General features: G+C 42.8%; 1 protein-coding gene across 1 annotated transcript; it reads right to left on the reverse strand.

Moving 5' to 3' along the window:
- Positions 1-11,876: 11,876 nt before the first annotated feature.
- LOC133458007 (desmoglein-2.1-like) lies at positions 11,877-44,715 on the reverse strand. The gene is made up of 14 exons (XM_061737456.1): positions 44,642-44,715; positions 31,771-31,899; positions 29,716-29,874; positions 29,469-29,610; positions 27,228-27,388; positions 23,123-23,257; positions 22,752-22,937; positions 21,203-21,756; positions 20,971-21,113; positions 18,926-19,147; positions 18,576-18,818; positions 16,803-16,933; positions 14,546-14,848; positions 11,877-13,199 (listed from the first exon to the last, which is right to left on the reverse strand). Exons 1-14 carry the CDS (start codon positions 44,684-44,686, stop codon positions 11,877-11,879), a joined length of 3,876 nt encoding a protein of 1,291 aa, XP_061593440.1. The 5' UTR covers positions 44,687-44,715.
- Between the last annotated feature and the right edge of the window lie 25,180 nt (positions 44,716-69,895).

Below are 69,895 nucleotides of genomic sequence, written 5' to 3' on the forward strand. Positions count from 1 at the left end.
ATTTGTAGATATAGTAAAATATAGCCAGAAAAATGAAATATATAGGCAAAGTATACACTTCCAGATGAAAAAAATACAATATAAACACCATATAAGCATATAAAATAAATCTACTTTGTTGGAATTATATTAAAATAATAACAAGAGTAGTAAAAGAAACCTTATGGTGTTTATAATGTGTTGTTTTATCTTGTGAGTGTATAAATATATACATTTCTCTAATTTTTCTATAGCTATACATTACTTGCTTTTACTTTCTGCATAATTACAGTGACTTCAACAAAGAAAAAAATTCAAACTTGTGATCAACAAAATATGTTGAATGATTTATAGGTCAGTAATTATCAGAAAGACATAATGTTTTTTGTATCTTTATTCTCACACTCTGCAGGACTACATCAGATCTGGAAAACTTCCAGAATCACATCCTCATGCAGGGAAGGTTCTCCTACACTCCAGCAGTGAATCATCAGGGACGGTTCTCCTACACTCCAGCAGTGAATCGCACGCGGACTCTCCCAGCACGAAACATGGATGGACACAAGATGCTACTGCTACTATAGTCATTGTATTTATTTACAGTAACTTCTTACACTGTTTCATAGTTCAGTTTTTATTATCAGTTCCTTATTTTTAGTTTATTTTTCTACTACTCTATTTACACTTGTTTACTTTATTCACAGTAATTTATCCTGTCATACAGTTGTTCATTACTGCTACTGTGATACAGATTACTTATTGTTTATAATAAGTATGTATGAGATAACTGCTGTCACTATGCAAATGACAAAGTTCAAGAATGTTTTTTTTTCTGAAAGGTGTGTAAATAAAAGTCTGTCTTGTTTTGCACAAATGTCTTTATTTTAAACACACAAAAACAACTGTACAGGAAAAAATGGAACAAAAAAAAAACAATATCAAAATATTTGCAGTAATCCTCATAAAGGTTCCATTCTAGAGAAGACGGGGAGCCCTGAAACCAGTGTACTGTCCCATTGGGTCTGGAAAGGTGTCTCTTATTTTCCAAACATCATGCTGCCAGAGCACAAACTGGCGATATGTATATATATGCATATATATATATGATATATATGCTGCTGTCGGTTCTGTCTTTGTGGGGGTTCAAACTCTGATGATGCAGAGGTAGAGGTGTTCTCACGAACAGCAGATTCCTGATAAAACAAGAGACAGAATTGTTATGATACAAATGTAAATGTAGAATTCTATGATCAATAAGAATCAAAATTAGAATGTTTTCACATACTGGGGATTCGTCTTGGGTTTTGGTAATTCTAAAATTACTGACAATATCAACAACAGACAGAGAAATAATAGTGATCATAAAAATGTGTAATTCGCAATGAGGAAGCTTTATAAAATAATAATACAATTGAATAGAATTACAGCACTAGAGGAAATAATGCAATGCGAAGAAAATGTATAGAACATTTCTAGTATTTTTCCTGAGAGCTGTAAAATTTTGCAGGGCTGATCTGCAAAATATAAGGAATGGGCATTCAGTTATTCACAGGTTGTAAAGTATTTTTTTATTTTGTCAGTAAGTATGTTGGACTACTAATTTATGACGAAGTCCCTCTAAGAAACGTGACAGGAAAAAGGTGCAGAGCGTATGAGTTTGTAGGGCGCATTATCTCGCTGAAACAACTTAATAAAACCAATTTGAACTAAGTGTTTTTCAACATCGTCATATTATATTGTTTAGCCAAAAATAGATACATTACCTCTTCATTATCCATCCTGCAAACGACTGCTGAAAACAGAAAAGTCGTTTTGAAAGCCCGTCCCGTCTTCTCTCATCAAAACAAATGCAGCGGCGGGGACGGGGGTTTTCCGGCAGTATGCGCTGGTGCTCATGGGAAATGGAGTGTTCTTTCTGGTAAAGCACTACCGATTTTTGTCCAAAGGAGGCGCCAAACTCAACAAAGCTGAAAGTTCCGTTGTGCTGCTTTAAAGGGATTGTGACATGAAAAACACATTTTTCTTGATTTTTTGTGTTTTGTTGGGTGTCTTGACATCAATTACACCCAAAAAACAACAAACTTTTAACATTCAGTGTATTGTGTGCTTTCTGGGATTTTCCGCATAACTGTGCAAAAACGGCGCATGTGGTTTGGTGGCGGATCGTTACGTAACGATCCGCTAAATCACCGCCCCCTCCACCCAGCTCCCTGCCTCCGCTCCTCTCCAGCGCACCATAAAGGCTGATTTATGGTTCCGCGTTACACCGACGCAGAGCCTACGGCGTAGGGTTACGCGGCGACGCGCACCATACGCTGAACCCTACGGCGTAGGCTCTGCGTCGATTTAACGCGGAACCATAAATGAGGCTTAACACGGAGCTGTTTAGAGCCTCTTCTGTTCTAATCACCGGAGGAAAACTGCTTAGAAGACCCGCGGCCACTGACTGGACTTAAGATAAGGAGACACTGCTGCTTGCATGCCTTTATTTTTATGATTGTTTGCTGTGGTTCGCCCTCCTGCTTTTCCGTGCATGCTTCGCCTGTCGCTGAGCGTATGGCTGGAGGAGGAGGAGGTTTGGAGGAGGAGCGGAGCAATGATTGACAGGAAAGGGGGGAAAGGAAGCGTTTTTCACGGCGCAAAAAAACACTGTAATAAAAAGCCAGGAAAAGAGTACTAGAGTGAAGTTTTTCTTGTTACACTCTTTTAGACACATTTGAGGGATGTTGGCCAAGACTTTTAATAGTGTTAAAAGCATGTTAAAAATGATGTCACAATACCTTTAAGTGGCAAATATTTTTGAGATTTACTTTGTTTAATATAACAGTCAGATGCAAATGTTGATACAACATATGTATGTATATATATATATATATATATATATATATATATATATATATATATATATATATATATATATATATATATATCAGGGGTCAGGGGTTGATGACAAGCTGGTGACGATCATTAATTAGAATCAGGTGTTTTAAAGCAGTGAAACATCTAAAACATGCAGGACACCGGCCCTTCTGGGATTCAGTTTGACACCTGTGCTCTAAAACAGTGTTTCCCAACCCTGGTCCTCGAGCCCCCCCTGTCCTGCATGTTTTAGATCAGGGGTCACCAACCCTGGTCCTCGAGGGCCGGTGTCCCTGCAGGTTTTAGATGTTTCCCTGCTTCATTGCACCATGATACAAGTGACTGTGTCATTAACAGAATTGTGCAGCCCTGGATGACAAGATGGTGATGATGATTAATTAGAATCAGGTGTGTTAAAGCAGTGAAACATCTAAAACACAGGTGTCAAAGTGAATCCCAGAAGGGCCGGTGTCCTGCATGTTTTAGATGTTTCCCTGCTTTAACACACCTGATTCTAATTAATCATCGTCACCAACTTGTCATCAAAGTCTGGATAGTTCTGTTGATGACACAGTCACTTTTATCATGGTGCAATGAAGCAGGGAAACATCTAAAACCTGCAGGGACACAGGCCCTCGAGGACTGGAGTCTGACACCCCTGATCTAAAACATGCAGGACACCGGCCCTCGAGGACCAGGGTTGGTGACCCCTGTTTTAGATGTTTCCCTGCACCAACACACCTGATTCTAATTAATGGTCCTAATTAGCTTGTCACCAAGGTCTGCACAACTCTGTTGATGACCCAGGTACTTTTATCACGGTGTGCTGAAGCAGGGGAGCATCTAAAACATGCAGGACAGGGGCCCACGAGGACCAGGGTTGGGAAACACTGCTCTAAAACATGCTGGATAGGGGCTCTCGAGGACCAGGATTGGCCACCCCTGATCTAAAACATGCAGGACACTGGCCCTCCGTGGATTCAGTTTGACACCTGTGTTTTAGATGCTACCCTGATTCAGCACACCTTGATACCATTAGTGTTTGATATTGAGTGTATTCGTTTGTAAAACCTCCAAAACTGTAAAATAAATAATACTCTCCTGTGAACATATTAAATTGATATATTCTACTGTAGAGGAATGTCATGCTATGCTATGAGAAGTGATTAAAGAACAGTTATGGGCCACAGGTCATGTGACAGTGAGCTGCAGCTGCATATCCAGCTAACACTGCTCCCTTGTGGCAGTTTTGCAGATGGATGTTCCTCTCGAGTATTTCTCAATTCTGGTCCTCAGGGACACCTGTCCTGCAGGTTTTACAATATAGATGTCTCCTTATATATCAACAAATTCAAATTAACAGTCGTCACCAGCTTGTCATCAAGGTCTGGACAAGTAGTGACACAGCTCCTTGTATCAGGGCGTGTTGAAGCAGGGAAACATTTAAAACTTGCAGGACACTGGCCTCGAGGACCGGTTTGACACCCCTGATTTCACCCCCTGAAACAAAGAGAGTGGTCCTGGTGAATGATGGCTCGGCTGCTAGTGCAGTGCTCTCCCTGGGGACGCTGTGGGTGCTGAGTGCATGTTAAGTTCCTCCATGACTTCCGCACCCTTGGATTCAGGTCTGGACCTGAATCCAACGCAGGCCAGCACGCAGCTCCCGAAGCTCCAGCCTGCAAACATGCACAAAAGAGAAAAAACGGGGCTAGCACAAGAAACTACAGGAGCGATGGACAAAAATAATAACTATGAGATACTTATAATAAATAAAAATGGAAATGGGGAAGAGAGGAAGGGAGGAGGAGAGGAGAAGAAGGGTGAGAGAGGCACGGCCCAGCGGATCATGTCGGTGCCCCCCTGCAGCATAAGCCTATAGCAGCATATCTACCACCAAGCTATATTTGAGACTAACTATTATAGTTTTGTTCTATAGCTGCAACTATGACTACTGACTCTAACACACTAGAGTTTACACTACCTAGAGATTTACCAACACCAGCTAGAGGTTTACTAAACACTAACTATAGGCTTTACTAAACAGAAAGGTTTTAAGTGTAGTTTTAAAGGTGGAGGTGGTGTCAGCCTCCTTAACCCAAATTGGTTATTTATTTAAGGGTAAGCTTTTATTCTCCTTAACATTTAGGATAATTTTATAAAATGTTGGTGCTAATATGCTCCAGAACTCCTTATAGAATTCGGCTGGAAAGCCATCTGCGCCTGGGGCTTTATTATTAGGCATATGCTGAAGAGCTTCGTGGAGTTCTCCCATTGAGAGCGGCAAATCTAAATTCGTAACCTGTTCCTGATGTAATTTTGGCAGGTAAATTTTTCCAAGAAACTGATCGATGGATTGGTCAAATGGTTCGATTTGTGATGAACATAGTTTACAGTAAAAGTCTCTAAAAACTGAATTTATTAAACAGGGATCATGCGTAATCTTCCCTGATTGGTCCTTAACAGATGTTATGGTTGTTTTTTCCTTGTTTAATTTTAATTGATTGGCTAAATATTTCCCTGATCTGTTAGCGTATGCAAAGTTTTCCAGGCGAAGCCTTTGTACTAGAAACTGCGTTTTTCTGTTAATTATTTTATTTAATTAGGGCCCAAGCACTTACAGTGCGAAGGCCCTATTGTATCTGTAGCAATTTCTTTTTTTCCTCGTTTTTATTATTTTTTTTCTCGTTTTTATTTTTCCAACAAAATGAGGGCCTTTTTGCCCAGGTGTGTTATACATCAGAATGTGCGTCTCGATCCTGCGACGATGCGCATTACTTTTCTCAGTCAAAAGCGTTACCGTGGCAACGATAGACGCCAAAAAGCGCGCCCCCCTTCATCTGATTGGTCCATATTTGATAGTTCCCCAAAAGTCACCAAATTTTGCATGCAAGCCAGGCCTGGCAATACATTTGATAATTCATGGTTTGCATTAATGGGCGTGGCCTAATGGCTCAACAGCGCCCCCTAGAAAACTTTGTGTCTCAAGCCCCACAATACGGTTTGACGTACATGCACGAAAATTGGTACACACATGCATCATGTCTCAACTTAAAGAAAAGTGTCCTGGCGCCATGGCCGAAACCGAACAGGATTTTTAAATTAATCGTGTAATTTTGGCGCAATTTATGCAATTTCTTCGGCCGCTTCTTCGCCCGAACCGTAACGTGCACCCAGGTGCTCTCCCTTAAGAACAATCATGATTGCTCAGTAGAGAGAATATTTCTTCCTCCAACACTCGAGAAGAGTCCCCATTTGCAACATAAATCAACATGCCGTTGAATTTCGGAGGTCGGGAGGCGAATTGTAGCCTGTAACCTGTAGTCTGTAAAGTGTTTAGTAAAGTAAAGTAAAGTGTTTAGTAAACCTCTAGCTGGTGTTGGTAAATCTCTAGGTAGTGTAAACTCTAGTGTGTTAGAGTCAGTAGTCATAGTTGCAGCTATAGAACAAAACTATAATAGTTAGTCTCAAATATAGCTTGGTGGTAGATATGCTGCTATAGGCTTATGCTGCAGGGGGGCACCGACATGATCCACTGGGCGGTGCCTCTCACCCTTCTTCTCCTCTCCTCCTCCCTTCCTCTCTTCCCCATTTCCATTTTTATTTATTATAAGTATCTCATAGTTATTATTTTTGTCCATCGCTCCTGTAGTTTCTTGTGCTAGCCCCGTTTTTTCTCTTTTGTGCATGTTTGCAGGCTGGAGCCTCGGGAGCTGCGTTCTGGCCTGTGTTCCCGCCCCACCCCCCATCCCCGGTCATCCCGTTGCTGCTTCCACCTGCCTACGTGGATGTCTGCTGTTGCTGCTTCCGCCTTATGAGCCTGGTCCTGCTCAAGGTTTCTTCCCTCCTAAAGGGGAGTTTTTCTTGCCACTGTTTGGCTTAAGGCTTTTCTCCCACTATGGGAGTTTTTACCTGCCATTGTTTATATAATAATTGCTCGGGGTTTATGTTTATGTTTATGTTTATGTTTATGTTTATGTTTATGTTCATGTTCTGGATCTCTGGAAAGCGTCTAGAGATAACATCTGTTGTATTAGACGCTATATAAATAAAATTCAATTGAATTGAATTGTAACCCCTTATCACTGGTTTCAGCACCAAAGGTTGAAGGACAGCGATTTCTTGCCATCTCTGCGCTCTGCTGGCGAGTGGAGTAATGGCGCTCTCTGCTGGGGAAGAGAGGAGCCATGACAGCGGGGGGAAAGGACCAGGCTTATATTCTGATTTATTTAACCATGAGATCAGTTGTAATGCAGATCTCCTCCCACATAGCCGGGTTGGGGGAGCCCGAGTCGAGCTATTGCCCAATGTCCACCAGCAGCTCTGCATGATAAGCAGAGAGGAGCGTGACAACATTAAGCGCCCTCGCAGCCTGGGCTGAGGATTTATAAACCTTCTGGTAAATAGAAGCGGTGAGTCTGTCCATTTTCCTAGGGAGGGAGGGGCCGGATGCCGACAAGGTTGCACGGCGGTCGGAGTGGAGGTGGGAGGCGACAGACGGCTCTACAGGCGGCGGCCCCATCTCCTTCATGCCCTGAACATCCAGCCCTGAAAAACCCTTGACAGGTCCTTGCTCTGTCAACCTCTGTGTCTCAGAGGTTTATCCCAGTAGCGCTTCATTTCTCTTGCTTGGCGGGGGTCTGTGAGGTGGGAAGGACTTTTCCGTCGTACAGATCCCTTTCGGGCCTGGGGGACCGGCCACTCGAGGCCCAGCCTAGTTTGCAGACGTAATCCGACGTCATATAAATTGACGTCGGATTAGAGAGTCGGAGCCGACCCGGCTCATGTTCTATCAGCTATAGAGAACAAGGTAGTGCCGAAAAACAATATATATCCCCCTCACAAAAATAGAGAAACATATTTTTTCATCAACAAAACAAATGTAAACATTTTCAAATAACAAAATAACATATTTGAACCATTTTTCAGACAATAAAATAACATTTGAACCATTTTTCAGACAATAAAATACCTGAAAAAATCTAAAAAAAAAAAAAGAAATGGCTCAAATATGTTATTTTGTTACTTGAAATGTAAAATATGCTTTGTTGATGAGAAAACATGTTTCTCTATTTTTCTTATTTTTGTGATATATGGTTTTTCGGCACTACCTTGTTCTCTATAGCTGATATAACATGAATTACTCCTATGTGAGATCAATAAAGCTCTTATTTTTGCCATCTGAGAAAATTAAATATACTATATTTGGTGCCTAACTGTTTCCCAAGTATATTAGTGCGTGTGTGAATGAATAAATGAGACGTAAAACGTAAATTTCTTTGTAGAAAGGCGCTTTATGAAAATAAGTCCATTTACTTGTATTAGTTTACAGCGCAGTCTTGAACATCCAATATGGCGGCGACGTTGACGTACGGCTCAGCGCTCGATGGGGCGTCTACGTATATATGTCTATGGGTTAAGTATATGAAGGCTTTTAGTGACTGAGTCATGTGACCAGTTCTGGCTGAGGCAATGAGTCAGCAGCTGACTTCTGGTTGCTAGGGGCAACAAGAACCTCGACTTCAACTTCAAGAAAAACAAAAACATCGTGAGAGACACAGAACCCGACAGATTCTGACAATCTTAATTTTATTCAGATATTCCTTAAAATGGTTGAGTAAGCTCAGTGCGAAGACAGAGTGAGATTCTTTTGAAGAAAACTTTTGATTACATTACAGCCAATGGAGACCGAGGCAGGCATCCGCGCCGCTTTACCCCCCCGCCGTTTAAATTTTGTGCATACCCCGCCTGTCATAGTCACATTTTATGAATCCCAACACCTATGTCTACATTCTGACCAAAAATTATTTGTCTGCCTTTTACGGTTTGGCCGTGAGCTCGAGTTACAAATAAAAATTCAGGTTATTTTTTTACTGTTTCTGCCACTCTAGAAACCGACACCCGCACTTTAGATTTGACAAAAAAGTGATTTCCAGTCCTCGCTTGAGTGCTCATATCTTGGAAGTGTACATCTTAGGAAAAAACAGTTTGGTGTTTGGAGAGAGAAGAGAAGTTTTCCTCCGTTTTGAAGTTTGAATGACGTTTCTACGTGCAAGTATGAGAAAGCTAGGTGACTCAGAAAAAAGGTGAATTTTGGCTTTTTTTTTAACTCCTCCCGTCCACAGTGTGACATTCCGCGCCACACACATACATGGGAAAATCTCCCCATTAGTTTGGAAATTTGGAAATGTTTTTGCACTTCGTGGGAAAACTATTTGTGTGATCGCTCTGAAAATTCACAGGACTGTAGTTAAATTCAGGGCCTACGACTTTCTAAATCGGTTCAGAATTTTTCGAGTAACAGTGGGCGAGTGGTGAGGCTTCAAAGTTCTCCCAATGCGTTCCGGATGGCGCCAAAAGCGCACGTTTTCGCATGTTGCGCGAAAACGTGTGCACCAATTGCTAATAAAAGTCATACCACTCGATTAGCGCTTAAGGCGCACGTTTCTACGTTTTTACTTTTCGCGTTTTCTCAAAGCTGCAGGACTAGTTACGCGCCTACGTTTATACGGAAGAATAAATAAATAAGCCTGAGCAATAATAAGAGTGCCTCTGGCTGCGCCAGAGGCACTAATTACGTAGCCACAGTACCCGTGCAAAAAATGGTGGTGATAGTTCAAGAAATAAAAACAAAAAGAGCATACATTGCGTAGATTAACAGTCACAGACTCTGACGCTTTGTGTGTTATTATATCTGTTTGACCACTCTGTTCAATGGAGAAGTCTGATCTACAAAACCTGCCTGACAGCATACCCCTTCCCCTTCAAGCTGTCCTGGATGAACTCAAATTCTTTTTTCCAATCATTTTGGAACTTGCACGCATATTTCCTCTTCTTACTCGCCATCGCCATGTCTGCTTCTTCTGCTTTTTCTTCTGTTGTGATGTTCTGCTTGACTTCGATGTGTTATTATCGTCCAGCCAGCAACGGTGGCCAGTGAAGGATGGTTTACCAATATTGTTTTCCGGGTGGAAATCGGGAGACATTTGTGAGAATGCTGGCCCCAGGAGATTTTTGGGAGGGGCACTGAAATTCGTGACACTGTTGGTATGTCTTAAGGATCAGTCATTTTGTGGACATCACTCTCTCATCTTTCATGTTTGTCAAAGGTCGTCTCTGTACAGCTAATGTTTGAAGACCAGCGTATCGGCAGGAGGAAATTACAGATGATAATGTCTCTCTGTAAGAACTTACCTTCATGTGCATGTAGAAAAGGGTATTAAAAAACACAATTTGGAATAATTTCCCTATTTTGAATTTTTATTAACGTAAAAAGTTGTCCTACAATCCCTTAAAGTTATAAAAATTTGACCACTTTCAGCAAACTTAAATCCTTACAAACACCATGATATGTGTAGAAAAAGAATCCAAAGTTAAAGCATACATGGGTCTGCTTACGCTTGTAATTACTCCATTAACTATTATTTGCTCATTTGCCCTTATCCTGTTTGAAAACCATTTCAAGAAGTATGAAACATACATTTCTGTTACTGTTAATATGTGACTAAAAAGATTTTGAAAGCCATGTAGTTCATGATAATACATTTCTTGAACAGTTTAATTAAAAACTGCCTTTCTTTATCTTACTACTGTACATTAAAATAAAAATATGTGTCTGGAGCAAAGGTTTGAGCACCACACAAAGTCAGGACGGCAACTGGTGGTGGTGTTAGATAAAGAGTTTTTGTCGACTGCTAAACATTTTTTTCTCTCTGGTTTTTGAGCATTCTTGTAAAAACAAATTTCAGCTTTGTGATAAAATTGAGCATGTGCCATGAGCTTCTGAGGTCCATCTTCGTGTTTTTGAAGATGTCCAGAGCTTGTGCTTTTTGAGATCCAATGTTTGAAATTCTAACTATCCATGGGAAGTAAGGTAGGAACTTTTAGAAATACTACATTTTCAAATCAAAGGTGTACAGTATGTAGCATCTTTCTGTACAGTATGATTAGAAAAGGTTTTGATAACCCCCACTACCATTTGCAGATGTTAGTTGGCTAAACACTAAACACTGCAAAAAAAAGTGCAGCTTCTATTGGACAAATGGATAATAAACTTGAAGAAAACATTATCACTCCTCAATCAGCAGGTTAGATCAAACTATAACCCTATACCCGTAGCCGTTTGAGATTTATTTCAAATGTAAAGTACAAGTTAAACATATTATTATCATCATAACCTACATTCTTGAGTGAGAAGAGAAAAGACCAGTGGGAGTTTCACTTGAGTATTTGACAAAAGTGAACAGGTAAGATGGCCAGAAGCCAGAAGAAACAACATCCTGGTTATGAGTCCGCAATTGCCATGATAACCTCTTAACCGAGGGGGGTCCAAATACGGTCCTTGAGGGCCGCAGTCCTGCATGTTTGATTTCTCCTTGTATCAACACACTTGATTCAAATTAACCGTCTTGTGCCACGGGGAGCAGGGTTGGGAAACACTGACACAGTGCACATGGATACAGTGTTCTTGTGTGTTGTGTGTGGATGAATGTTGAGTAAGATTTCTTCTTCAGATGCTCCACACATCTATTAGGGTGCCCAAACCCTTCCACGGTGCTCCTTTCCCTTTTCAAATCCAAAACTTGACCAAGAAAAGCACAAATCTTGCTTAAATTATTGAACAGGATGTTTGACTTAACTCCAATTGAAGCTATTACTCATTTGAATAGTAACACCAGTTTCAATACTACCTTGCAAACCATGACACAAGTGGTTGTGTCACTAAGAGACTTATGCAGATCGTGATGACAAGCTAATAACACTCATTATTAAGAATATATTAATTAATTAATGTTAATGTATGTTGAATTGGGGACTGGGAAACATCTAAAACACGCAAAAATCTCTTGAGTATCAGTTGAGACGAAGTCTGTATGAGATCCTCTTGCCACTGATTTCTTTATCAGGTACAACTGGTTTATATGCTGGTGAGGGTAAACATTTGATTACCAGAATGTGTCTTGAATGTCTCATAAACATCCCATCACCATCATATACAGCCTGGAATATTCTCTGAATCTGGAGAAGGTCGGCACTTAAAGTCAGTGAATTTCGCTCCACTCCTGCATCATAACTTTGTCGATGGGGGAGTTAACTGTGGTGGAAGAGCTGCTTTTCTGAGAGCCAGCATGTGGGCTTTTCTGTCTGCTGTGGACCTTTTGGAAGCCAGAAACCTCACTCTGCTGAAGGACACCCCCCTGAAGGACACCATCCTGAAGGACACCCTCCTGAAGGACACCCCCCTGAAGGACACCCCCCTGAAGGAAACCCCCCTGAAGGACACCCTCCTGAAGGACACCCCCCTGAAGGACACCCCCCTGAAGGACACCCCCCTGAAGGAGACCCCCCTGAAGGAGACCCTCCTGAAGGACACCCCAGGCCACCTGACCCTGCTGCCCTCTGGTGCTTGTTGACTCTCCAACCATCAGGACCTTCTGAGACCCTGGTAGTGTTCCTCGCTGTAAAGTGCCTTCATGAATGAGGCCAGCTGGGACTTCCTGAACCACTTGCATTGTCCCTGATGGGACGTTGCCATCCAAAACAAGCATGGCCTGGGAACCTGAGAAGTTTCCCGTGTGGATCAGGTTGGCATGACTTCCCTGGATGCCATTGTTCTCCACCAACACCATGCCGGGACCCTGGGTTTGTCCGCTGGTCATCATTGACTGACCCTGATAGATAACTCCTTGGGAAAGTCCAGCTTCAGCGCTGTTAACCAGGACCACTTCTTGAAGGCTGGTGGACGGTGCCTGAGACAATATCATGGTGTTCTGAAACTGTGGCTGGACGACACAGTGGACTGGCTGAAACATAGGGGTGGTTGTGTAGTAAACCGGCTGCTGCTGCTGCTGCAGGAGGAGCGTCTGGCTTTGATTTCCCACTTGTGAACTCACTGAGGTCATCTCTTCCCTCACCGCAGCCCGGCTTTCCCTCATCACTTGGGAACTGTCAGTGATGCTTTCCCTCATCACTTGGGAACTGTCAGTGATGCTTTCCCTCATCACCTGGGAACTGTCAGTGATGTCACTGACCACGGTCTGCTCTGCTTTGGCGACGGCTGACTGCAGCTTGGGTGGATAGGACTGTCGGGCAGTTATCAAACTGGACTCTGCTGTCTGAGCACTCGATACAAGAGGGCTGCGGACAGAAGTGAACTCTTGTTTCAGCTCATTGGAGATCTTTTTTCCCCCGCATATCTCAGCTAAAGTCTTGAACTTTGGTCCAAGGTCATCCAGGAAGCCCAGGTCATTGTCAGACTCCAGAAGGCTGCAGCATCCCACCGAGCCAGCAGTGGAGAACTCCCCGTCACTGTTGTAAATCAGCAGACTGTCCTTCACTTCATCGCCTGCATTTCTGCTGGTCACCTGTCGTTGACATGAAGGTTTTATTCATTAGTATATGAACGTATCATAGTTGCATCAGCAAGTCAAAGTAGAAATCCTAAAATCACATCCACAGGTTACAAAACGTAGTTTAAGATGATAGAAGTCGCAAGGAACTTGTTGTCTTTTCAGCCTAATGACCAACCTCCTTCAGAGATCCCTTGGACCTCGTGTTGGAAGTGATACCTGAAATCAACTGCAGATCTTTTATGTGCTTCATTTGTCTTCACTTAACGAGGGAATGGACCACGCCAGGCTAATTCTAATTTATTTAGCCAAAAAAGCTTGTTTTTAAGACATTCGAGGCCTGTTTAAAATAGGTATTAGATGACATAATAGGTCCCCTTTAAGACAAACGTAACCAATAAATGATGAAATAAGTTATAATTTACTGTTTCACTTTTACCGTGTAGTAAGTGCAATCAATTAAATAATCCCAACGAACCAGACAGTTAACTGATCTCTAAACAACAGAGCAACCTTTCAGTTACTGAAGATAAAACTGATAGCAAAAAGGTTGACAAACAAGCAGCAGCTAAAGGAGGCTGGGCAAACATCACCAGAGAGGAAACTCAGAGTTTGGTGATGAACTCCAGATGTCAGGCAGCCACGTTTCTACCACCTTAACATAACCGCAACAAGGTACCTCCTTTAAAGGTGAAATTCTTGTATGCTAGTATCAAATTGATTTATAAAAAAAATGAATTACAACCTCTTTAATTCAAAGGTTTACATATTTGGAAATTAAGAGCCCATCTTGTCCTTACCACATCTTAATGTTAGGTAAATACAAAAAAAAGGGGAGAAATTGAGAGTAAAGTAAACACAACTGCACTTTCACATTATTTTATCATTTACTGACAAAGGTGAAGCTAAAGTGCTAAGAAACTCCATATTTAAGACAAATGCCAAACTTCCCAGGAGTGGACTTCCCCAGTCCATCCCAAACTCTGTTTCAGGACAAAGATGTCAATGTTAGCAAAAGACCTGGAGGACCTGTGCATAAACAAATGCTCACAAACCTCAGTGGAGTGAAGGAGGTTTGTGGGGAAGAGGGGATCCTCACACCCGTGTGAGACTGACGGCATTGTACCGAAAACAAGACTTCTGTGCATCACTGTTAATGAGATGTTCACCTGCGGCCACATCTACCTCGTTTTTCAAGATAAGCTGATATGTCAAACCTTTGAACTGAAAAAGTGTGTTTTTGTTGTTTTTTAGAGATTACTTAAATGCCCAACTGGTTCTCAAGTTGTTTGCAAACGGGCTCTTTGTAATAAATATCCACCTCAAACAACACCTTTCCTTCTGATCAGTGGATATCTTACCTCATTGTAGTACTGTCCCAGAAAGGCGTGGGAGAGAGTCATGCCATCGAACACATCTTCTCCACCTCTTGCTGATTCTCTGCTCTCAAACCCAGAGATGAAGCCACTCCTGTTGCCCCTCCCGTCCATCCCCCAGGCTCCACTTTGGTCCATTCGCATCTCATTCACGGAAATCTGCGACTGCTGCATTTCCCAACCTGGACTCTGCGATTGCTGCATTTCCCAAACTGGCCCAGGTCCCTTTACAAAGTGTTGCTGGCCCATGCCAATGATCTCTTGTGGGACGTTCAACAATGGCACCTCCTAGTAAGACATCCAAACATTAGGACCAAGACATCATTTTTAAACTGGTCAGACAAAAATGTGATGATGCTTTCCAGTAAACGTGATCTACTGAGAGTCAGCACATGCTGCTGATGTCAACATTAGCGGTGTTATGTGTGGCCAGGTATGGGTTGCTCCACACCTACAGCTGTAGGTGTGTGTGTTAATGCTGCTGTCTTCTCCCCCTCTCCTTCCTCCTGGTTCCCTCCTCCACAGGCTGGCAGTCAGTTAGCAATCAGGAGGTTGGGGATAAAGAGGAGCAGAAGGAAGGCGTCACTCTCTCTCACTCTGGGGCAGCAGTAGCAGGAGAAGGTTTGGAAGGTTGGGAAGGTTCTGGCCATAATGGCAGAGTTTTCTTATTAGGGCCCGGGCACTTACAGTGCGAAGGCCCTATTGTATCTGTAGGAATTATTTCGTTCTTCTTTAGAAAAGGAGGGTCTTTTTGCCCCCCTAAACGTGCCCCAAAAGTCACCAAATTTTGCACGTAAGCCAGGCCTGGCGAAAAATTTGATATTTAATGGTTTGCATTAATGGGCGTGGCAAAATGGCTCAACAGCACCCACTAGAAAACTTTGTGCCTCAAGCCCCACAATACGGTTTGACATGCACAAAAATCAGTACAGACCTGTATCATGTCGCAACTTAAAGAAAAGTCTCTTGGCACCATGGCCGAAACCGAACAGGAAGTCGGCCATTTTGAATTAATCTTGTCATTTTGGCGAAATTTATGCCATTTTTTCAGCCGCTTCAGAGCCCGAACCGTAACGTGCACCCAGATATGTTATACATCAAAATATGCGTCTCCATCCTGCGACGACGCGCATTACTTTTCTCTTTCAAAAGCGTTACCGTGGCGACGCTAGACGCCAAAAAGCGCGCCCCCCTTCATCTGATTGGTCCATATTTGATAGTTCCCCAAAGGTAACCAAATTTTGCACGCAAGCCAGACTTGGCGATACATTTTATATTTCATGATGCATTAATGGGCGTGGCAAGATGGATCAACAGCGCCCCCTAGAATACTTTTCTCTGCCATAACTTTTGAATGGTTTGACATAAAGACTCGTGGGTGGTGTCATCAGACTCGGTATTGAGTACTTGACCTTCATTGGCCTGAATTATCCCCGCCCCTTCTTCTATTGGTCAATATTTGATAGTCCCTATTTTCTGGCATAACTTTTGAATGGTTTGACATAGAGAGTCGTGGGTGGTGTTATCTGACTCGGTTTTGAGTACTTGACCTTAATTGGCATGAATTAGCCCCACCCTTTCTTCTGATTGGTCGATAATTGATACTTCTGATTTTCAGCAATAACTTTTGAATGGTTTGACATAAAGACTCGTGGGTGGTGTCATCTGACTCGGTTTAGAGTCCTTGACCATAATTGGTGCACATTAGCCCCGCCCCTTCTTCTGATTGGTCGATTTTTCATAGTTCCTTTTTTCTGCCATAACTTTGGAATGGTTTGACATAGGAAGTCGTGGGTGGTGTCATTTCTGATATGCTTATGGGGGGCGGTGGCCGTGAGTGCGAGGGCCCGTTCATCGCTGCTTGCAGCTTTAATTATTATTTTAGTTTGAGTTGGAGATAGCCGGTAGTCCTGCTTTGTCGGTTTGTTTAGGTTATAGGTTTACCTGGTATTTCTTATTTAGTGGGGAAAGTGTATGGTCCGACGGCCCATCGCGTGGCTGGCCCTGTGCTTACCCCTCTTTTGTTCTTTTTGACCAGGATCTCCATCTCCTTTTGGTTCATTACTTCTGGGTTAACTTTTTTTTCTTTGTTTGTTTTCTCCCCAGAAATTTAAAAACAACAATCAATAAGATTTATTTTCAACCCTTGATCTTTGTGTGGCGTCCTTAATATGTTGTGGTCTCATTAAGCCTAATTTCTTTACTTTTTATGACTGTAACAAGAGGTTTGTGGTTGTCTCACCGCGTTGTCTCCTTGAGCCTCCGTGTGGTACTGTATGAGATGAGATTTAGTGTCAAAGGGCATCTCACTGAACATATCTGGAAAACTTGCAGCACCTCCACATTGGCAGAAAAGCAGCAAAAGAGGAAGAACTGTAAAAAAAAGAAAAATGTTTCAAAAAGTTTTTTAGATATTTCAGAGCAGCAAAGTTTGTAAGGAGCCTAAAGTAATCCACCACAGTTGTAGTTTATCTGGTGTACAAGGGTAGATTCTCAGTTTCGGTTTTACTTCTGTTTTTTTTTTTTTACTTTTACTTTTTCTGCTGTATATCTGACAATAAAGCTGCAAACTTGAAACTACTTAAAGCAGGGGTGTCCAAAATTGGTCCTCGAGGGCCGGTGTCCTGCATGTTTTAGTGGTTACCCTGCATCAACACACCTGATTCTAATTAAGGGTCGACACCACCTTGTCTTCAAAGTCTGGATAGTTCTGTTGATGACCAAGGTCCTTGTATCAAGGTTTGATAAAAAAAAAGGGACCAACAGAGCTGTCCAGACCTTGATGGCAAGCTGGTGACGACCATTAATTTGAATCAGGTGTGTTGAAGCAAGTAGACATCTAAAACATGCTGGATAGGGGCTCTCGAGGACCAGGATTGGGCACCCCTGCTCTAGACCAGTGGACTTCAACCCTGGTCCTCGAGATCTACTGTCCTGCATGTTTTACAAGATGTTTCCCTGCTTCAGCACACCTGATACAAGTGGTTGTGTCAACAATAGAACTGTCCAGACCTTGATAACAAGCTAATGAGGACCATTAATTAGAATCAGGTGTGTTGAGGCTAGGAAACATCCAAAACATGCTGGAGAGTAGGTCTTGAGGACCAGGGTTGGGAAACACTGGCCTTTATGACAAGGTGATGAGGGCGATTAATTTGAATCAGGTGTAAGGAAGCAGGGAAACATCTAAATTAGACCCTGCTTTCAGCACAACATGATACAAGTAGCGTGTCATCAACGGACTCCTGCAGACCTTGATGATGAGCTAGAAACGCTCATTAATTTGAGTCAGGTGTGTTGATACAAGGACACATCCAAAACATGCAGGGCAGTGTGATATTCAACACACCTGATTCTGATTAACAGTCCTCGCTTTTTTTTTTGGAGTGTAGTCTTTTTGCTGATGGGTGCTTTGTCAGCAAGTAACTCCCAAATCTTCATGTTTAACACCTGTTATTTGGCATCTTGGTGATTGGTACTGGCTGTCTTTGAAAGATGTTGCTGTGGTCTTCTCTTGGGCATGTCGGTCATTAAACATTAGTGTCTTTGAGAACTATGGCTCTGTGTTTGTATTCTTGTTCTCTTGCAGGTGGAAGATTTTACATACTTGTTTTATAATTCAAAGTTGTACGTTTTTATGTGTCAGTCTGCAGAGCCTTGTTTGTGGACATTTTATCTTAGTTCTTAGTAGTTCAGGAAAGTTTGTAATGATGCCCTTCTGTAACATCCTTAACTTCTCTCATGATAAGAAATGGCTGGGGCATTTTTGTAGAACTCCTGAAAAACACAGTAAACTCCTTTTTCTTGCACAAATTGTAGAGTTAGAAAGTATAAAGCATAACTTTTTCAAACGTGATTAATCATGCTCAGCATTCCTCTAAAAATTGAAATAAGTTACATTTTTGCAGCTTATCAAATATGCAACTTGGTCCTAGTATAGAAACTATCAAGATAGAAAGTAATACATCCTCGATGATATGATTCCTCATTAAAATAAGCATCATGTCACACTTACGCAGTAGCATCAACAGGCCCAGCAGCAGAAGTCCGATGCTTGCAGGTCCTAGTTCTGCTCCTTTTTCAACCTGATCACTGGCCCCTCGTCTTCCACACACCACTCCATCCTCACAGGTACAAACTTGGATCTCAATCTTCTGTGGCTCTGGGCAGGCCAGTCCCTGCTGGTCTTTCACCTCCACCTCCACCTTATAGATACCTGGCCACAGAGGCTCCTCAGACCTCAGAATAGTAGTAGTGTCTGCCGAAGACAAGACGTTCAAGATGCATTAATCAAAGTCCTACCAGGTGTATCAGGCACAAACAACTGCTTGTGAGGGTGACAGCAACTCAACACATTCTTCTCACCATTTAGGTGCTGGATCTGCCATTTTGCCACAGTGCCTTCAGGAAGGATGTTAAACTCAAAAGGAGCTCCATTAGGGAAGGCATCTTCATCATAAGCGTTGACAATAACACTGTCCTCCGTGGTACATATAGTCTGGCTGTCAGTGGTCAGGGTAGGGCAGTGGTCATTAAAATCCTCCACCTGGATGGCTACGGTACCAGTTGCTGTTTTAGCTGGCATATCTGTGATACGAAAATACAAAAAAAAACCAGTTCATTAGACATACATCCATCCTTTCATCTGGCCAGCTGGAGGGAGTGTTAAATCATCTGTAAAAAGCAGATGTATAAACCTTTGGCAACCAAAGCAGACCTCCTCCACCGAGAAAGGTCTATCCATAAATGTATCAAAAGCCAGCCCTGATGGAGTCCAACTCTCAACTGGAATAAATCTGACTTACTACTGGCAATGCGAACCAGATTCTTGCTCCCTTTGAACAAAGACTGGATGGCCCATAGCAACGGAGTCAGTATCCCGTCCCCTCTGAGTATCCCCCCACAAAGTACCTCAAGGGACTTGGTCAAATGCCTTCCCTGATTTAATTATTTTTTTTTGCATACGCCATATTTCCATGCAAGGATTCATGATGGAATCAACGCACTCTTTGTACATGAGGCCCCAGGAATTGCCCACCGCTGTTTTAGACGTTTCCCTGCCTGCACCAACACACATCAAATTAATGGTCATCATCAGTTTGTCATAAAAGTTTGTCTGTTGTGAACAGTTGAGGGTCTGTTATGGTGTTCCGCAGGGTTCAGTGCTATGGCCAATCTTGTTCAGTTTATACATGCAGCCATTGGGAAGTATAATCCAGAATCACGGCATACACTTTCATTGCTATGCTGATGATACGCAGCTCTATTTGTCTATGAAGCCGGATAAAACAGAAGTGTTAGTTAAACTTCAGGCATGTCTTAGGGACATCAAGGACTGGATGTCCGGAAATTTTTTGCTTCTAAATTCAGATAAAACAGAGGTTGTTGTTTTTGGTCCCAAATTCAATTCAATTCAATTTTATTTGTATAGCGTCTAATACAACAAAAGTTGTCTCTAGGCGCTTTCCAGAGACCCAGAACATGACCCCCGAGCAATTGTTACATAAAAATGGCAGGTAAAAACTCCCGTAGTGGGAGAAAAGCCTTAAGCAAAACAGTTGCGAGGAAAAACTCCCCTTTAGGAGGGAAGTAACCTTGAGCAGGACCTGGATCATAAGGGGGGACCCTCCTGCCGAAGGCCAGACTGGGGGGTCAGGGACATCACCAAGCCTTAGGAAGGGATTAGATGGTGTTGCGATGGCTTCCAGTGCATCTGTGAGAAGCCTTGGTCTTATTTTCAATCAGGATTTGAATCAGGATTTGTTATTTAAGTCGTATATTAATCAGGTTTGTAAAACAGTGTTTTCCCATCTCCTTAATATCGCAAAGATTAGGAAAATCCTCTTGCAGAGTGATGCAGAAAAACTAGTTCATGCGTTTGTATCTTCTAGACTGGATTACTGTAATGTGTTGTTAGCAGGATGTCCAAGTGATTTGCTGAATAGGCTCCAGCTGATCCAAAATGCAGCAACGCGTGTGCTGACAGGAATCAGCAAGAGAGATCACGTCTCTCCAGTGTTAGCTTCGCTCCATTGGCTACCCTTAAAATTCAGAATACGTTTCAAAATTTCATTACTTGCATATAAAGCTCAAAACAGCTTAGCTCTGCAACATTTGCATGACCCGATAGTGCCTTATGTTCCTAACAGAGCTCTCCATTCTCAGAGTGCAGGTTTACTCGTAGTTCCTAGAGCAAGGGTCACCAACCCTGCTCCTCAAGAGCACCTATCCTGCATGTTTTAGAACAGGGGTGGGCAATCCTGGTCCTCGAGGGCCAGTGTCCTGCATGTTTTAGATGTTTCCCTGCTTTAACACACCTGATTCTAATTAATCATCGTCAATTTCTAATTCAAAAATAGTTCATTAATCCTTAAATGATTTCAAATGTCTGAGTTTGTTTGTGTGCATACCTTCTGAGATGCAAAGAACTTTGGCAATATATGTGCCATTGACAAGGTGCGGAGATTCCCTGTCAGGCATCTGGTTCAGTCTGATCTCAGCTGTCTCTGGGTCAATGGTGAGCCAGTTAGCGGGGTCCCACCCCTTGGCATACCTGCAGCAACAGTAATAAGTGTCAGTATGGATGTGGAGCTGACTCTGTACTTTTACGTGTGCGGTCTATGTGTATATGTACGCTCAGACCTGACGTTCTCAGCTGGTTCCCCAGTGTCTCCATCCATTGCAGGGTAGATGGCAACAGGTTCTTTTAAGTTGATGGAGTCATCTCCTTCTGAGAGGGGAATGGCTTTGACCACGGGATTGAAATGTGCTCCTTCTGGTTCATTCTCCACATTGATTTTGACAGAATAGATTTTAACTCCACTTTGCCCTCCAGCACCTGTGCTGGAACCACCTGCCCCACTGGCACCACCTGCACCACTGGCACCGCCTGCACCACCTGTACTGCTGGCTCCACCTGCACTTCCTGCACTGCCGGCACCACCTGCACCTCCGGCACCGCCTGCACCACCTGCACCTCCAGCACCACCTGCACCACCTGCACCTCCTGCACCGCCTGCACCACCTGCACCGCCGGCACCACCTGCACCGCCGGCACCTCCTGCACCGCCGGCACCACCTGGCCCCCCGGCACCTCCTGCACCACCGGCACTGTTTGATTCAGGTCCCATAAATGGAGCCTTGTTCTTCACTGTTATCCCGAGTTCCAGGTTCTCCACATCTTCATAATCCATGCCCTGGAAAGTGGCACACAGGAACAGAGATGGTCATGCTTCATGTTTGGTTGTTAGTGTTCTGTTATTGGACCTCTGTATTCATCACTATTTTTCATAACACCATGTTCAAGCATAAAGGACATCCATGTGTGCATTTGGCACCAAGACACCCTAGGTCAGGGGTGGCCAACCTTCGTCCTTGACAGCCGCTATCCAGCATGTTTTATGTTTCCCTGCTTCAGCACACCGTGACTTTGACGACAAGGTGGTATCGACCGTTAACAACAGACCTTGATGATGATGAGGCATTGTGACACCGTCAAGGTTGTGTGTGTCAAGGTTGTGTCTGTCAAGGTTGTGTGTGTCAAGATTGTGTCCGTCAAGGTCGTGTCCGTCAAGGTCGTGTCCGTCAAGGTCGTGTCCGTCAAGGTCGTGTCCGTCAAGGTCGTGTCCGTCAAGGTCGTCTCCGTCATGGTTGTGTCCGTCAAGGTTATGTCCGTCAAGGTTGTGTGTGTCAAGGTTGTGTCTGTCAAGGTTGTGTCTTTCAAGGCTGTGTCCGTCGCGGTCGTGTCCGTCGAGGTCGTGTCCGTCGAGGTCGTGTCCTTCGAGGTCGTGTCCGTCAAGGTTGTGTATTTCAAGGTTGTGTCCGTCAAGGTCGTGTCCATCAAGGTCGTGTCCGTCAAGGTTGTGTCTGTCAAGGTTGTGTCTGTCAAGGTTGTGTGTGTCAAGGTTGTGTCCGTCAAGGTCGTGTCCATCAAGGTCGTGTCCGTCAAGGTTGTGTCTGTCAAGGTTGTGTCCGTCAAGGTTGTATCCGTCAAGGTTGTGGCCGTCAAGGTTGTGTCCGTCAAGGTTGTGTCCGTCAAAGTTGTATCCGTCAAGGTTGTGGCTGTCAAGGTTGTGTCTGTCAAGGTTGTGTGCACCCCTGCAAATGAAAAATCTTACAACTTGTTTCATTTATCTAAAAAGTGACTGGGAAAAGACCACATCTTTTTTTGTTTGAGTAAAAAGTGCAGTACCTTTTCTAGCATCAGGACGCCCTCATTGGTGTCAGGATCTGTTGTTATGCTGAAGTATCCAGCCTCATTGCCTTTGACGATTTCAAACACAGCATCCCAGTTCTCGGAGCCCTCCAGGTCTTTGTCCAGAGCTTTGAGCCTCATCACCTCAACACCATGGGTGTTCTCCATGACACTTCCTTCATACTGAAAAAAATCCCATTAAAAACTAACACAACTGAATCATAATTGCAGAAATTATTTGTATGACACATTTGTCAGTGACATTTCAGCATTTCCATGTTTTAAAAAAAAAACTGCTAAAATACACTATGAAATGAACATTTTGAAAACATTTCATTAGATCTTTTGAATGTGTAAGAATTAAGTACCTGATCTTTTTCCAGCGCGGGAAGGTTGTCATTTGCGTCACGGACAATGATGGTAACAGTTCCAGTTCCCGTGTTTCCACCATCTCCGCCATTTAAGTCCTGACCTTTCACTGTCAGAATGTACTTGTCTTGTGTCTGAAATGAGACATGACCCACAGGATGATTATGCTTTTAGAAGTGTTGTGGGAGTTTGTTTTTAGGAAGGGAAACATCTAAAATGTGCAGGACATGGCCCTCTGGAACCAGGAATTGCCCACCCCTGATCTACAGTCAGAATGTTAATCTTTAAATTTTTCCATTTTCTCACAAACAAAAAGAAACAAACTATGATGCAAACAATTACGTATTACAGTTGTAGATTTGCTCCTGTTAACCAGAATTTCCTTTTCTAATGGTGATTTGTTTGTAATAATGTTATCTTACTTTTCAACGCAAACATAGATGCCAAGCTCACGGACTCACCTGGATAACTAAAAATAATAATAATAATAATACATTTTATTTGAAGGCGCCTTTCTGAACACTCAAGGTCGCCGTACAATAGTTAAAAACAGTGTAACACAATAATAAAAGCTAGGGGGTAAACAAATACTCAGAATAAAAAAAAACCACAACAACGACACAGTGCAAGTGAGGTCAGAGGGAGAAGGCAGTTCTGAACAGGTGGGTTTTCAGTTTGGATTTGAAGTGAGGGAGTGAGGTGGTGTTCCTGAGATCCGGTGGTATGCTGTTCCAGAGACGGGGAGCAGAGCAGCTGAATGCTCTGCTCCCCATTGTGGCAAAACGGGCAGGTGGAACAGTCAGGTGGATGGAGGAGGAGGATCTGAGGGTGCGTGAGGGCGTGGCGACGTGGAGGAGGTCCGACAGGTAGGGAGGGGCAAGGTTGTGGATTGACTTGAATGTTAGGAGAAGGATTTTGAAGTGGATTCTGTGTTTTATTGGAAGCCAGTGGAGCTGTTGTAGGACGGGGGTGATGTGGTTGATGGATGGGGTCCTTGAGATGATGCGGGCAGCTGAATTCTGGACTAACTGTAGTTTGTGGAGGAATTTGTGAATGACACCGGAGAGGAGAGAGTTACAATAATCAAGGCGAGAAGTGACGAGGCTATGCACAAGAATAGAAGTGGTGTGCGGGGTGAGGGAGGGGCGGAGGCGGTTGATGTTGTGCAGGTGGAAATAAGCGGACCAGGTAATGTTGTTGATATGAGAATGAAAAGATAGGGTACTGTCGAGGATGACACCCAGACTCTTGACCTGTGGGGAGGGGGAAACAGTGGAGTTGTCAATGAGTATAGGGAAACTGTCGGTTTTGGATAGTGTTGATTTAGAACCAATGAGGAGGACCTCGGTTTTGTCACTGTTTAATTTGAGGAAGTTGGAAGAGAACCAGGATTTGATATCGGTTAGGCAGTCAGCGAGGGACGAAGGTGGGAGGGTGGAGGTGGGCTTACTGGAGAGGTAGAGCTGGGTGTCATCCGCGTAGCAGTGAAAGCTGATGTTGTACTTACGGAAGATGTTGCCGAGGGGGAGAAGATAGATGATGAAAAGGAGGGGCCCCAGGACAGAGCCCTGGGGCACACCTGAAGTGACAGGGGAAGGCTGGGATGTGAAAGATTTAAGTTGAATGAACTGAGTGCGGCCTGTGAGGTAGGAAGTGAACCAGTTTAGAGGAGTGTGGGTGATGCCGATGGCGCAAAGTCTATTGAGGAGGGTGGGGTGGCTGATGGTGTCGAAGGCTGCACTCAGGTCAAGGAGGATGAGGATAGTGAGTAAACCAGAATCAGCTGCCATGAGGAGGTCGTTGGTTATTTTTACAAGTGCAGTTTCGGTGCTATGGAGGGGGCGGAAGCCAGACTGGAATTGTTCATACAGGTTGTTAAGTGATAAATGGTGCTGGAGTTGTGTAGCGACTATTTTCTCGAGGATCTTGGAAATGAAGGGCATGTTTGAGATAGGATGGAAATTATTGAAGTTGGTAGGGTCTGCACCAGGTTTTTTCAGGATTGGGGTTATTGCAGCAATTTTGAATGATGAAGGAACGGATCAAGTGGTGAGAGAGGAGTGGATGATGGCAGAAATGAGGGGGACCAAAGAGGGGAGGCAGGATTTAACCAGGACTGTCGGGAGGGGGTCCAGTTGACATGTGGTGGGCTTGGACCTGTGTATGAGGTCAGAGATCTCTGAGAAGGTGGGGAGCTCAAAGGAGGAGAAGGGGTGGGTGGAGATCGGAAGTGACGCTGAGGGAGGTAGAACCAAGGTCCTGATGGATTTGCAGGATTTTGGTGTTGAAGAAAGACAGTAGATAGTTACAGAAGGCAGTTGAGTAGAGATGGGGTGGTATAGAGACTGGGGAACGGGTGATATTGTTGAACAATGAAAACAGTGACTTGGTGTTGCCTGCGTTTGAACAGATTATGCTGGAGTAGTAGTTTGATTTGGATTTGGCAATACAGTCCCGGTAATGCATAAGGTGATCTTTGTACAATTCTTTGTGGACAGACAGACCAGTTTTATTGCGAAGCCGCTCGAGCTGCCGGCCTTTGGCTTTTAATGAGCCGAAGGTCAGGTGTAAACCAGGGAGCAGAAAGGGTGAAAGAAACAGATCTGGTTTTTTAGTGGAGCGAGAGAGTCGAGAATATCATGGAGTCCTGTATTGTAATGTGAAACCAGCTGGTCAGGGGTGGTTAAATCTGCAAAGTCCATGAAGTTGTCGACACTAGAGGAGAAAGAATCCAAATTTATGTCCTTAATATTGCGGAAGGAGATGAGACGTGGGGACTTAGTGGTGGACAGAGTGAGATCGATGTTGAATGAGAGGAGGAAGTGGTTGGTGATGGGGAGTTCAGCTGCAGCACAGTCAGAAGGGGTGACACCAGAGCAGCAAATTAAATCCAAAATGTGTCCTTTGGAGTGTGTGGAGAAGTGGGTGTGCTGCTGAAGTCCAGAGCTCTCAAGACAGGATGTAAAGTCTCTGGTGAGAGGATGGTTTATATTGTCCATGTGTATGTTAAAATCTCCCAGCAATATTGTGTTTGGTGAGAGAGTGGAAAGGTGTGTGAGAAAAGCAGCAAAGTCATTTAAGAACTCGCCATTTGGTTTCGGGGGGCGGTAAACGGTTGCAATGGTTGTGGGAATAGGTCCAGACAGTTGACATACTGTGGATTCAAAGGAGCTGAAGGCAGGGACAGACAGCGGCGAGACTTTCAAGGTCTCGCGGTAAATTATCGCGAGACCTCCTCCCCGGCCGGTACAGTGGGGTTGACAGATGTAAACAAACCCCGGAGGAGTTGAGTCATTGAGTTGGGAAAAGTCATTGGGCTGTTGCCATGTCTCAGTTAGACAAATTAAATCAAACTTACGGTCGCTGAGGAGATCCTGGATGAGATGCCCCTTGTTGGTGAGTGAGCAGATGTTTAGCAGACCGAAGTTGACAGCGGCGGTGCCGCGCTTGACAGCTGAGTTAGCCGACCGGGCTAGGCTGGCTAGGACGCTGTGGTTGGCAGATCGGCCGGTGTAGAGTGGGGAGTGACGGAAGTTGGACCAAATGGACTTAATTGGGTTCGAGGAATCCTCTCGGAAGCACCGGCGGGACCCCCGGTGGATGTATCTCCGCTTGGGCAGGAAGGCGATGTCCGGGTGGAGGTGTAGTCCAGTCGGCAGAGGCTCACGCAGATGGAAGCGCAGTCTCAGGAGCTCCACCGCTGAGTATTGGAGCAGTCCAGTCACGGGCTGGCGAGCGAGCAACAGGAGAATCCAGGCAAGCACGGACCAGATGTAGATCCCGTCAGACCAAATTGTTGGTGTGGACTCGAGCAACGCGAGGTGAGCAGGTCCTGATGGGGCTCGGCAGCCGCCGGAGCAGAGCAGGTGAGCAAGCGTTGCAAACACAGCCACGTAGGAGTGACAATCGAGCCGTTTAGTTGTTACGAGTAAGTAGTGAGGACTTTTACCCGAGTGACCACAGATGCACAGTCAGATGTGGGTCGTGAGACAGCGAAGAGACAAAAAAATTTAGAAGTGCAGCCAGTCGCGCCAGCGTTCACTCATCCGCCATCCAACTAAGTAACAATAAACAAAGATAAAATGACCCTACGATTGTACATACTTCTCTGTCCAGTGGAAACTTCTTCAGGAAGATTGTGCCGTTCTTTTTTATACCAAACATGCCATCAGGTGGATTCTGATCAATGATGCTGTAGGCAATCATCGAATTCAAGTTCCCTGGTTCATCAGCATCAGTTGCCATGACATTCATCACTGGAGTTCCTGTAAAACAAAAGGGAGCAAAAAAAGTCAGTTTTACCCTTAATGATATTTTGAATCTTAAGATGCAGTAAAAAAAAAACAGTCACAGTCTACAAACCTAGACCAGGGGTCTCCAACCCTGGTCCTGAATAGTTGCAACACTGCATGTTTAAGATGTCTCGTTGCATCAACTCCTCTGTAACTAATTAATTGTTGTCATGAGGGTCCGCACAAGTATCTTACATACAGAGTCATTTGTATCAGGGTGTGATGAAGCAGGGAAAGATCTAAAACATGCAGGACAGGGGGCCTGAGGACCTTGGTTGGTGGCCCCAATTCAGATTGTTAGTATTGACACAGTTAAATGACCTTCTTTAAATGTGTTTACATGTATTTGCTATAGATGTTTAATGGGCATTTTTCACTTTTTCTACTTATTCAAGAAATCCATCCATTCTCCACCGCTTATCCGTTCCTGGGTCGCGGGGGCGACCCAGGAACGGATAAGCTTGAGGCTTGATTGCCTTCACAGAGATGCCCAGACTTCATTCACCCCAGACATTTCCTCAAGCTCTTCCTCCAGCTCTTCCTCCATCTCTTCCTCCAGCTCTTCCTCCATCTCTTCCTCCGGCTCTTCCTCCATCTCTTCCTCCGGCTCTTCCTCCGGCTCTTCCTCCATCTCTTCCTCCGGCTCTTCCTCCAGCTCTTCCTCCAGCTCTTCCTCCAGCTCTTCCTCCAGCTCTTCCGAGGGGAGTCCGAGACGTTTCCAGGCCAGCCGAGAGACATAGTCTCTCCAGCGTGTCCTGAATCTTCCCCGGGGTCTCCTCCCGGAGGGACATGCCTGGAACACCTCCCTAGGGAGGAGGGACATGCCTGGAACACCTCCCTAGGGAGGAGGGACATGCCTGGAACACCTCCCTAGGGAGGAGGGATATGCCTGGAACACCTCCCTAGGGAGGTGGGACATGCCTGGAACACCTCCCTAGGGAGGTGGGACATGCCTGGAACTCCTCCCTAGGGAGGAGGGACATGCCTGGAACACCTCCCTAGGGAGGACTGACATGCCTGGAACTCCTCCCTAGGAAGGAGGGACATGCCTGGAACACCTCCCTAGGGAGGAGGGACATGCCTGGAACACCTCCCTAGGGAGGTGGGACATGCCTGGAACTCCTCCCTAGGGAGGCGTCCAGGAGGATCCGGTACAGATGCCCAAGCCACCTCAGCTGACTCCTCTCAATGTGAAGGAGCAGCGGCTCGACTCCGAGCTCCTCCCGGGTGACCGAACTCCTCACCCTATCCCTAAGGGAGCGTCCAGCCACCCTGCAGAGGAAACTCATCTCTAAGGAAGCGTCCAGCCGCCCTGCGGAGGAAACTCATCTCTAAGGGAGCGTCCAGCCACCCTGCGGAGGAAACTCATCTCTAAGGGAGCGACCAGCCACCCTGCGGAGGAAACTCATCTCTAAGGGAGCGACCAGCCACCCTGCGGAGGAAACTCATCTCAGCCACTTGTATCCACAATCTTGTCCTTTCGGTCACTACCCAAAGTTCATGACCATAGGTGAGGGTAGGTGCGTAGATTGACCGGTAAATCTAGAGCTTCACCTTTCGACTCAGCTCCCTCTTCACCACGACGGTCCGGTACATCGACCGCATAACTGCGGACGCTGCACCGATCCGTCTGTCAATCTCCCGCTCCATCGTTCCCTCACTCGTTAACAAGACCCCGAGATACTTGAACTCCTCCACCTGAGGCAGGACTTCTCCACCCACCCGGAGAAAGCACGCCACCCTTTCCCGGTGGAGAACCATGGCCTCAGTTTTGGAGGTGCTGATCCGATGAAGCCAACAGGACAACGTCATCCGCAAAAAGCAGAGATGAAATCCTGAGGTTCCCAAACCGGATCCCCTCCGGCCCCTGGCTGCGCCTAGAAATCCTGTCCATAAAAATTATGAACAGGACCGGTGACAAAGGGCAGCCCTGCCGGAGTCCAACATGCACCGGGAACAAGTCTCATTATCTCGTTATTCAAGACAAACAATGATACGTTTTATTCATAAGGAGCAGTGTAGTTTTACTTCTCCAGTAAGTTTCCACACTTACCCACAACACTATGCTCAGCCACTTCCACAGGCTCCATTTCTCCAAACACTGGAGGATTGTCATTCTCATCCACAACCTTAATGCGTATGTCGAGGAATTTCTCTGCCAGGCTGCCATTTTCATACATAGCAATGGTTGACAGCTGAAACAGTAGAACAGTGTCTTATCACATTTGTTAAGATGAACAGCAACATAGACGTGAACATTTTAGAGTGCATCACATTTCCTTTAGTGTAGAAATACTCACGACGTATAAATCGATATACTCTCTGTCAAGGAACTTCTTGGTGATACGCACGTTTCCAGAGTAACGGTCAACCACAAACACATGATAGGGAAATTCGCTTGCACCAATGCCTTTTATGGAATATTGAATATTTGATGTGTCTGCATAATCTGATCGAATCTGCAAAAGTAAAAGACATCATCATCTCACCTAGACCTAAAAATCGTTGTGGGCAATAAAATCTGACGTTTGTGCTTAAACTGTTTAAAATTCAGGAAAACAAATACTATAAATACAAAATGATTAATACATATAAAACAAAGGTATAAATACACATAGGCATGTACCTATGGACATGTGTATGTATATGTGTAGGTATGTGTATGTATGTGCTTATTTATATACTGTATGGAATGATATTTACAGTAATGACATGTGGAATATGCTGTATGTTTGTGTACAGTTATTTTTTTATACTCGGGCAGCTTCTCATATGGATTTATTTATGTATTTTGTTTCATTCACTAAATCCTAAATGCACTAGTTTATAAAAGCTAACATTTCTTTTGTGAAAACAGTAGGCGTCATAAGCTTAGGCTTCAGTCTACACCTTTTGGTCCTTGGTTTTTAGTTAAAATTGTGTATATATATATATATATATATATATATATATATATATATATATATATATATATATATATATATATATATATATATACCGTTTTTGTATATAAAATTACATTTTATTTTGTATCACACTGACGATTTACACCTGTAATTTGTGTTATTTGTGTTGTGGAAATTGAAAGGAGCAATAAACTAAACTAAACTAAACTAAATTATTGTAATATTTATGTAATATCTTATTAATATGAACTTGATTTTAAAACACATCCATAGTTTCTGACAGACAAACAACCCATGTTCAAGGTCTCTTTTCTGCTGCTATGTGCAAGGCTTACCACCAGGGGGCACACAAGCCAGTACTCAAGGGCCAGTCTACTGCATGTTTAATCAACACAGCCCATTCTAATCACTGGTCAGCATCAGCTTGTCATCAAACTCCATTAATGACACTGTCTGCCAGGCTTGTACTGAAGCAGGGAAACATCTAATTCTAAAAGGTGCAGAAGAATGCAGAGGTGGGTAGTAACGAGTTACATTTACTTGAGTAAGTTTTGGGAAATGTTGTACTTTTAGGAGTAGTTTTGAATCACTATACTTTTTCTTTTACTTGAGTAGATTTGTGAAGAAGAAACTGTTACTCTTACTCCGCTACATTAGGCTACGTTGAGCTGTTACTTTTCTTTTATCCCTTTTATCCACGTACGCGTCAATCTCATGACATCACTGGGTGATTCTTTGGGAAAAATGTTAGTTTTTGCATGTTTTGTCACATTTACACAGACTCAAACACACACAGAGTTTCTATGAGTTCATGTTTGTTCTAGTTCTGCTGGTTAAAAAAGAAAAGTACAAAGGCTTGAAATTTTGTGCTACTTGTGCTTAATTTATTTTTTTATTCTGCTATTATTTTATTATTTATTAAAGTACTTGAATTTACTTTAAGATTATTTTAATTTAAGCTATTTTTTATTTTTTTTAATTAATTTTAATGTATTTTATTATTTTATTGATTTAATTTGCCTGAAGATGATTATTTTGTACTTTTGTCTGTTTGAATGGTCGAGTTAAAAAAATAAATCAGACGTTACTCAACAGTTACTCAGTATTTGAGTAGTTTTTTCACCAAGTACTTTTTTACTTTTACTCAAGTAATTATTTGGATGACTACTTTTTACTTCTACTCATATTATTCTGAAGTAACAGTACTTTTACTTGAGTACAATTTTTGGCTCCTCTACCCAGCTCTGGTAGAATGGCACCCCAAGTACCGGCTTGTGTGCACCCCTGGTTATCATGTCTAATGTATTATGTTAATGTCAGTCATTTGTATCAGGGTGTGTTGAACTAGGGAAACATCTAAAACCTGCAGGACACCGGCCCTTGAGGACCCGGACTGAAGACCCCTTGTCTAAAACAGGAAGGACAGTGGAGTGGTTCTCAGGGACTCACCTTGACGATCGCGGGCACGTCAGTGTAGTCATGGTTTTCTATCAGAACTTTTGGAGGGATGACCCACTCTCTCCTTTTTCTTATCAGTTTTTCTCCAGAGTGTGGCGTCACCTCAGCAACAAGCTGGAGCTGCAGAACAACTAAAGTTACTCCACAATAAATCCACATTTATCAGGAATCAGCTTCTTGTCCTGGCAGGGTGGCGTCATCACATCACATCCCAAAATAACATTTCATATGAGAAACCATAGCCACACCTTACCACACATCCGTCTGTTTGAAATGCTTTTATCAGAGGTATTCAACTGGTTTTGTCCCAGTCCCACCATTATAAACAAGAAGCCACTCAGGGACCAACTGCTTTTGGGGATGTTTGTTTTATTTTGCAGCTTGCTTTTAAATAAGAGTACGGGCCTATATAGGCTATTTATTTGCATCAGTGTCTATTTTTATTTGCACCTTTTGCTATAAAAAAAACAAAACAAAAAAATGTCAATGAAAAATGAACAATAGGAAGCCAAGAGGGCACTGTCACTCATTTGACATAATTTGGATGGGTAAATTATTCACAAAAATGAATAGTGAATGGAAAATAAATTGAGTCTAAAGAATAAATATATATTTTTCAAATTATTATTGTTTTCCATTTACAATTTCACGGACCACCTGCAATACCGCCACGGACCACCAGAGGGCCGCGGACCACCAGAGGGCCGCGGACCACCAGAGGGCCGCGGACCACCAGAGGGCCGCGGACCACCAGAGGGCCGCGGACCACCGGTTGACAATCCCGGTGTCGTGCCAAAAAGTGATTGCCTGCCAGAATCTGATTTCTCCCCTGAAAATGGGTCTTTTCACCTGCCAAAAATTGATTGAAGGCCAAATACAGTTAATTAAAAGTTGTTTCTGCCTAAATATGACTTGATCTCATTCTTGAGCTTCATAATCTGAAAATCTGACGTTTTAGCGCTATCGCTCAACGGGCTGCTGTGCGCGCTCCCGCGGCCACAAATCAGAAGAAATCAGATTCTGGCAGGAAATCACTTTTTGGCACAACACCGGCTTTTATTGATGAGACACATCTCAGCAAACCTCTATTTGATCTCTTACTTGATCACTCTCTCATTTTCTTTTCCATCTTTGCCCTCCTGAGTGTCTTAGTTTTCTCTTTTAATGCTTTCCTTTGACCTGAGGAGCTTATGCGAGTCAGAGTAGGATCAGTAAAAGCTTCAATCTCCCCCTTTCAGTCAGATTTTCCATCCTCTTTCGCTTTGAGCTGCTCTTTTGTTGTTTGAAAACAGAATAAAGTGAAACTGAAGTAACATGATGCATATGAAAGCTATTTTGGACTGATTTTACTGATAGTAGGGGCGGGAAATCGCTAGTGCTCAGCTTTCAAAGTAATCTAATGTTCCTCCGAATGAAACCGAAAGTGATATCTTAATATTTAAAAAACAGTGTTTCTTAACTAAATTAAGTCTTATGTTACATAGGATGAGGATTATTCGTGGCTGTTTGTCCTTCTGTAAACCTAGATGAAGACGAGAAAGAAAGAAAAGTATATGTTTTATTTAGTTTTTTATAGTAAAACCTACATTATGAAGATTGTAATCAAGAGTCATTTATGTCGTTTCTGGTATTATTGTGAAGACTACGATTTTTTTATTCATGTTTATTTTGTAGAGGGAAGTGAAACAAATCTTCCAGTCTGACTTAAATTATAAAGTATTTCTTGCTCTTTATCTGGAAAAAATGCAACTTAATTCTGTTTTACAAAGTTAATCAGAATGATTTTGTTTAATTGATGTATCTTTTTTCTAAACAAGAAAAAAGCTGCAGGAACACCTATAGTGGTGTTTCCATATTTATTCTAGGGTCTGCATTTAGCTACTGCTTTAGTGCAGTTATGTTTAAAAACCTGCACGTGAGAAAAATGTGTGTGAAAAAAGATATAAAAGGTGCATGAACTGGAAATGGAAAGTACCCACGTTGGAACACTGTCCTGTGGTGTTTTGACCAAAACATGTTATAATAATTTCATCAGACTTCACACAACCGGTTTGATATTTAAGGAAGAAAAAACCAGCAGAATATGATGGTGCCGTGTCTGATGTCTCTGATGTCTGACTCAAACCTGCTGTAAAACCTCGCCAGCCAAATCCTTTAATAACTCCTGTGTGATTTTCAAGCAGTAAGTCATGTGATGCTTCTCCTAACAAGGAAGATGGATTTTATTTCAAGCAGTAAGACAATCAGCAGAACTATCATTGACTTGCCGTTTTACAATGTCATTTTAGAGTTTAGAATTTGTACTTTTGAACTGAACTCATATTAACTAATTAAACTGGAGATTGGTACCAATTATTGGAGGTTTTTAATGTTTACTCATGGCCATCAATGCCCAGTTGTAGACTTTATTGTTAATTGTTGGCTTATCTTGAACAACAAATCACCAACAAATTAAAAAGTGTCAAAATATTTAAAAAAAAAAAAAGCAAAAACGATTTAACAGTTTAGAAATAAAAAACAACAGCAAAATAAAGTGTTGGAGAGGGAACAGGAGGAAGCAGAAAGTTTATTTAGTCCTGTCCCTTCCTCACTATATCATCATATACCAGAGAAAAGGACTATTCCTAAGGTCAACTACTTGGAACACACAAATCCACTTTTTATACAATCAAAACTACTGAAATTCACTGGCATCATATCTTACCAAACAGCAATCATCATGTATAAAGCAAAAAACAGACAATTACCAGAAAATATCCAAAATGTATTTAGGAATCGGGAGGGAGGGTATCAGTTAAGAGGGAAACATAACTTCAAAATCTTAAACATACGAACAACCTTGAAAAGTTTCTGTATATCTATTACCGTTGTCAAGCTATGGAACAACCTAAGTGAGGAACTCAAACAAAGTCCAAATATCCAACAGTTCAAGAAAATGTACAAAAATATGTTGTTTAAAGGGTACAAAGGATAAAGTTCATGAATGATTATTGTTTATTATCATTCATTTGATATGGCATGGTGATGAGAGGCAGAGAAGCCTGTGTGTGTATGGATGTGTGTGTGTGTATATATATGTGTATATGTATATGTGTGCATGTATGTGTAAGTATGTTTAGGTATGTGTATATATGGATACAGTATGTAGCCTATGTATGTGTGTATGTGTATATATATATATTTTTTTTTTTTTGTAATTTTAGACAAAGGGGTGAGAGCTAATAAGCTATGCTTCTTCTCACTCCATTCGAATATGTCATTTTTTTTCAGTTTTTCTGTGCTTTATTATTTTGCTTCCTGGTAATTGGCATATTCGGAATAAACAGTACAAACAAAACAAAACAAAACAAAACAAAATATAAAAATTAGAATAAGATAAAATAAGTAAAGAAAGAAAAGACAAAATAATAACAAAAAATAAATAAATACAACACAGACAATGAATAAACAAAGATCAAGGCATAATTAAACTAGCCTCCTATAATATCCTAAACTCCTAAATGTCATTTCCAGTCACTTCTCTGATGATCCATGACCAGCCATGAATGCATCATAGATGATGTATCACATAAGGAACAGAATAATAATAAAAGAAATACATACAGAAGGTAAATTGAGTTCTTTAGAGATCCTCGTTTTTATATTTGTCAAGAAGTGTTTTCTTGTATGTGTTTTTAAACTGTATAGAGTTAGTGCTATGTTTGATTTCTTCATCAACACATTCCACAAAGTTCCCCACAGACGGATCTGCACATGCTTTTAAGAGCAGGACGTACACAAGGTTGTTTAAAGTTTAGCTTTCCTCTTAGATGATATTTTCCTTCTTTATCTTGAAACAGTTTTTGAATGTTTTCAGGTAGTGCATTAATTCTTGCTTTGAACATTAATGTTGCTGTTCTAATTTTCACTATGGCCCCGTTTACACGTAGCAAAAACGGTGGTGTTTTCATGCGTTTTGGCCGTTCTTTTACACGAAAACGAAGCTTAAAGTCTCCAAAAACAATCATTTCTGAAAACTCCAGCCAAAGTGGAGATTTGTAAAACCTCCATCTTCACGTTTGCTTGTAAACAGAGAGAAACGGACATTTAGGCTTCAGAACGTCACATTACAGACAGAAACGTCACCAGCGTCATGAGTGACACCTGCGTTTACAATTAGTTTGTAACCGTCAATATTTTCTTGTATTTTACCTGTTTTATATTCTGAAGTCACACTTAAAAGTAACTCCACTTCTCTGTCACTCCAAAGGAAAGACTCGTTCATCTTGGAAGTAACTGGAAGTTACTCGTGTCATTTGTTAATGTTTTTTTCCAGGATTCTGATTGGCTAGCATGACTTTATCTTCTCGTTACACTGCCCCCTGTAGGTTTGGCTGCTCATAGCACCTTAACAGATATTTATGTGGGTTTGTGATGGTATTTTTCAAAACGTAAAGGGGGAAATATTTGTTTTTGTGAATATCCGGGTATGTGTAAACGTGGCCTAAGTCAATAAATTTCAAAATCTGTAATTTAAGGAATAGAGGATTGGTGTGATCGAGACTCAGTTAGCATGTTTGATCATAAATTCCTGTACAGAAAGAGGTCGTGCAGGCTGTTGACAGGTGTAAACACTTCTGTCCTGTAAAAAAAATATCCACAACTGACTGAGACAGCAGGAGTGTATTATTTAACATGCCGTGGTGCATCGTCCTGCCAAGGTTTATGTAACAGTGTATCGAGGACTCACGTGCCCCACCCGGCCCTCCACATCGCACTATCCACACAATGTTCCAGCTTCTAGTGAAAGGTGTGGCCTCTCACCTGAAAACACCAGAATGTCTCGTCCAATGGAGACAGAACAACCCTTCAGGCCTCAGGTTGTCTGAGTTCCCACAGCAGCAAAAAAAGAAACGACAAGATTCAGCATGTGCCTCTGCTGAAGATTTTCCTGGGAATGACTCCGTGCCAGGCTCAGAATCCTGCAGGTAAGGCCAGAAGTTGTGCTGTAGCTGCACTAAATAGTATGTTTGAGTTGCAGCTAGGGTTTCCAACCATCCCTTGAAAAACGGAATTGTCCCGTATTTATAAACTGAAGTCCCGTATTGAGCTGAAAAGGGACGCACTTTGTCCCGTTTTACTGTGAGAGTCAGAAAATAGTCATAAAATGCCAATGGAAAATGGCATTGAGCTGTTGAGTTCATAAGTTATTTTTTCCTGTTTTATTACAACTGTAGCTACAGTCATGGCCTTTGAGACACAAATATGTTTACAAGTTTTCTACAGACTTTCTGTTTGCACTTTTGTTATTGCACTAAAAATGTGCACGATTACAGAATGGATGTTCTGCTTTCTTTCTATTGTTTTATATTGATTTATACAATTTTAAGTTAAGCAGGACAGGTTTCTGTTTAAGAAAGATACTTGTTTCATTCAGTTCATTTTTGTTATTTTAGATTAAAGTGAATTGCTGGATAATAATTTGTTTTCCATGTGTTCATGGCGTTCAAAAATTCAATTCAGGTTCGAGTCAAATAGTTAAAAAAAATGGTTTCACTCCGCAGTGAGCAGACCTACACAGCGCGTGTCTGGGTTGGTGTGCCGACCACGAATGGTTGAAATCATGACTCTTTATACAGTAAGTTCAAAGCACAAAAGGCAGGAATCAACAAGCCAAAGGTGAAAGACTAAAAGCAGTTAAAGGGTATTTTCAGTCAGATGTGATCTGTGGCCAAATGAGTTGGTATTAACATATCAGTCAGTCAGGAACATTCCCGTGGTTCAGGTCTGTGTTGAGGCCAGTTCAAAGGTGTGAGCCCTGCAGGAGGTAGGAAGCTGGAGCTTCACGTCACAATGGTGTGACAATGCCTCAACAAGACAATGGGGAGAAACAGATGTTTTAACATTGTGCATTATATAATAAAAGCTTGTATTAACTTTGATTGTATTTCACTGGTTTTCTTATGGTGCACCAGACAAACCAACACTAGGATATTTCAACTCACAAAAAAAGGGGCTAAAAAAATTCACCACACCAGGGTGAAGGCAATCGATGAGGTGTCCCTTATTTATTTTTCAGGGAGTTGGCAACCCTAGTTGCAGCATTAAAACCTAACTCCAAAGCTCAACATGACAGGTGAAGCTTCGCTCAGTCTTGATTTCTTAACGTAATTATCTGGAGACGACGCAGGAAAGCGTAGCCCCTGAAGAGTGCCAAGCAGCCCATGTCAGGGCAGACTCATCGGTACTGCAACTGCTAACATGTACAGACATCTAAGATGCTAGGATTATATTCTGATGACTGCATTATACTGTATCTGTGGAAGGTAGCGCTGCTCGTAGGGACGCGCCCGTTACAGCAGACGCTCCCTAGTGTGTTCAAAGTACCGCCAACGAAATGTTACCCCACCGGCGGCGACACATCGATTTAATTAAATTGAGATAAAGAGACAATTAAATTAAATCTGGCGTGTTCCTCGTGTTAATTCATAAACGACATTCTTCTTGCTATAAAACTGTGTTCTGCTGTCAGTCTACAAGTATTAACTTGATGATTTTAGTGGTTGGGAAAGTTATCTGCGCTAATGTGTTTCTTTTTATTCTTTGAAATTAGCACCCCAGGCAAACTCCCAGAGACCAATCCACGCACGGAGCCAGAAACAATGAAGCAACGGTGAAGCAGACGGAGCTGCTCAGCTAGTTAGACATCCCCACCGGGTCGTATGGCGGCCGATGGCGTTGACACGATGCTCAGTTGGTCATAATGGGCCCAAAGACACGTGACACGACATACAATCTTACATCCACCTTTTCAAACTGGCCTAATCCCTCTGACTTTCTACACTGTGGCTATAATATCGGTTGATGTTGTTTAATAATGCTTGTTGTTGTCATTTTATGCTTGTATGTTATGCTTTTACTCTTTGTAAGGTGACTTTGGTTGACTTGAAAGGCGCCACCAAATAAAATGTTTTATTATTATTATTTATTATTATACAATCTATACCAGGGGTCGGCAACCCAAAATGTTGAAAGAGCCGTATTGGACCAAAAACACAAAAAACAAATATGTCTGGAGCCGCAAAAAATTAAAAGTCTTGTATAAGCCTTAGAATGAAGATTTTTTTTTCATTAGGCAAAAGGAAAAAAGAGAAAAAAAAGAAGAAAAAAAGGAAAACATTTATTTTTTTGGGAAAAAGCTCCATGAGCCACTGGGGCGGCGCTAAAGAGCCTGCGCTCTAGAGCCGCGGGTTGCCGATCCCTGATCTATACAATCTAAAAAAAGAGTTCCAACTTTATAATTTTCAGATCACACACACACACACACACACACACACATACATGTACAGGACTGTCTCAGAAAATTAGAATATTGTGATAAAGTTCTTTATTTTCTGTAATACAATTAAAAAAACAAAAATGTCATACATTCTGGATTCATTACAAATCAACTGAAATATTACAAGCCTTTTATTATTTTAATATTGCTGATCATGGCTTACAGTTTAAGATTAAGATTCCCAGAATATTCTAATTTTTTTGAGATAGGATATTTGAGTTTTCTTAAGCTGTAAGCCATGATCAGCAATATTAAAATAATACAAGGCTTGCAATATTTCAGTTGATTTGTAATGAATCCAGAATGGATTACATTTTTGAATTACCGGTACAGAAAATAAAGGACTTTATCACAATATTCTCATTTTCTGAGACAGTCCTGTATATACACAGACAGACAACCAGGCACGCTCACACCTACGGGCACTTTAGAATCATCAATCAACCTAGCATGCATGTTTTTTTTACTGTGGGGGGAAGCCAGAGTACCCGGAGGGAACCCACGCAAGCACCATCCCTTACATTTGGATATAAAATCCATAAATATTGAACAAGTCAGTACATTCAAACTGCTGGGTGTTACCATTGATAGCTCACTATCTTGGTCAAATCATATAAATAACATTGTCACTAAAATGGGAAAAGGAATTGGCATGACTAGAAAGTGTGCTACCTTCATCACTTCAGTTCTGCATTCTCTAGTTCTGTCTCATCTGGAATACTGTCCTGTGATTTGGTCTTCAGCTTCAAAATCTGATCTGAAGAAGTTACAGGTTGGCGGCTCGGCTTGCTGTTGGTAGCTCATACAGAACAAACATAAACTACATGCATTTCTGTCTGTGGCGTAAGGTTATGGAACGCATTACCAGAAGAATTAAAATATAGCAAAAATGTGTTGAATTTTAAAAAAAGGTATAAAGACATGATGATGGATAAGTACAGACTTGTTCCCGGGTAATGGAATGATGGCATAAAGAAAGGAAACAAAAGGATGGGTATATTGAGTATCATTTTTATAATAATTTAAATAATCCTTTTTTTTAACATATGTGTGTGCAGATACATGCATGTATGTAAGTGTAAGCATGTGTAGTGTACATATGTATGTGGATATGTAATGTGCTTGTATATATGTATGTACATGTATGGATATATGTGTAGGTACGTATGTTAGTACATAAGTAGTTAGGTATGCATGTAAATATGCATATGTTTTTGTTGTTGTTAGCTATTATTCATTTGTTGTATTTATTTATATTTATATGTAAGAAGGGGGGGCATTCATAAGCCGAGGCTTCAGCCCTGCCCCTTTGGTTGTGACCTAAGTGTACATGCTTGGTGGTGACCAATACATTTTTTTTTTCATTCAGTCATTTTCATTCATACATGCATGCACAGTTATGTGGCTGACTGTTGAGCAGAAAACATGATTACATCTTTTAATGTTACTGCGATGCATTATTAGCACCAAATTTCCATTGAGCTTGCCTCGTCAGTTACAGTTACAGCACTAGAGGCGCTGCTCTGCTCAGATATTGCTCCCAGCTCCAACAACTAATTCTCGCAAGCTTACTGTCATATACAGATCAATAGCTCTCTGGAATTCTCTGCCTAAACATATCAAACAAACTGTAAATAATAAAATAACTTTCAAAAAACTTACCAAGAAATATCTCACCAACTAAGAGAAGTATGTCCTCACATGTGGCTCTGCCTGTCTGTTTATGTTGGTTTATTGGTTTGTACTCTGTGGATTATACTGTTCATCCGTTGAGCATGTTCTGTGTCTGGTAGAGTCTGTTATACAATCAGCCTGTCTGACTGTCTTTGTTCTCTCTTGATTATTTTTAATTTGTCTGTATTTACTTCATTGTTTATCAGTATTATTCTCAAATGTATGTTTTTATCATTTTAGGTCTGTGCAGCCTGTCTGATTGTTTTTTTTTTGTTGTTGTATTTTTATTGTATGGCTGCACTGTACTGTATCTTTATGTTCAGGACCCCAGGAAGACTAGAGGCACATTAGTGTGCTTCTAATGGGGATCCTTAAACATTGAAACATTGAAAGATCCTAGTGTTGGTTTGTCTGGTGCACCGTAAGAAAACCAGTGAAATAGAATCAAAGTTAATACAAACTTTATTATATCATGCACATATGTTCCGGCCGGAGGTTCACTTCTCTCAAACCACAGAGGTAGGAGAGAAATGCACACGGTGGTCATTATCCAGTTGTATTTATACTGAAAAGGGAGGTGTTCTTTGTAGTGAACCCCATCTGTGGGGGAAGACACCCAAACATCTCACACCCCCAGCCCCACATCTCCTTTGCCTCCCACCTGAGGTGTCAACCCAGATAACAGATAAAAGCCCTCAATGTTAAAACATCTATTTCTCCCCATTGTCTTCACTTAACGAAGAGTAAATATCTGAACCATTAACCTGCAAATAAAGAAAACAGTGGAGCCATATGCACCAGGGCTGACTCTGCCACTAGAAACAGCTGGACTAGAGCTGAACTCCTGAATAGGAGATTACTTGATTATATTGCATATAGAGAAAACCACGTTAACTTCTGTTACCTCAACGTACAAGACACAATATTTTCAAATTCAGACTTTATAAACTCAGCAAACTTGAGTTGTTTTTTTTTTCTACGATTTCTAGTAATTCAGTTCAGAAAATATAACAGGGATGAAACATTAAAGTTTCATTCCTGCACAGATTACAGAATAATTATTCATTTTAATCTGAAGATTGTAGAATTCAAAAAAACATATCAAACCCAGGGCACATTTGCGTTACACACGGCCCATATTGCATGCATTCAAACAAAAACACCACGCAAAATAATTGAGGATGAAAGAAAAAATGAAACATCAATAATATTTATCAATAACATTTAAAAGATTGATTGAGGTGGGTTCAAATTAATTTAAAAAAAACAGTTAAACTTGCTCGTGAAGATTTGTACTTTCGACCAGAAGGTAAATTCTCAAATTCAGAGAAAGTGCAGCAGGTCCAACACCCCCCGATACCTGTCCGGAAAGGACAGACTTCTCATGGCCCAGTATTTATGTATGTGTATATATGTGTATGTATGTATGTAAGTATATATACATATATATATATATATATGTATATATATATATAAATACATTTCATTAACTCGTTCGCACGATTTAATAAAACGTGAGCACATTTAATTAACTCGTGTGCACGTTCTATTAACTTGTGTGCACGCTTAATTAAATTATGCGCACGAGTTAATATAACGTGCTCACGAGTTATTAAATCATGAACACGATTGAATCAATCGTACACACGAGTTAATAAAACGTGTGCACATTTTTTTTACTAAATTGTGCACACGATTTGGTTAAACGAGCTCTCGTTAAAATAAAATCAATGATGAGACCTAGATCATCATAATTCCGACGGCGGAGATTACTTGCTCTAGGCATTCTTTTTAAAGTGGCTAGACTGATCACTATACCATGTTGTGTGGCTAGAGTTGCCAGCATTTCTTTTTGCGCCATGCCTAACCCATGGTAAATTCTTAGGCGATCCATGTTTAAAGGATCTTAATGCCCTTATGGCTGATAAGGGACGCATTACAGCACGATTAAATTTTGAATTTGGTTGAAGGCCCTGGTCATAGATGGACGGGAGGGAGAGGCATTCTGTCCTCACCACCCCCACCTTCAGCACTGCTGAGAAACTGTCAGACCCTGCTGACATCCTGTACCCTCCCTAATAAAATATAAAATAAATCCTCCAACGGACAGCAACATCCTCAGCCTACATAAAAAATAGTTTTTGCTGTAAACGAGATCACGCATAGATAGATAGATAGATAGATAGATAGATAGATAGATAGATAGATAGATAGATAGATAGATAGATAGATAGATAGATAGATAGATAGATAGATAGATAGATAGATAGATAGATAGATAGATAGATAGATAGATAGATAGATAGATAGATAGATAGATAGATAGATAGATAGATAGATTTATTACACTCAACAACACAGGATAAGATAAAGTGACGACAGTGCTTTGGCAAAAAGGACATAGGATAAGTTAAAACATCAAGCCATGCTGACATTCTGTACCCTCCAACCCTAATAAAATATAAAATTAATCCTCCAACGGACAGCAACATCCTCAGCCTACATAGGAAATAGTCTTTGCTGTAAATGAGAGCGCACATAATCCACACCATGGCTTCAGGGGAAGGAGTTATCCGGGTTGTTTGATGTTTGCACCGCGGATGGACACGGGAGTGTGGTCCCCCACCAACGGGGCTCCAGTACCATCGCTCTTATTTTGTCTACGTTAATAACGAGGTAACTGGACTCATTGGTTGACCTCAGTGAAGTACAGTGAGGAATCTGTGTTTTTGTTCAGCAGACCGAGCAGAAAATTCAGCTCCAGAGAGATCCAAGCAGAGCCGTCTGGGAGATTTGCGAGGCCCTGTGCGAAATGGCTGGGGGGGGCCCTTGAAATTTTGGGGTTTTTTGGGTCGGATCGGGTTTCTATATGCACAATTTTAACTCTCCAATTAGCAAAATACTGGATACCTTCCCCTGCCTCATCATCATCTCTTGCCGCGGGGCCCCACGGCTGCTTGAGACCTGGTCGGATCAGTGATTTTTCTAACAAATTTATCAAACAAGCCTTTCAGAAAGGCATTAAACTCTTCCATTTTCTTTAGTTTTTTTCTTTTTTCATTCCCTGATGGAAATTTCCTGATTCTGTCTCGTTTTCTCGACATTGTGTGACAGTTTGTTCCAACTCCACCCGTCTGGATCAGACCAGCTTGTGTCTGCGCTTGGTCTGATCAGTTGTATTGAACAACAGACATCAATCAGCAAGCACATCATTGCACATATATTTATTGATATGCACAGACTAGTACACATTTAGGTCTGTAATGGAACGTGACTGTTGATATTTATAAGGGAAAAAACGAAGAAAAAAAAACGAAAAAAAAAAAAAAAAACGGCCCATAGCGCGAGGCCCCTTGGGGCGCCAGGCCCCGTGCGGTCGCACGGTTCGCACATCCCTTGCGGCGGCCCTGGATCCAAGGATGTCTTATGCAGACATTAACTTGATCGTTATTTATGATAATGATAAAACAGTCCCAGTATGTTTGATGGAACGGTAGCGCTGATAGTAACGTATATCCGTCTCTTTTAGGTAAAAGTTTTTAAGAAAAGAAAATAGTTAATTATCATGTAAATTTGAAAAAACTTTTGTAAGAAATCAGCACTTACATGTAACACACAAAAGGGTATTTATTTATTTATTTTTTAATCAAGCTATCAGTTTTTTCTCTCATTAAGGAGGAAATGTGATATCAATATTCACAACAATTTAGCCCTAAAATAATATTTAGGACTTATCACTTTTAAATGTTTTATTTCTAAAATAACCTTTAGAACCAGAAGCTTTAAGACTGACAACATCTCTATGAACTACTGTACAACTGTAAACAAGGAAAAACTCTGTAAAATAGACAAAACTGGCAGTGGACTCACCGTTAAAATCAGCAGCACAAACGCAGGTACAGACGTTCGGATCATGGCTCCAGAAAGTTGTTTCTGGATGCAGAGACAGTCCTGACTGCACCGTGAACACACTCCCTAATAAGAGGAGAGCACTCGTACACGTGTTCACTCCCACCCCGTACAGATAGCTGTTACCATGGTTACCTGATGTAACTGAGCCTGAAGCAGCTCATTTACAAACATTCCTACACGTGAGCAGGACAGATTAAAAAAATAAAAAGGCGGAACAAGTTCCCACAGAAAACGAAAATGATTTCTTGTCACTTATTGATATTCACTTACCAATAAAAATTCCACAACACAATCCAACACCAACGATATACCTAAATTCATAATACATAATCATTAAATTCATAAAACAATAACTTCTCTGTGACACACCCATTAATGTTCACATTGCTGGAGGACTAATGAAGTGAACCTTTGTTTCTACCAGCTGGTTGAACCTGCTTTGGGCTTTCAGGAGGAATTATACTGGTGAAGATTTTGGTACACTTATTAGGGCTGTTCCACCAAAGCAGTTCCAGTGCTAGTTTAGTGCCAGTGCCAGACTTGGCACCAGTTCTTTGCTTTTCGACCATCAGCTGTAAGGAAAGCACCAACTCTGTGCCAGAAAACTGGGGCTACTCTGGCCCCCAAACCTTGTGGGGCCAGATGTAAGAACCGCTACGTCACACAAGTGATAGCGAGCGCGGCTCAAATCATAAATCACCAACAGCTGTTTGTTGGAAAGGCTAGTACCGGGTTGGACCCTCTTTTGCCTTCAGAACTGCCTTCGTAGCATGGATTTAACAAGGTAGTAGAAACATTCCTCAGAGTTTGGTCCATATTCACATGATAGCATCACACAGTTGCTGCAGATTTGTCGGCTGCACATCAATGACGGGAAATCTCCCGTTCCACCGCATCCCAAAGGTGCTCTGTTGGAGATCTGGTGACTGTGGAGGCCGTTTGAGTAGTGAACTCATCGTCATGTTCAAGAAACCAGTCTGAGATTATTCTTTATGAAATGCTATCCTGCTGGAAGTAGCATCAGAAGAATGTTCACTTACCAATAATAATGCAATGATCTTTAATGTGGGCATCTTCTACACAAAGGTTGGTAACGTTGATGCTAAGAGAAAAACTTTATAGTGGGTGGAGCCAGAAACATATTGCTCAAAATTTAAAGTTTCAGTTAGTGTTTAAAGTTCCCTTCCTGCACAAGAATTGCTGTCATCAACATGAATATTAAATCACCAACTATTAAGACTTTTTCCAACTTGATAATTGAAGATAAAAAGTCACTAAAATCAATAAAAAATGCAGGAGCAGGTGCAGGTGGGCGATAAACCAACATAAAATAAAAAGTCTGAAGAACCAATCTTGAACATCTGTGATTACAAGGGGAAACTTTGAATGTTCTTCATTTTACAAGTAAAACTTTCCCTGAATACCACAGCAGGTCCTCCGCCATGGCGAGAGGGACGTGGTAACCCGAAAGTGGAGCAGCCATCAGGACAGAGATCTTTTAAATGAATGAACTCTCCTTCTCTGTTCCATGTCTCCGTAAGGAACAGGAAATCCAAGTTTTGTCTGATAAAAAGTTCATTTAATAAAAAGGACTTATTTGCAATTGAACGAGCATTCAATAGACAAAGCCGAGACAAATGTGACGTCACAGACTTTGTGTCCACTGGACACAGCGGAATTTGTTGCAGGCACGCAATGTGGTCACGTGGTCTCCATCTGGGTCGGGACGTCACATGAGGATTTTTGGACGAAAACACCGCGAAGCACACTGGCAAGGCATCCCAGTAATCCCGATTCCAACCTTGCGCTGGCTCCCAAACACTGGCCGGGGAAACCAGAGAAGACGGCGGCGAGGGCAGACCGGCACCAAGCCACATATCGAGGAGAGGGACACTCGGCAACCTGGCCAGACGCTCCATGATGTCCATCTGTGAACGTGACGCCTGCCCACGCCTAACTTTGATGCCAGACCTAGAGCCACGCTGTTCCATCTCTCTTGTCTCCCATCTCCTCAGACAACTCGAGCCGTGCCGAGCTTCGTTGTGGCTCAACCTCCTTGCCACCTGGAAGGGGATCACTTTCTTCATGATGACCAACTTGGCTCACCCTCACGACATCAATCCATACACTGATGCTGCTCCTTCAATCGGTTTTGGGGGCTTTTACGATGGCAGATGGTTTGCAGCAGGATGGCCCTCAGAGCGTGCAAACGAATACCACAACGTATCGACCGAACCATAGATCATCATCGTCATTGCCATCGTCATTGCCATCGTCATTTGCATCGTCATTGGCATCGTCATCGGCATCGTTATCGCCATCGTCATCGCCATCGTCATCGCCTTCGTCATCGCCATCATCTTCATCGCCATCATCATCATCGCCATCATCATTCATCGCCATCATCATCGGCATCGTCTTCGCCATCATCATCGCCATCGTCATCGTTATCGCCTTCGCCTTCGTCTTCGCCTTCGTCTTCGCCTTCGCCTTCGCCATCGTCATCGCCATCGTCATCGCCTTCGTCATCGCCATCATCATCGCCATTATCATCATCGTCAGCGCCATCATCATCGCCATCATCATTCATCGCCATCATCATCGCCACCATCATCGCCATCATCTTCTCACTCACTCACTCACTCACTCATCTTCTCCCGCTTTATCCGTTACCGGGTCGCGGGGGCAGCAGCCTCAGCAGGGATGCCCAGACTTCCCTCACCCCAGACACTTCCTCCAGCTCTTCCGGGGGGAGTCCGAGGCGTTCCCAGGCCAGCCGAGAGACATAGTCTCTCCAGCGTGTCCTGGGTCTTCCCCGGGGTCTCCTCCCGGTGGGACATGCCTGGAACACCTCCCTAGGGAGGCGTCCAGGAGGCATCCGGTACAGATGCCCAAGCCACCTCAGCTGACTCCTCTCAATGTGGAGGAGCAGCGGCTCGACTCCAAGCTCCTCCCGGGTGACCGAACTCCTCACCCTATCTCTAAGGGAGCGTCCAGCCACCCTGCGGAGGAAACTCATCTCGGCCGCTTGTATCCGCGATCTTGTCCTTTCGGTCACTACCCAAAGTTCATGACCATAGGTGAGGGTAGGGGCGTAGATTGACCGGTAAATCGAGAGCTTCGCCTTTCGACTCAGCTCCCTCTTTACCACGACGGTCCAGTACATCGACCGCATTACTGCGGACGCTGCACCGATCCGCCTGTCAATCTCACGCTCCATTGTTCCCTCACTCGTGAACAAGATCCCAAGATACTTGAACTCCTCCACCTGAGGCAGGACTTCTCCACCCACCCGGAGAAGGCATGCCACCCTTTTCCGGTCGAGAACCATGGCCTCGGTCTTGGAGGTGCTGATTCTCATCCCTGCCGCGTCGCACTCGGCCGCAAACCGCCCCAGCACATGCTGGAGGTCCCGGTCTGATGAAGCCAACAGGACAACATCATCTGCAAAAAGCAGAGATGAAATCCTGAGGTTCCCAAACCGGATCCCCTCCGGCCCCTGGCTGCGCCTAGAAATCCTGTCCATAAAAATTATGAACAGGACCGGTGACAAAGGGCAGCCCTGCCGGAGTCCAACATGCACCGGGAACAAGTCTGACTTACTGCCGGCAATGCGAACCAGACTCCTGCTTCGATCATACAGAGACCGGACAGCCCTTAGTAGAGGGCCCCGGACTCCATACTCACTCAGCACCCCCCACAGAATGGCACGAGGGACACGGTCAAATGCCTTCTCCAGATCCACAAAACACATGTAGACTGGTTGGGCAAATTCCCATGAACCCTCGAGCACCCTGCGGAGGGTATAGAGCTGGTCCAGTGTTCCACGACCGGGACGAAAACCGCATTGTTCCTCCTGAATCCGAGGTTCGACTATCGGCCGTAATCTCCTCTCCAGTACCCTGGCGTAGACTTTCCCCGGGAGGCTGAGAAGTGTGATCCCCCTGTAGTTGGAACACACTCTCCGGTCCCCCTTTTTAAACAGAGGGACCACCACCCCGGTTTGCCACCCCAGCGGTACTGTCCCCTTCCTCCATGCAATGTCGCAGAGGCGTGTCAGCCACGACAGCCCTACGACATCCAGAGACTTGAGGTACTCAGGGCGAATCTCATCCACCCCCGGTGCCCGGCCACCGAGGAGCTTACGAACCACCTCGGTGACCTCGGCTTGGGTGATGGATGAGCACGCCTCCGAGCCCCAACCCTCTGCTTCCTCAGTGGAAGGCATGTCAGTCGGGTTAAGGAGATCCTCAAAGTATTCCTTCCACCGTCCGACAATGTCCCCAGTCGAGGTCAACAGCTCCCCACCAGCACCATAAATGGTGCCGGCAGAGTACTGCTTCCCCCTTCTGAGGCGCCGAACGGTCCTCCAGAATTTCCTCGAGGCCGACCGAAAGTCCTCCTCCGTGGCCTCCCCGAACTCCTCCCAGACCCGAGTTTTTGCCTTCAAGACTGCCCGAGCCGCGGCCCGCTTGGCCTGCCGGTACCTATCTACTGCGTCAGGAGTCCCACCGGCCAACATAGCCCGGTAGGACTCCTTCTTCAGTCTGACGGCATCCTGTACTTCCGGTGTCCACCACCGGGTTCTAGGATTGCCGCCACGACAGGCACCGGAGACCTTGCGTCTACAGCTTCGAGCCGCCGCGTTGACAATGGAGGCAGAGAACATGGTCCACTCGGACTCGATGTCCCCTGCCTCCCCCGGGATCCGAGAGAAGCTCTCCCGGAGGTGGGAGTTGAAGATGTCCCTGACAGAGGGCTCAGCCAGACGTTCCCAACAGACCCTCACAATCCGTTTGGGTCTGCCCGGTCTGTCCAACCTCCTCCTCCGCCAGCGCATCCAACTCACCACCAGGTGGTGATCAGTTGACAGCTCAGCCCCTCTCTTCACCCGAGTGTCCAAGACATGCGGCCGAAGGTCAGATGAAACGACAACAAAGTCGATCATTGACCTCCGGCCTAGGGTGTCCTGGTGCCACGTGCACTGATGGACACCCTTATGCCTGAACATGGTGTTCGTGATGGACAAACTGCGACTCGCACAGAAGTCCAACAACAAAACACCACTCGGGTTCAGATCGGGGAGGCCGTTCCTCCCAATCACGCCTCTCCAGGTATCACTGTCATTGCCCACGTGAGCGTTGAAGTCCCCCAGTAGAACAATGGAGTCCCCAGTTGGAGCACTATCAAGTACTCCTCCCAGGGACTCCAAGAAGGCCGGGTACTCCCCACTGCTGTTCGGCCCGTAGGCACAAACAACAGTGAGAGACCTATCCCCGACCCGAAGGCGCAGGGAAGCGACCCTCTCGTTCACCGGGGTGAACTCCAACACATGGCGGCTGAGCTGGGGGGCTATAACCAAGCCCACACCAGCCCGCCGCCTCTCACCCTGGGCAACTCCAGAGTAGTGGAGGGTCCAGCCCCCTTCAAGGAGCTGGGTTCCAGAGCCCAAGCTATGTGTGGAGGTGAGCCCGACTATCTCTAGCCGGTATCTCTCAACCTCACGCACAAGCTCCGGCTCCTTCCCCCCCAGCGAGGTGACATTCCATGTCCCCACTGTGAGGGTTGATGTCCAGGGATTGGGTCGTCGAGGCATCCCGCCACGACTGCTACCCAGCCCACAATGCACCGGCCTGCCATGGTCCTTCCTGCGGGTGGTGGGCCTACTGGAAGGCGGACCCGCGTCGCCGTTTCGGGCTGAGCCCGGCCGGGTCCCACGGGCAAAGACCCGGCCACCAGGCGCTCGCCTACGAGCCCCGACCCCAGGCCTGGCTCCAGGGCGGGGCCCCGGTGACGCCGATCCGGGCGACGTAACGGTCCTCGATTTCTTTTTCTTCATGTTAGGCTTGTGAACCGCTCTTAGTCTGGCCCGTCACCCAGGACCTGTTTGCCATGGGAGTCCCTACCAGGGGCGAAAGTGCCCCCGACATCATCATCGCCACCATCATCGCCATCATCTTCATATCGATAAGTATCGACATAATTAATAAAGGACGCTCCAACTCCACATCCATCATGCTGTTCATGCGCCGTCTAGTCTGGCACTCAGCCATACATCAATTTATCCTCCATGCAGCACATGTCCCCGGTCACTCCACCACCATCACCGACTCTCTTTCTCGTTTTTCATCCCCGAAGACCAATCTCCCCTGAATACTTCGAGACCCTGGCCAACTACTTGTCTTCCTGGAAAACACAGAGCACATCTTCGACAGATCCTTGCGTCCGAGTCAGGACAGTCGTCACCAGTTTCTGGTTTCACCATCGCTTCCGTCACATACTCTCCTTATCTGGCACCTCCCCAACGCACTACTCCGGTCCATGGGCGTGGTAGTGGGGGGAAAAGTGGACCTGACTACCCAGGGCCCGAGTAGAGAGAGGGGCCCATGAAATCCTGATTTTTTTTTTTTTTTTTTGGGGATGTTTTTATTTCGAATGAATTGGGCCCTCCAATTAATTGTTGTCATAATTTATTTCGAATATATTGATAACATCAAATGAGAGAATGAACTTAATGTCACAGTTCTCCCAACATATTAGACATTCTTGGGCCCCCCTCTTGGAGATGCAAAATGTTTTAGTCCGCCCAACAGCGACCGGCAACAAAGCCAGGTGGTCAGACAGTGCGCCCAGATCAGAGACCTGTGTGCAGGACATCATGCTGCCCAATTAAAGTTAACATAGTCCACTCCAGACAGCTGCTGCTTATACAGGCCCGGTTCTACGAGGGTGCATCAGCATTGCACCCTCAGTTTATGTGTTTGCTGCTCAGTTGAAAAGACGAAAAGAAAACTGACAAATGGGCGTGCGTCAAGCCTCATTTATGGTTCCGCGTTAAATCGACGGCGTAGCTTACGGCGAGGCTTACGGCGTAGGGTACGCGGCGATGCGCACCGTACGTTCGCGTCCCTGCGTATCCTACGCCGTAAGATCTGCGTTGGTGCAACGCGGAACCATAAATCAGCCGTTGTACGTCAGTCATCAGCAAGACGCTGCTCTCTGCTGCTCCGTTAACACAAAGTAATGATGGATATTCGGAAGTGGTTCAAGCACAACCACGCCAGCAAGTTTACAGGACTGTCTCAGAAAATTTGAATATTGTGATAAAGTCCTTTATTTTCTGTAATGCAATTAAAAAAAAAAATGTCATACATTCTGGATTCATTACAAATCAACTGAAATATCGCAAGCCTTTTATTATTTTAATATTGCTGATCATGGTTTTCAGTTTAAGATTAAGATTCCCAGAATATTCTAATTTTTTGAGATAGGATATTTGAATTTTCTTAAACTGTAAGCCATGGTCAGCAATATTAAAATAATAAAAGGCTTACAATATTTCAGTTGATTTTTAATGAATCCAGAATTTATGACATTTTTGCATTACAGAAAATAAAATGAAACTGTGTGCTGAGATTTAATGAATGAACCATCTAGCAATATTGCTGCTGCATATATCAACATGTAAATAACATACCAATATCACTGTAGGCTCAAGTGCACACTAGTAATATATTAATTGAGCAATAACGCAATTTATTATTTTTGTCTGGTAAAAAGCCTTAGCATTGCGGTGCAGTGCTGTGCTTAAAAGCTATTGTCAATGTTCAATAAATTCATGATGTTACCAAAGCCAATGAATAATCATGTTAAATAACTGTGATCTCACTATCAATCAAAAATGATTGTGATTCTGATTTTTGCCACAGATAGATAGATAGATAGAGAGAGATTCAGAACCACTCATCAATATAATCTGATCTGATTGTAGTTGATTGTAGTAGATTGTATAAATACTGACCTCGCGGGCATGGATAGGGGCCCACTGACATTGAGAGTGTACAGGGCCCAGAATTTGGTGCTACACCCCTGCTCCGGTCACTCCTTAGGATCGGAGCCGCCACTTCAGCCTCCCGCCACGTATCCCAGAGCACCCCATACAGCTCATGGGCCGATGGTCCTCCCAACTATCATCGCTACATTCGCTCAGATCTTAGCGACCTCAGATCCGCTCAGTCTCATCTCCTTAAATAATCCACGGTTTTGGGGGTTCGTCGTTGCCCGGGCGCTGCGGCGGATTCCCTACCAGCTTCCCCACAACGCATCGACTGATCCATAGATCATCATCATCGCCATTGTCATCGCCATTATCATCACCATCATCATCGTTATCATCTTCGTATCAATAAATCATTTAAACGTATCCTGTTGATGGCGTGGTCCTTGCTAGTGAATCACTCAGTAAAGATCTGTAAGGCCTTCACTGCTTACATTCTGGTCATATACCCCCCACCAGGAGGCAAATTAGATGATTTCATCTCTGAACTGGACATGATTCTCTCTGAAATTCCTGATGATGGCTCTCCACTAATTGTACTGGGAGACATGAATATTCACATCGGCAAATGAGTTTCTCTCTCTCGTCCACTCTTTCAATCTTACACTGGTCCAGACTCCTCCAACACACAAAGCTGGTAACATCCTTGACCTGGTGCTGATCAGAAACTGCACTACAGCTGACGTGTGTGTCACACCACTGCACCTCTCAGACCACTTCCTGGTTACATTTTCCATCTCCCTTCCTCATGTCACTCACCTGACTCCAATATATGGTTTCCTATTGCAGAAACTTAGGATCTCTCAGCCCCTACACAGCTGTCTAATGAGGTCTGCTCTAACCTCGCTTCTCTCTCAGACTTTTCCACACTATCTGTTAATGAGGCTACAGAAACACTTTGCTCCTCACTTGCCTTCTTTCTGGATAAACTCTGTCCTCTGGTGTCCAAACCAGCTGGACAGAAATCTTCCAGTCCATGGCTTGAATAAAATGCAGTATAAATCTCTAAGCCCTTCACTGCTTACATTCTGGTCATATACCGCCCTCCAGGAGGTAAATTAGATGAGTTCATCTCTGAACTGGACATGATTGTCTCTGACATTCCTGATGATGGCTCTCCGCTAATTGTACTGGGGAATATGAACATTCCCATCGGCAAAACACAGGCAAATTAATTTCTGTCTCTCATCCACTCTTTCAATCTTACACTGGTCCAGACTATTAATTGATTAGTAAAAGTGAAAAGCATTTGTGTATCTCACATAGAGCGGACAGGTCGTGTTTGATGTGGACGTAAAACGTAATGGCTTCTGATTGAGTGTGTGAATGAATTGGCATCTTTCCAATATCAAATGTGTTGTAGCTGGTTGTGCTTTGGCGAGGGTGGTATCAAATGGTAACAAGCGTGTGTATGTCCCGGTAAAATGATGCTGGGCATTCTAACTGTAGTCATCCGACTACATAAAATAGCAACATATACATTTTAACGTATGATTTTCTGCCCCCACCCCTGTAAAACACACAGCTTAGAGGTTGTGACTCACTTGACTTCCTCTGACATTTTCACCACGCCACGCCACTGCATACAAGGAGAGGAGTGGGGTAAGCAAAGATCAAAAAAACGAATAGAAGAAACTCAAACTCAAAAATAACATGAGACAATTTTGCAACTCCAAATTATTTGCAGGTACATGTTTTTACCACAGACACCTAAGCCTGCACCTTTGGCTTCATGGTTGGCATCTTGATTGACAGCCACTGGCATGTGGGTGATAAACTGTCAGTGGCATGTGGGTTGATTAACTGCCACATCTTACTTGCATTTTGTTTTTTAACTTTAAGATAAGATAAGATAGTCCTTTATTACTCCCTCAATCGGGAAACTCACGTGTTAGCAGTACACTTAACACACACACACACACACACAGACACACACACACACACACACACACACACACACACACACACACACACACACACACACACACACACACACACACACACACACACACACACACACACACACACACACACACATACAGGGAAGGGGGTAAAAAAGTAAAAAAGTAAAAGATATATATAATTACAAGATATGGACAATATATACATTGCGGTGGAGATAAAAAATAGTGTGAAGGAAAAAAACAGTGCAAAAAAAAGCAGGTAGAATGAGTGTGAGGTAGACAGACACATATTGCATAGATATTGCACATATGATTATTGCACATATGGTTATTGCATATGTTATTATTGTCCGTTAGATACTGAGAGCAGGCCTGGTTATAAAGTCTGATGGCAGGAAGGAAAGACCTGCGATGCCTCTCAGTGGTGCATCGCGGGTGACGAAGCCGGTCGCTGATGGAGCTCTCCAGGGCTCTGACAGTCTCATGAAGGGGGTGGGAGACATTGTCCAGGATGGATGACAGCTTAGCCACCATCCTCCTCTCCCCCACCAGCTCCACAGGATGGAGACTGCAGCCCAGGACAGAGCCGGCTTTCCTCACCACCTTGTCCAGTCTCTTCCTCTCTGCTGCTGTGATGCTGCTGCTCCAGCAGACCACCCCATAAAAGACGGCCGACGCCACCAGAGTCATAAAAGGTCCTCAGGAGGCCGTCCCTCACTCCGAAGAACCTCAGGAGGCCGTCCCCTCACTCCAAAGGTCCTCAGGAGGCCGTCCCTCACTCCAAAGGTCCTCAGGAGGCCGTCCCTCACTCCGAAGAACCTCAGGAGGCCGTCCCCTCACTCCAAAGGTCCTCAGGAGGCCGTCTCTCACTCTGAAGGTCCTCAGGAGGCCGTCCCTCACTCCAAAGGTCCTCAGGAGGCCGTCCCTCACTCTGAAGGTCCTCAGGAGGCCGTCCCTCACTCCAAAGGTCCTCAGGACGCCGTCCCTCACTCTGAAGGTCCTCAGGAGGCCGTCCCTCACTCCAAAGGTCCTCAGGAGGCCGTCCCTCACTCCAAAGGTCCTCAGGACGCCGTCCCTCACTCTGAAGGTCCTCAGGAGGCCGCCCCTCACTCCAAAGGTCCTCAGGACGCCGTCCCTCACTCTGAAGGTCCTCAGGAGGCCGTCCCTCACTCCAAAGGTCCTCAGGAGGCCGTCTCTCACTCCGAAGGACCTCAGTCTCCGCAGCAGGTGGAGTCGGCTTTGGCCCTTCTTGTACAGAGCCTGGGTGTTAACAGTCCAGAAATGTCCATTCCTTGGATGTTCACCGGCGAGGGGGGGACTTTGCGCCGGCGGAGGTCCGCCACCAGCTCCTTCGTTTTCCCCGCATTAATCTGGAGGCGGTTCCGCTGGCACCAGTCCACAAATCTGTGGTTCAGTTCTTGGTTCTCCCTCTCGTCTCCGTTGTTGATGAGACCGACGATGGCGGAGTCATCCGAGAACTTCTGGAGGTGGCAGGTTGATGTGTGGTGGGTGAAGTCGGCCGTGTAGACGGTGAAAAGGAGGGGAGCCAGGACGGTCCCCTGTGGCGCTCCTGCTGAAGAGGAGGGGGGCCAAGACGGTCCCCTGTGGAGCTCCTGTGCTGCAGACCACTGTGTCAGACACACAGCCTCCTGTCCTCACAAACTGTGGTCTGTTTGTGAGGAATCCAGGACCCATGATGTCAGCGGCTGCGGATATGCTGCTATAGAGCTACATTGCTATAGAGCTACGCTGCTATTGAGCTACGCTGCTATAGAGCTACGCTGCTATAGAGCTATGCTGCAGGGGGACACCAACATGATCCACTGAGCGGTGCCCATCACCCCTCCTTCTCTTTCCTTTCTCAGTTATTAATTATAAGTATCTCATAACCATCATTGTTCTCCATTGTCTTGTAGTTTGTTGTGCTGATCTGCCCCCCCCTCGTTTTCTCTTCTGTGCTTGTTTGCAGGCCAGAGCTTCAGGAGCTGCATGCTGACCTGCAGTCCCCCCCTCTGATCATCCCACTGCTGCTTCCATCTGTCTGTGTGGATGTCTGGTAGATGCCTGCACGCGCGTAACTCCAGGTGAAACTACTTAGAGTTGAGTAAATTACCTCAAATCCGCTGTTCTGGAACCGAAAACTCAGAGTTTCCGATCTCAGAGTAGATCAACTAAGAGTTCAGGATTAGACTCAGAGTTTGTTGAACCTGCTTTGTGAAATGGACCCAATGTCTCCAGATACGCAACGCTGATGATCCTCAATGAGGTAACAAAGAACCCACAAGTAACACCTGGAGGATCTGGAAACATTTCTGGAAAACCTGTTAGCACCAAGGGACTCGCACCTTCCTCACCATGGTGTTGATTTTATTTAATAAAATCAAATAAAAAGTATTTTCTTGTTTTTCTTTTAATCATTCCACGGTATTTTTCCACCTTAGCATTTGTATCAGTAATAAATAAATGCAAAAGTAAAACATTGAACCGGTTTGTCTGCTTTTTTCCTTTTCACATTTTATCAGTGAATGCATCTGAAAAGGAAGTATTCATGTCTAACAGTAAAATTATTTTCAAAACAACAGCATTTCACACGCCACACGCCATTTCTCACGCTGAGAAATCATTAACATTACCGCACAGATATACCAACGGAGCTACTCTCCCTCTACCTTCACTCTTTCATCCAGAGCTACTCTCCCTCTACCTTCACTCCTTCATCCAGAGCTACTCTCCCTCTACCTTCACTCCTTCATCCAGAGCTACTCTCCCTCTACCTTCACTCCTTCATCCAGAGCTACTCTCCCTCTACCTTCACTCCTTCATCCAGAGCTACTCTCCCTCTACTTTCACTCCTTCATCCAGAGCTACTCTCCCTCTACCTTCACTCCTTCATCCAGAGCTACTCTCCCTCTACCTTCACTCCTTCATCCAGAGCTACTCTCCCTCTACCTTCACTCCTTCATCCAGAGCTACTCTCCCTCTACCTTCACTCCTTCATCCAGAGCTACTCTCCCTCTACTTTCACTCCTTCATCCAGAGCTACTCTCCCTCTACCTTCACTCCTTCATCCAGACGTATATTATGGATATAGATATGTTATATATTATTATACATATTATATGTTATATGTATATGGATATATTGAGTTGTATTATACGTACAGTATTTGTGTGTCTATAATATAATCTATATTAATATATATTGATTTATAGTTATATGTACATAAGTCGAGATATAGAATTATAGTAATTTTTATGTATATAATTGGAGGTAAATATATGAGCGGCAATAGCTCAGGTGGTAGAGTGGGTCGTCCAATGATCCGAAGGTCGGCGGTTCGATTCCCGCTCCATCCCAGTTACTGTCGTAGTGTCCTTGGGCAAGACACCTTACCCAGCTTGCCCCGTGTGAATGTGTATGAATGTTGGTGGTGGTCGGAGGGGCCGTTAGGCGCGGTATGGCAGCCACGCTTCTGTCAGTCTGCCCCAGGGCAGCTATGGCTACAAATGCAGCTACCACCACCAGTGAGGATGTGTATGGATGAATAATGATCTAAGTGTAGCACTTTGAGATTCATTGAATGGAAAGTGCGTTACAAGTTAAATGTGTTATTATTATGAACCAATGCATATATAGCATATCTACTCTTACCGGGATAGGGAACAACTTATTCAAGTATATTGTTATATACTTGCTGTCTATTGTTCTCTATTATATTGTAATATTATAGTAAAGTAATGATAATGTAATACTATGCATTATAATTACTTCTATTAGTATATACATACAAAGTAACACAACTAAATGCTTGACATTGGTTTTCTTTTCTTTTGTTTGCTTATACGGCTTAGCTCTGCATTATTTGCAAGACCTGATAGTGCCTTATGTTCCTGTCAGAGCTCTCCGTTCTCAGAGTGCAGGTTTACTCGTAGTTCCTAGAGTATCTAAATGTAGATTTGGAGGGCGGGCGTTCTGCTATCAGGCACCACTACTATGGAACCAACTTCCAATCTGGGTTAAGGAGGCTGACACCACCTCCACCTTTAAAACTAAACTTAAAACATTTCTGTTTAGTAAAGCCTATAGTTAGTGTTTAGTAAACCTCTAGCTGGTGTTGGTAAATCTCTAGGTAGTGTAAACTTTAGTGTGTCAGAGTCGCTCCTGTAGTTTCTTGTGCTGGCCCCCCCTTCTCCTCCCTTTTCTCTCTTTTGTCCATGTTGCAGCATCCTTTGCCTGCAACATGCAGGTGGTCGTGGGTGGCTTGTAGCTTGCATTACGGAGCACAAGTCTTTCCCTGACCCTGCACCCCAACCTGGGACTTGCTGATTGGGCCGGAGCTTCGGGAGCTGCGTGCTGGCCTGCGGTCCCCACCCCTGGTCATCCCGTTGCTGGCCCCCCTTCTCCTCCCTTTTCTCTCTCTGCAGGTGGTCGTGGGTGGCTTGTAGCTTGCATTACGGAGCACAAGTCTTTCCCTGCACCCCAACCTGGGACTTGCTGATTGGGCCGGAGCTTCGGGAGCTGCGTGCTGGCCTGCGGTCCCCACCCCTGGTCATCCCGTTGCTGGCCCCCCCTTCTCCTCCCTTTTCTCTCTCTGCAGGTGGTCGTGGGTGGCTTGTAGCTTGCATTACGGAGCACAAGTCTTTCCCTGACCCTGCACCCCAACCTGGGACTTGCTGATTGGGCCGGAGCTTCGGGAGCTGCGTGCTGGCCTGCGGTCCCCACCCCTGGTCATCCCGTTGCTGCTTCCACCTGCCTGCTGTGCTGTTGCCGTCCCTGACCCACCAGTCTGGCCCTCGGCAGGAGGGTCCCCCCTTATGAGCCTGGTCCTGCTCAAGGTTTCTTCCCTCCTAAAGGGGAGTTTTTCCTTGCCACTGTTTGGCTTAAGGTTTTTCTCCCACTAGGGGAGTTTTTACCTGCCATTGTTTATGTAATAACTGCTCGGGGGTTTATGTTCTGGGTATGGGTCTCTGGAAAGCGTCTAGAGACAACTCTGTTGTATTAGACGCTATATAAATAAAATTGAATTGAATTGAATTGAATTATGTGTTTTGTTTTTGACTATATTTATATATACATATAATTGAGTATTATATCACTGTATTGAACAGTTATTAAAGTAGGGGTGTTTGGTTATGTGTGTTTTATAAGTAATCTTATTGAAACTCTTGTTATATGTAAGAATGTATGTAGATTCAGGGGTAGGACTGGATAAGTGTTTACTTCAATCCTTATATATATATATATATATATATATATATATATATATATATATATATATATATATATATATATATATATATATATATATATATATATATATATATATATATATGTATATATGTGTGTGTGTGTGTGTGTGTGTGTATTTTTTTTTTTTAACTTTTTTGTATTCTTTTTTTAACTTGCATGTTCGAAATAAAATCTTCAAATCAAATCAAATCAAATCAGCCCCTGACCTTTAATCAGCTATTTTAGTTGTGAAGTGATGAGGGAATGAACCACACCGGGATAGGGAACAACTTCTAAATGCGTTTGAGCCTTTGAAAAATGGAGGCATTTTGTTTAAAGTGGCTGTAAATTCTAGATGTTAAATAAAACCTCTTCGTTTAAATCTGAACTTTGATCATATCTTGACCATATTACTTCAAATCCATTGTGATTGTGCACAAAAGCAAACCTATTATAAAATATATCTTGATGGAAATGTATCTTTATTCATCATTGTTTTGATTAGTGTGTGTGTGTGTGAGCGCATGTGTTTATGTCATATTATCTAGTTTTCTTGTAAAAATGGTATTTCTACTCTTGCTTACATGTAGCCAGGGCAGGTCTATGTGAAGAGATTCACACTATATTTTCTCTATTTTCCTACTTACTTTTGCCTATTTTTCCTTTGGGTCTTTGGGTATTTGTCCTTTGGGTTTCTTGTTAGAAGAGTGCAGCTCTTTAACTCCAATAAAAAAGCATAAAATATCAAAGGATATTTGGTCAAAGTGTCCCAGATGTAAAAGGATGGAGGGGAACATTCATGCATACTGTATGTTCTGGGAATGCGACCGATTACAAAATTATTGGAATTCAATTAATTCCCTTACACAATCAGTCCTGGACAAAAAAATTTATTTAAGCAGTAGTTTATATTTATTTAATGACACATATAATTTACAACTAGATAACAAAAAATGCAGGATATTAATTGAATTTAATTTTGCTTTGCAAAGAAATGTTTACTTTTATTTTGGAAGAACGATTCCCCTCCATCTCATAAAACCTTTGTAGACCAACTCGCAGCATTTCTACCCTTAGAAAAACTAACCTTGGAAAAATATAATCATGGCCATCTTTTTCAAGAATTTTGGTTCCCATTATTCTCTGGTCTAGAGAACTTCATTGTATGCTGGTTGCTGTTTTATTGCTGTCATTTACTTTATGTATCTTATGTATCTGTACGTATTTGAGTTTTGATGCCCCTATTGTTACTTACTGTTGTTATTTTCCATATTCTTATTCACTCACTTTTTTTTTTTCCCAGTTTATTTTTATTTTTATTTTTATTTTTTGTGTTGGTTTTTCTGCTTTTTTGTGTGTGTGTGGGGGGGGGGTGAGGGGGGGCGTTGGCCGGAGTAGGCATGCGTGCACAATGTATCTGATCGCCTTTCTTTTGTAAAATAAAAAGATTTGTAAAAAAAAAAAAAAGAGTGCAGCAGATGGAAATCCATCATTTTTCATGTTTCAGTCAGCGTCATGCTTTTCAACACCAGTATAGCTGTTATACAGGAGTACAGGACTGTCTCAGAAAATTAGAATATTGTGATAAAGTTCTTTATTTTCTGTAATGCAATTAAAAAAACTAAAATGTCATACATTCTGGATTCATTACAAATCAACTGAATTATTGCAAGCCTTTTTATTATTTTAATATTGCTGATTATGGCTTACAGTTTAAGATTAAGATTCCCAGAATATTCTAATTTTTTGAGATAGGATATTTGAGTTTTCTTAAGCTGTAAGCCATGATCAGCAATATTAAAATAATAAAAGGCTTGCAATATTTCATTTGATTTGTAATGAATCCAGAATGTATGACATTTTTGTTTTTTAATTGCATTACAGAAACTAAGGACTTCATCACAATATCCAAATTTTCTGAGACAGTCCTGTATACTGATGGAGGACTGGAAAGATGCACCGCCATGGTCACACTGTTGTCTGCACGCAAGCTTGTCTTGACTTCTTGACTTTCCCCCAATAAACTTTGCAACACTGTCTTAAAGCGTCACATTAAAAACCACGTAACAGCGTCATCATGTGGTGAAACTAGGAAACAGCACGGAGAATAGCTGAAAACACAGATGAAGAAAAAAAACATCACAAATTTGACTTCATTCAACCACTTTCCCAACAAAACTATTGCAATTAATCATTGTCTTTGTCATGTGGAACAAAACATGTTTTAAAGATAAAGGGGAGGAAAATAAGTAAGTAACATTTATTTATTTCAAGGGTCACAAACTGCTTTAACATAGTCATGAAAACATGATAGGGAAGCATAAAGGCGGTGGGGGAAACACAGCGTTAACAACGTTGAACAGGAGAAGTACTTCCTGTTAAACTAATATTGAGAAAGTTTCTCTGGCCTTTTAATCTCAGCTATTCTTGTTCTTTATAGGAGATAAAAAGAGATGAACAGATCAGACAAACACCAGAAACCACAAAATCTGAGCTACTTTAAAATCCTTAAAAAAAGTTTTCATGAACATAACTCACTTTAACTGCATTAGAATGCTTTTTCTCTATTTCATTTATTTTATTTTCAGTTAGTCATTATTTTCCAGCTCTGCTTGCTTATTCTATACAACGAATAAATGTTTAAGTAAACTTTTAGATGACGTCTCTGTCAGACACTGAGATGATGACGTGCTCCTCCACAATGTTGGACGGTTACATTATTTAAATCTAAATATTAATATTCACACACAAGTCTTCTAGATTAGCATGAAGGACACAATATAAAAGATTTAGACGATAAAAACGTCCACGCAGGAAGACTCAGCAGGAGTATGTGAAATGAGGGGACAGTTTTGATTTTGTGTGTCTTTTCTCAGAAGTGTATAGTAACGAAGTAGATGTACTTCGTTACATCACTTAAATAGTCTTTTTGATGATTTGAACTTTACTTACGTTTTTTTTTAATCAGGACTTTTACTTTTACTTCACTACATTTAAAAGTTAAAAAATATACTTTTATTTCGTTAGTTTGACATTTGCCACCTCGTTACTCGTTACAAATTAAAATAATCAAAGAATTATATTTTGCAAGAAAGACAGTTTATTTCTGGTGTTGTATTCTGTTCCACATTTCATTCACCTGAAAGTGAAATAAAAAAAACAAGGGAAGGATCATTTTTGGTTGTGTTGCTTCTTTTCATGTCTTCTTTTCTTCTTTTCTTCTTTTCACTTGTACTTTTACTTTTGATACTTGAGTATATTTTTTCACAAGATACTTTTGATACTTATGATACTTGTGAGCTACTTTAAGACTTTCCTGCTAACGAGGAGTGGCTGAACATATTACAGAGCTATTAAATCTGCTCCAGTATCAGATTATTCTATCAGATATTACTATTATTCACCTGAGCAGCCATGGGGTGACCTTTTGCAATTCAATCCTTTACAAAGGTCTTTCATTTCAAAAATGTATAGTTCTATTCAGTCATATGATGGTTATTTGACCACTAGCACAAAAGAGACCTGGGAGCGTGAACTAGGATTAGCTTTTGATCAGTATTGGTGGGAAGCTGCACTAAAGGTCGTTCACAAGACTTCCATTTGTGCCCGTTTGACCTTGATACAATTTAAAGTTGTATTTAGATGTCATTATTCAAAGACAAGGTGGGCAAGAATTTTCCCAAATATGGTAGATGTTAGTGACAGATGTGCAGGATCACCTTGTAATCTTACGCACATGTTTTTCTCTTGTCCAGCCCTGACACATTTTTGGCAAGTTTACCTCGACACCATGTCCAAGGTATTCTCAAAAACTATTGACGCCTCACCACACATTGGCATTTTTGGTCTTCCTGAGGAGTTTATACCCGATACTTTACTAAAGAATTGGAAGTAATGGCTTTCACCTCCGTGATTGCTAAACGCCTCCTCCTTCTTAACTGGAAATCCACGACAGCTCCTTCCAGTAACAGTGGATTAACGAGGTTATGTCCCTTTTAAAAGTAGAGAAAATTAGATACTCAAGAGGGGCAACTTGGACAAATTCTGTAATAAATGGCAACCGTTTATGGACTTTTTTGCGACAACGTAACCCCCCCCCCCCCCCCCCCCCCCCCTCCTACCCCCACCCCCCCACTCCCTTTTTATGTATTTATTTTTTACTTGGGTTTTTTTGTTTTTTTTAAGTTCTTTACTTTTTGTCTATCTTTATGTTTATGTTCCCAGTTAATTATTTCAATCAGACTATGTCTATTTTATTGTATTGTTTATAGTCTTGTTTTGTGTTATCGTTATTTTGTTCTTAAAAAGTATGTAAATGTAAATTCTCTGGTGCATACAACCATGTTCATTGCTGTCACCAACGTGCCCTGGCGTATGGAAGTGGCTTTGTTACTTTTGCATCAATAAAAAGATATGAAACAGAGATATGACTATTATTATTGGATTGTGGTGTGACTGATGCGTGTGACTGCTTGTGTAATCATGAAGCGTTTGGTTACTTTGTAACCTTGGTTCTCTGAGTGAGAGACTATCTCTCCAGCTCCCTGTACATATGGAATATGGAACGGAGTGGAGAGATAGTCTCGATACGATAGAGAACTCCGTCTGCGAGTCTCATCACTGAGATGTGATGTGTCTGTTGGTTTTTTGTCTTTTTGTATTTTATTTTCAGCATTTTTCAAGGTATACAGTATATGAAAACACAAACACAGAACTTCAAACTCCTCTCCAACCCACCCATAGACAAGTCGAGAGAAAGAGAGAGAGAAAAATAGGTAAAGGAATAAAAAAGGGAGAGAAAACATAAATAATGACAAATAAATGAGGAAAAAACGAGAGTCAAGGTAGACAACAGTCAGCACTGACAGCAAAAAAAAAAAAAAGCTTATAAATCTAAAACCCGTCCAATGACAATGTGTCCATATACAGGACTGTCTCAGAAAATTAGAATATTGTGATAAACTTCTTTATTTTCTGCAATTAAAAAACTAAAATGTCATCCATTCTGGATTCATTACAAATCAACTGAAATATTGCAAGCCTTTTATTATTTTAATATTGCTGATTATGGCTTACAGTTTAAGATTAAGATTCCCAGAATATTCAAATTTTTTGAGATAGGATATTTGAGTTTTCTTAAGCTTCTTAAGTTTCTTAAGCTGTTTTTGCATTACAGAAAATAAAGGGCTTTATCACAATTTTCTGAGACAGTCCTGTATGCCAAATAGGGTTGCCACATCTCTGTAAAAGTATGATAGTCTTTCCTGAGTGTATATGTCCTTTTTTCTAGTGGAACACAGCTATTCATTTCTGAAACCATCTTCCCATAGGAAGTTGGGAGTCAGACTTCCATGTGACGCCGGAAACACACGAGGCCTGTGAGAGAAACTTCTTTTGAGCTTTTCTTAATCGAGCATCAATATTTGTACTATCTCCTAATACACAGGTTTGAGGATCTAATGGAAGATGCACTCCTAGAAGTTTAGTCATGATGTCAGAAAAATCATACCAGAATGTGTTAAATGTGTGGATGTTCTGATGTACCGGTAGTTCTTCATGCCTGCGCTGAGACAATTAAGGCTTCAAACCAAATATCCAAACGGAGCACACGTTGTACTGAAACTCATGCGAAACTCAGGTGAAACTTTATTTTTTGCTGCTGTGCGGGAAAATGATGATGAGGGGAAATGAACCGACCAAATTTCCTCGTGTATTAACTGGCAGATCATCTCTGATAATAGATGGAAGTGTAGATGTAAAAATGAAAAGGAGCTAAATGAAGTGAAAACTGGAAACATTGGTATTGAAATCCCTTCGATGACACGATGAAAGGCAAACAACATTTTTCTTTTCTTTCTTTTGTTCTCTCCGTCTCTACCAGTCGAGGCACAGTCCGTCCTTCAGTCTGGTTCTGCAGAGGCGTGTTCTTTTCAACCGTTGGGAATTGTCTCTCCTCGTGTCTTTTTTTTTAACAATCTGTTTATTACGTTGTTACATAAGAAAACAGCTGTTCTCCATACAATACAGTCATAAACTCAACATCATCACAGAACCCCCCATTGGCACCTAACCCCACATAATAGACATAAATACCAACAATAAATCAAATACACAAATAATACTTATGCTAAAATTTCTAATATTGTTTGCCCAGTAATAATAAAGAAAGTTTGGTAATAACATCCCGCCTAAAGATTTGGGTCTGGGAGTTTTCCTGTTCCAAATAAAATCTACTTTATGAAAAAACGAAAGAGGAAGGAAAATGGGAATGCATTGAAGTAAGTATAAAAAGTGCATAAAAATGTTCATTTTAACTGTATTTATCCTGGCATATATGGAAAGATTTAGTAGAGACCAACACTCAAAATCCTGTTTAATTCTTTACAGCAGAGAAAGAAAATGTTTCCTATAAAGAATATCCCAGCGGGGCAGTGATGCATTATTATTATTTTTTTATAGTCTTATTAACATGTTGTAGTATACTAAATCTAGGCTATTAGTATGTAATCATGATGTTCAAAATAATTCAAAATAAAAAATCTTATTTTGTATATTAAAACTTCAGTCAGGCGATGTGTCGTGGTTATATTTTTGTGATTTTTTTTAGGACAAACATAAAGTGTGGTTATTTTATTACTCATTATTATATTATATATATTATTATACTTATTATATATTATTGATTTTATTTGAGAGCACGTCATATGTACTCTCAAACCTGGATATGTGTTTTATTACTGATGAGAGCACACACGTGTGGATATGTTTTGTACTGTTAATAATGTTGGATATACACGCTTTTGAATGTTTGTGGAGGTGTAACATCCAGTTTTGTTGAAAATAAATTTGGCACACCCAGTCTTTGCTGGTGCAAACCCAATGTGTCTTTTCTGGCTACGCCACTGGAATATCCAAAGTTGATTGTAAACGACATTAAACACCTTCCTAAGATTAAAAAAGGAGGAGTGTCGCGTGTTTTCACACGCCTTTGTTGCTGGGAACTGCCACTATATGAATAAAATAAGTGTGATGACTAAATTGGAACATTAGTCACCAGGTAACAGCCTCCGCACATGGAGCCGCACGTGCTCGTCCTATGACATGTGCTTTATAAATACATTTGCCTTGCCTTGCAGGCGGTCGGGGCCAAAGTAATGTTTTGAGAATGTGAAACGTTTCGGGTGCCAGATATGGAGGTAGATTTGTGTCTTAATTATTCAATCAAAACAAAGATTGCTTCGGCCTGCAAACATGCACAAAAGAGAAAAAAGGGGGGCCAGCACAAGAAACTACAGGAGCGATGGACAATAATGATGGCTATGAGATACTTATAATAAATAAAAATGGAAATGGAGAAGACACTTATTGCCGCACAAGCCGTGATTGTGGAAGACGAGCAGAGAAGTTTATCTCCGTCAGCCATTGTAAAGGGCAGGAGGTGAATGTTCACACCATTGTACCACATAGTGATCCTGCTGTTTGCTATTTTCTTTCACTCTTCTTCTGACGATTTTTCCGCTTTTGTTTTGGACTTTTTCTGACAATTCAATTCAATTCAATTCAATTTTATTTATGTAGCGTCTAATACAACAGAGTTGTCTCTAGACGCTTTCCAGAGACCCATACCCAGAACATGACCCCCGAGCAGTTATTACATAAACAATGGCAGGTAAAAACTCCCCTAGTGGGAGAAAAACCTTAAGCCAAACAGTGGCAAGGAAAAACTCCCCTTTAGGAGGAAGAAACCTTGAGCAGGACCAGGCTCATAAGGGGGGACCCTCCTGCCGAGGGCCAGACTGGTGGGTCAGGGACGGCAACAGCACAGCAGGCAGGTGGAAGCAGCAACGGGATGACCAGGGGTGGGGACCGCAGGCCAGCACGCAGCTCCCGAAGCTCCGGCCCAATCAGCAAGTCCCAGGTTGGGGTGCAGGGTCAGGGAAAGACCCTGACACTCTTTGTTCTAATTGATCAGGAACTGAGCTTTGTTTTTTGTTTTGTTTTTACGTATGTTGTTCCATATTTTCTATGCAATTGTATTTTATAATATTTTTTGTAGTTATGATGTTTTTGTAACAAATTGGCTTCCAGAAGAAGAACCTGTCCCCTCCAGTCGGGGCCAGGTTCAGTTCAGGACAGCTCAAGTGTGATATGAGCATATGTGTGCAGTGTATGTGTAAGGGTGTCCTGAGTCACTGTATGACTCCCCGCCGCACTGTTTGTTCTTGTAGTTTTTTTTTTTTTTTAACAATTTGTTTATTGATGTTTTTCACATAAAAATACAGTGGTTCACAAGTTCAGAGTTAACAAATGTTAATATAACAGAGCCGTACAACAAGACTCAACCTCCCTCTCACTCCACCCACCACCCCTGGCACCTACTGTACCCAATTCAAGCACAAGAAAAACAAAATATGAAGAATTACATAGCAAAAATAAATGAAATGAATAAATAAATAATAAACGCATCATGCAAGGTACAATGTTGAAAGTCCCAGATCGTATGGGTGGGTGGGGCTGTGGATTTTCATCTCAGCAGAATTAGCCTCCTGGCCAGCAGGGTTGTAAATGCAGTTAAATCTCTATTAGCAGGAGAAAGAACAAATTGTGAAGGCCACACACCAAACAGGGCGGTTAGTGTTCTTGTAGTGTGTTGGTCTGGTCTGCCCCCCCCCCCCCTCCCTCTTTTCTCTTTTGTGCAAGTTTGCAGGCCGGAGCTTCAGGAGCTGCATGCTGACCTGCAGTCCCCCCCCTCTGATATTCCCACTGCTGCTTCCACCTGCCTGTGTAGATGTCTGCTGACATCCTGACCTGCCCCCTCTCCTTTCTCTGTTCTTCATTCTCTCTGTCTGTTTGGATCCATTTTTGACATCCCAATGTAAATGGAAAAGTAATGGAAATTAAAGTGAAATTATAGGACTTAATAAGATAGAATGAAATTGCAGTCCACCCAGTAGTCATGCGTACACGTGCACACAACTCTCACTAATTTATCTGCTCTTTTGGACCTTAGATGATACATCTGTCCATCCTTATTCATTCTCTCCGTCTCTTTTCCTGCTCTGTCCAGTCTGGTCTTCGGCAGGAGGGTCCCCCCTTATGATCCAGGTCCTGGTCCAGGTTTCTACCCCCTTATGATCCAGGTCCTGTTCCAGGTTTCTCCTTATGATCCAGGTCCTGGTCCAGGTTTCTACCCCCTTATGATCCAGGTCCTGGTCCAGGTTTCTACCCCCTTATGATCCAGGTCCTGGTCCAGGTTTCTACCCCCTTATGATCCAGGTCCTGGTCCAGGTTTCTACCCCCTTATGATCCAGGTCCTGGTCCAGGTTTCTACCCCCTTATGATCCAGGTCCTGGTCCAGGTTTCTACCCCCTTATGATCCTGGTCCTGGTCCAGGTTTCTACCCCCTTATGATCCAGGTCCTGGTCCAGGTTTCTACCCCCTTATGATCCAGGTCCTGGTCCAGGTTTCTACCCCCTTATGATCCAGGTCCTGGTCCAGGTTTCTTCCTCCTAAAGGGGAGTTTTCCTTGCCACTGTTTGGCTTAAGGTTTTTCTCCCACTAGGGGAGTTTTTACCTGCCATTGTTAATGTAATAATTGATCGGGGGTTTATGTTCTGGTCTCTGGAAAGATCCTAGAGACAACTCCTGTTGTAATAGACGCTATAGAAATAAAATTGAATTGACCTGGATTGAACTGTTTGTCCCAGTCCAGCCCTGGGCGTGGGTTTCCTGTACGACTGGTTTTTACTCTGAGATCACTGAGAGGGAGCGTGTTACACTTCGTCTGTTATTCTTTTTATGTGTGAAAGGAGAGGAGGAGGAAAAGATTTTCACAGTCATCGATCTGCAGCTCATGGTTCACACCCCTCATCCCAGCAAAAGTGCATTCATCCTACATTTACAAAAGTACTCCAAACTGTTTAAAAGCAGCAAAGAGCTAATGACAGACGTCACAGATGAATCAGAGAAATGAACATTTCCAAGGACCTGGCAAGTGAAAGTCTTTCAGTGTTGACTTGTCAATGACTCATTAACAAACTATTCAATAAATATTCCAAACAATAACCAACAGTGTCAACACTGATCTGTTGTGTGAGAGAGAGAGAGAGAGAGAGAGAGAGAGAGAGAGAGAGAGAGAGAGAGAGAGAGAGAGAGAGAGAGAGAGAGAGAGAGAGAGCATGTGCCCCTGCCTGTTTTTAGCCATCATTTATAACATTTTATGTATATTTGATTTTATATATA

Source organism: Cololabis saira, chromosome 13 (genome assembly GCF_033807715.1).
Source record: "Cololabis saira isolate AMF1-May2022 chromosome 13, fColSai1.1, whole genome shotgun sequence".
NCBI classification, from domain to species: Eukaryota; Metazoa; Chordata; class Actinopteri; order Beloniformes; family Belonidae; genus Cololabis; species Cololabis saira.

Coding starts and splice junctions, on each gene's coding strand:
- LOC133458007 (XM_061737456.1), bottom strand. CDS start 44,686: ATGATCCGAACGTCTGTACCTGCGTTTGTGCTGCTGATTTTAACG. Junction 31,900..44,641: donor TTGTGCTGCTGATTTTAACG/GTGAGTCCACTG, acceptor GTTGTTCTGCAG/CTCCAGCTTGTTGCTGAGGT. Junction 13,200..14,545: donor TGGGACAGTACTACAATGAG/GTAAGATATCCA, acceptor TGTCAACGACAG/GTGACCAGCAGAAATGCAGG.